General features: G+C 43.9%; 1 protein-coding gene across 2 annotated transcripts; it reads left to right on the top strand.

The window, feature by feature from the left end:
- The first annotated feature begins 17,616 nt into the window (after positions 1–17,616).
- On the top strand, positions 17,617–60,727 carry LOC149445228 (pancreatic lipase-related protein 2-like). 2 transcript variants are annotated; one of them, XM_089654065.1, is made up of 12 exons: positions 17,631–17,796; positions 22,061–22,215; positions 25,284–25,409; positions 26,434–26,574; positions 30,964–31,072; positions 32,140–32,250; positions 35,521–35,625; positions 41,438–41,556; positions 43,251–43,380; positions 43,994–44,105; positions 50,017–50,184; positions 60,523–60,727. In XM_089654065.1, exons 1-12 carry the CDS (start codon positions 17,700–17,702, stop codon positions 60,602–60,604), a joined length of 1,455 nt encoding a protein of 484 aa, XP_089510191.1. In that variant the 5' UTR covers positions 17,631–17,699; the 3' UTR covers positions 60,605–60,727. The 2 variants fall into 2 exon arrangements, 1 of the variants encoding a protein (XP_089510191.1); XR_016306430.1 differs by lacking the exon at positions 43,994–44,105 and having other exon boundaries at positions 17,617–17,796.
- The last annotated feature ends 11,055 nt before the right edge of the window (positions 60,728–71,782 follow it).

A 71,782-nucleotide genomic window follows, 5' to 3' on the forward strand; every position in this document is an offset into this window, starting at 1 on the left:
GATATAGTGAATGCAGGGTCCGGGGAGACCAGATATAGTGAATGCAGGGTCCTGGGAGGCCAGATATAGAGAATGCAGGGTCCAGGGAGACCAGATATAGTGAATGCAGGGCCCTGGGAGACCAGATATAGTGAATGCAGGGTCCTGGGAGATCAGATATAGGGAATGCAGGGTCCGGGGTTTAGTAACACTTTAAATACCCCGCTTCATTGCTCCAATCTTCTTCCACCTCCTTAAAAGTTCCATCATCTTTCACGTCTTTCGTTCATTGCTGTATTAAGCCGGCCCTGGTTCCTCCCCCCGCACACTGTAGGTGGCTCCGCCTCTCACTTGCAGGTAGATCATCCAGTGGGGGTGTCGGCAACTGGGCACCTGCATCTCCCTTGTCCCCACCCTGCACTCAATGGGAGCTGCTCAGGAGATCAGATCTGTAAGAACAGTTGGGAGACAAGCTATCATTTGTATACACAGAAGCCAGACCTCTGTGTTTACAAGTTATAGTGATGAGCAGGGAGCAGAGGGCCTGAGCCAGAGGTGGTGGAACTGAGTTCCACCAAGTTCCAGCTGAAAAAAGCCCTGGTAAATATGAAGAAAAAAAGTCGCCAGCAGCAGTACAAGACAGTTCCCTTTGGCTGTAACACCCTATAGATTTAGGTAGATTTTTGTTAGATAGAAGCTGAGTAGCAGCCTGGGGATGAGTCAGCCTGGGAGTTAGGTAGTAAGGTCACCTCAAGACAGGCTGGGAGACTCTGTCAGGTCAGGGCTTCTGGAACCCTCCCACCTTTTCAGAAACCTGAGAGCTTTCTGGAAGAGGCCCAGATCTGCAGGTTTGATGAACCTTGGCCCATTCCATAGCAGGAGCCTGTGCATGGTGACCTGGGCATGCGCATCAAAAACGAAATATTTTTACCGCACGTGAAACACACTCAAATTTTGCTCATGCAGTAAATAATGTTTAAACTCTTCAATTGATTTTTCACTTGTGAAAAGTTGAAAACAGTTATCATTTTTCACTCACTAATTGTTCAAAAATCAAACGAACATTACATTTTGTAGAATTTGTACAATTTTTCATAGAGTGTATGGCCATCATTTAGCTTAGTGAATGAGGGGAATTTGCATTCACTTCAATCATCCACTGATGTACAAACAAAAATCCTGTTTTGTTTTGGGTTTTTTGTCTCTTTCAAATATGATTGGGTATTCAGAGAGATCCCAGCATCAACTCGTGTACTAAACTAAGTGAACAACCTGATCTCCTTCATCAAAACAATCTTGACAAAGTGGTATGTTTGATGTATGCCGGATTCCAGTATGGGGTGTGAACAGCCCTGTGTTCTGGCAGAAACATTGGTGCCAGTAAAGTGAGAAACCTTTGTCTATATGAAACAAAGAGCTGAATTCTCTACATTTTGTATTTTGTTCAATTGTACGACTCTGGGACAATGATGAAATTCTGGACTTTTTATGAAGTGAGGAGAACCAAGAAGGAAGAAATCTGAGATGTACTGATAGAAAATATGCTTTAGACCTCAGACTAATGAAGTAATGAAGACATAGGATATGATGGTGTTAAGGCGCTCTATACCAGAGTGACCGAACACAAATGTCTTTTACTGGTTGTGTGATATACAGTATATTTACTAAAAGTATATGTGAACCTTCACCTTGTAAAACAACGCATTCAAGTTAGAATAGAAATGAAAGTCAGAACATTTGTGTATATGTTTAAAAATCATGAGTAATCACATACCCTCTGTTCTAATCTGCATAAGGACCTTAAAGAGCTGGGGGAGGAGAAACAGCATTTCACTGGTCTTCCCAGTGAATGGGGGGGGGTCAGGACAATTCTGACCATCAGAGGAGAGCAGTCCTCAGTTTGTTTAGTTTCAGAGGCATTCTTTAATTGAAGAATTTCTGTTTGTCATATTTGTTATGTCGCTGACAGCAGAATGTAAATAAAACAAGTGCCAGCATTAAAATTAAAAAAAAACATTGTGGGGTTCCCCCCAATACATACCAGACCCTTTTCCAAACATGCAGCCCAGCAGGCCAGAAAAGGAGGGGAACAAGCAAGTGCTCCCTCCTCCTGAACCACACCAGGCCACATGCCCTCAACATGGGGAGGTGCTTTAGAGAAAGGGGCTACACCCCAAATCACCTTTTCCCCAAATTGATGAGCACAAGGGCCTCTTCCCCACAATCCTAGCCCAGTGATTGTGGGGCTATGGGGGATGACTTATTGGAATCTGGAAGCCCCCTTTAATAAGGAAACCCTGCCCCCCATGTGAATAAGTATGGGGAACATAGTACCCCCACTCATTCACCAAAAAAAGTCAAAAGTCAATAAAAACGCAAATAGTTATTGACAAGTACTTTATTAAAAAAATAAATAAATAAAAACATGTCACCCAATGTAAATCCAGCACCAATCACAATGCCACACGAAAAAAAACAAAAAAAAACCTGCCGCCTGTCGAACACAACTGGTCCCGTCCAGAGGCACTCGCCAAATTACAGCCTTTTGTTGGTAATTAAACATGGGGACAGGGTCACCAGGTGACCACGTCCCATGACATCACTTAGAGACCCCCGTCTATAACGCCATAGGGGTACTACAGGGCATGTAGCCTGGTATACAGTGGGGATCGAAAGTTTGGGCACCCCAGCTAAAAATTTGTATTAATGTCCATAAAGAAGCCGAGGAAAGATGGAAAAATCTCCAAAGGCATCAAATTACAGATTAGACATTCTTATAATATGTCAACAAAAGTTAGATTTTATTTCCATCATTTACACTTTCAAAATAACAGAAAACAAAAAATGGCGTCTGCAAAAGTTTGGGAACCCTGTAGAGTTAATATCTTGTACTGCCCCCATTGCAAAGCTGAGACCTGCCAGTGTCTTGGATTGTTCTCAATCATCGTCTGGGAAGACCAGGTGATGTCAATCTCAAAGGTTTTAAATGCCCAGACTCATCTGACCTTGCCCCAACAATCAGCACCATGGGTTCTTCTAAGCAGTTGTCTAGAAAACTGAAACTGAAAATAGTTGACGCTCACAAAGCTGGAGAAGGCTATAAGAAGATAGCAAAGCGTTTTCAGATGTCAATATCCTCTGTTCGGAATGTAATTAAGAAATGGCAGTCATCAGGAACAGTGGAAGTTAAAGCAAGATCTGGAAGACCAAGAAAAATATCAGACAGAACAGCTCGCAGGATTGTAAGCAAAACAATTGAAAACCCACGTTTGACTGCACGATCCCTCCAGAAAGATCTGGCAGACACTGGAGTTGTGGTACACTATTCCACTATAAAGAGATACTTGTACAAATATGGTCTTCATGGAAGAGTCATCAGAAGAAAACCTCTTCTACGTCCTCACCACAAAAATTATCATTTGAACTTTGCAAATGAACATATAGACAAGCCTGATGCATTTTGGAAACAAGTTCTGTGGACCGATGAGGTTCAAATTGAACTTTTTGGCCGGAATGAGCAAAGGTACATTTGGAGAAGAAGGGGCACAGAATTTAATGAAAATAACCTCTGTCCAACTGTTAAGCATGGGGTTGGATCAATCATGCTTTGGGGTTGTGTTGCAGCCAGTGGCACAGGGAACATCTCACGAGTAGAAGGAAAAATGGATTCAATAAAATTTCAGCAAATTTTGGATGGTAACTTGATGCCATCTGTGAAAAAGCTGAAGTTAAAGAGAGGATGGCTTCTACAAATGGATAATGATCCTAAACACACCTCGAAATCCACGGGGGATTACATCAAGAGGCGTAAACTGAAGGTTTTGCCATGGCCTTCACAATCTCCTGACCTCAACATAATTTAAAATCTATGGATAGACCTTAAAAGAGCAGTGCGTGACAGACAGCCCAGAAATCTCAAAGAACTGGAAGACTTTTGTAAGGAAGAATGGGCAAAGATACCTCAAACAAGAATTGAAAGACTCTTGGCTGGCTACAAAAAGCGTTTACAAGCTGTGATACTTGCCAAAGGGGGCAGTACAAGATATTAACTCTGCAGGGTGCCCAAACGTTTGCAGACGCCATTTTTTTGTTTTATGTTATTTTGAAAGTGTAAATGATAGAAATAAAATCTAACTTTTGTTGACATATTATAAGAATGTCTAATCTGTAATTTGATGCCTTTTGGAGATTTTTCCATCTTTCCTTGGCTTCTTTATGCACATTAATACAAATTTTTAGCTGGGGTGCCCAAACTTTCGATCTCCACTGTAGTTAAGGAGAGAAGGGGGGTGCTCACTCACCCTCTCCCTTTCCTGGCCTGACAGACTTCATGCTCAGACAAGGGTCTGGTATGGATGTTGAGGTGGACCCCATGCCATTTTAAAAAAATTATTTTTGATGTGGGGTTCCCCTCAAAATCCATACTAGACCTGAAGGGCCTGGTAAAGATTGGGGTGGAGGACCCTCACGCTATTTCCTTTAAAAAAAAATTGATGTTGCTTCTTTTGTTGACATTCTGCTGTCAGTTGGGAATCCCGCTGACAGCAGATTAGTTATGGTTGTTAAAGATGTGGATGTCGCCTGTTCCTTAACAACCACCTAGTCACAATGAATCCAAATGAAACTATTTAATGTAATGAATTTGTTAATTTCTTTATGTAACGGACATGTAAAATTTGAGTGGAAATATGGTATCATAGCCATGACAGGTTGAGTAGATTAGATTATGTCAGGCCCTTTCATTGCAAAGGTGTGTGCAGGAACAGTCTGGTAATTAAGGATGTACATTGAGCCCCTGGGCAGTAGGGAAATGAATAGAAGGTACAAAGGAATGGTCTGGGATCAGATGTGTATGTATACACAATCCCTCAATAGGCCTTACAGACTCAATCATCATTTAGCATTAATTAGTCTAAAGCCAGGTTCCTGGATGTGACAACTTTTGTGTGTCAATCAGGTTATCACCTTCTGAGGAAAACCAGTGACAGCAGACAGACTGTCTGCCTTTTGTGGAAAGCTCTATAAGTAATATTCATCAAAGGAGTATGTTTAATCTCTTATAAAAAGCCAAAATATTAGTTGGAGAGATATGAACAAGCTTCCTTTGTGCAGGCCATTCTGTACGCTACATTTACATATAAGAGTCATATTTGTGGTTTGGGGAGGAAGCCAGGGAAATGCATGGAATGGTTAGATGACGCGGGGGTGCGACAGTCGGATGGTGTTTGGTACTGTTGCGATCGGGCTGACGCGCTGGTGTCAGAAATCCAATCCCCGACTTGGTGTTCAGGCCAGTCTTGGCCCAATTGAACTTGGGCAGGTCCATACACAGTACCTCTTGTGGGCAGGTCAGGACCACCTCCCCCAGAGTCAATTGGCCGAAGACTAATGTCCCGCCCATGTCCAAATCGCAATAAATTGAACGCACGGACATTTGGACAGGGTGATCCGTACGGAGCTGGTTCGATTGACCAATGGATTGCTAAGTTTCTGGCGTGCTCCAGCCGCAGGGTAAAGTGTTATTCTGTCTTTTTTATTCCCTTTTATTTTATAGTAATTAGTCATTTGTGTGTCTTCTTATATCTTTTGTATTTCTGTAACTTTTTATATTTGTACATATTTTATGCACTGCCCACTTTGGGAAATTAAATCTTAAAATTAATTAGTGAACTTCTGTGTATTTAAGCACGTGCTCATATCTTCGGAGAGACTAGATTGGAGAGATTAGATTGGGTTATATTGTATTTTAGTGCCTTTAAAACGCTCGGTTAAGCTCATTGCCAATCTGTATGCAACTGCACTGTGAGTGGGCAGATTGCACGCAGATTGCAAAGGTAACAGATCTGCCAGATGGAGATCTGTGTGTGTGTGGTGTCTCAACAGACTATTCTGCGGATAAACTGTTGGGTGGTGGCAGGCTACCTTTGTGGTGCGTCTGGTGTGGGGGTGTGTGGACAGTGGAAGGGTTATCAACACCGGGGTTCGAGCTAGGATAGCTGAAGGGACCTTTAGAAGGGTGTGTGATTACTAAGCTGGTCCTCAACTCTAATCAGGGCACCAGGTTGTATGTAAGATCATATCTGCCAGTGTGTTGTCGACCAGCTGGATAAGAGTGGAGTCTCCATCTGATGGTGGCCAGAGGTAGTGCGGGCTGTGAAAGGGTATCACGGCTACTCTTATACAGTCATGGCCGAAATTGTTGGCACCCTTGATATTTCTCCAGGAAATCATGTATTTCTCACGAAACGTATTGCATTAACACATGTTTTGCTATACACATGTTTATTCCCTTTGTGTGTATTGGGACAAAACAAAAAAAGGGAGGAAAGAAAGCAAATTCGACATAATGTCACACAAACCTCCAAAAATGGGCTGGACAAAAGTATTGGCACCCTTTCACAACTGCGGATAAATAAGAATGTTACAAGCATGTGATGCTCCTGTAAACTCACCTGGGGCAAGTAACAGGTGTGGGCAATATAGAAATCACACCTGAAAGCAGATAAAAAGGAGAGACGTTCACTTAACCTTTGCATTGTGTGTCTGTCTGTGCCACACTAAGCATGGACAACAGAAAGAGGAGACGAGAACTGTCTGAGGACCTGAGAACCAAAATTGTGGCAAAATATCAACAATCTCAAGGTTACAAGTCCATCTCCAGAGAACTAGATTTGCCTTTGTCCACAGTGCGCAACATTATCAAGAAGTTTGCAACCCATGGCACTGTAGCTAATCTCCCTGGTCGTGGACGGATGAGGAAAATTGATGAAAGATTGCAACGCAGAATAGTCCGGATGGTGGATAAGCAGCCCCAAACATGTTCCAAAGACATTCAAGCTGTCCTGCAGGCTCAGGGAGCATCAGTGTCAGCGCGAACTATCCGTCGACATTTAAATGAAATGAAACGCTATGGCAGGAGACCCAGGAGGACCCCACTGCTGACACAGAGACATAAAAAAGCAAGACTACAGTTTGCCAAAATGTACTTGAGTAAGCCAAAAGCCTTCTGGGAAAACGTCTTGTGGACAGATGAGACCAAGATAGAGCTTTTCGGTAAAGCACATCATTCTACTGTTTACCGAAAACGGAATGAGGCCTACAAAGAACAAAACACAGTACCTACGGTAAAATATGGTGGAGGTTCAATGATGTTTTGGGGTTGTTTTGCTGCCTCTGGCACTGGGTGCCTTGACTGTGTGCAAGGCATCATGAAATCTGAGGATTACCAAAGGATTTTGGGTCGCACTGTAGGGCCCAGTGTCAGAAAGCTGGGTTTGCGTCCAAGATCCTGGGTCTTCCAGCAGGACAATGACCCCAAACATACGTCAAAAAGCACTCAGAAATGGATGGCAAAGAAGCGCTGGAGAGTTCTGAAGTGGCCAGCAATGAGCCCAGATCTAAATCCCATTGAACACCTGTGGAGAGATCTTAAAATTGCTGTTGGGAAAAGGTGTCCTTCCAATAAGAGAGACCTGGAGCTGTTTGCAAAGGAAGAGTGGTCCAAAATTCCGGGTGAGAGGTGTCAGAAGCTTATTGATGGTTATAGGAAGCGACTGATTTCAGTTATGTTTTCCAAAGGGTGTGCAACCAAATATTAAGTTAAGGGTGCCAATACTTTTGTCCAGCCCATTTTTGGGGTTTTGTGTGACATTATGTCATATTTGCTTTTCTGCCTCTGTTTTATATTTGTTCCAATACATACAAAGGGAATAAACATGTGTATAGCAAAACATGTGTTAATGCAATACCTTTTTTGTGTGAAATACTTGATTTTCAGGAAAAATATCAAGGGTGCCAACAATTTCGGCCATGACTGTATATGGTTTGAGATATTTAAGTGTAAATCCCTTATTATCCCCTCTTTACCACCCTGTCGCGGCCACACGTGTGTGTCACGGTTAGCTAGTCGCTGTGGGCGTGGCGTGTGGTGGACATGTGACAGGGTGATCGTTTAACGAATCCTTGACACTTTATAACTTTTTTTTTTCATATTCCTTGACATTCATTACTATGTCCATTCAGAAATTTGGATACATCTGGATCTCCAGCAGGCACATATAAGGAATATGACATGCTGGGTGTACATATTCTTTAATGAGTAAAGGTGGCACAACATCAGCAGGTCACCAGATAGATGGGAAATAGCTTTCCAGAAACCAAATAAATTCTAAATGCCAGCAGGGTTGTTAAGGAACTAAAATAAAAAAAGAAATATTAAGATAGTGGGGGTGATTTTTACGTATCATATAACTGAAAGCACCTGACCAACGTCAAGAACCCCCCCCTTCCCACCCCCGCTCAAGTGAAGCCCATCCATGACCAAGCCAAGTTCAGCCGATTACTAATCAGCCGGCTCCGGAGCTGCGCATGCACAGTTCTACAGCTGGCTGATAATTAATTGGCTGGACTCCACTCAGGCAGAAGGGTGGGCTGAGAAGGGGGGGGCACAGGGGGTAGAGAGGAAGCTTGGGATAAGTGGAGCTTTTACAGGCACTTTTCTGCTGTTTACAGACAGCATGAATTGTGACTGCTTGGGGCAGTTAGGAAAATTAGGTAGCCATGAGGCCCCTGTGCCTGTGAGGCCTTAGGTGACTGTCTAATTTACCTAATTAAAGAGCCGCCTCTGGACTGGACCCCAGTATAGAGTGTGGGTTGTATCTTGGACTCCAGTATACAGTGTGAGTTGTAGACTGGACTCCAGTATAGAGTGTGAGTTGTAGACTGGACTCCAGTATAGAGTTTGAATTGTAGACTGGACTCCAGTATAGAGTGTGAGTTGTAGACTGGACTCCAGTATAGAGTGTGAGTTGGATCCTGGACTCCAGTATAGAGTGTGAGTTGTAGACTGCACTCCAGTATAGAGTGTGAGTTGTAGACTGGACCCCAGTATAGAGTGTGAGTTGTACACTGGACTCCAGTATAGAGTGTGAGTTGTAGACTGGACTCCAGTATAGAGTGTGAGTTGTAGACTGGACTCCGGTATAGAGTGTGAGTTGGATCCTGGACTCCAGTATAGAGTGTGAGTTGTAGACTGGACTCCAGTATAGAGTGTGAGTTGTAGACTGTACCCCAGTATAGAGTGTGATTTGTACACTGGACTCCAGTATAGAGTGTGAGTTATAGACTGGACTCCAGTACAGAGTGTGAGTTGTAGACTGGACTCCAGTACCGAGTGTGAGATGTAGACTGGACTTCAGTATAGAGTGTGAGTTGTATCCTGGACTCCAGTATAGAGTGTGAGTTGTACACTGGACTCCAGTATAGAGTGTGAGTTGTAGACTGGACTCCAGTATAGAGTGTGAGTTGTAGACTGGACTCCAGTATAGAGTGTGAGTTGTATCCTGGACTCCAGTATAGAGTGTGAGTTGTATCCTGGACTCCAGTATAGTGTGCGTTGTAGACTGGACTCAAGTATTGGGTGTGAGTTGTATCCTGGACTCCAGTATAGAGTGTGAGTTGTATCCTGGACTCCAGTATAGAGTGTGAGTTGTATCCTGGACTCCAGTATAGAGTGTGAGTTGTATCCTGGACTCCAGTATAGAGTGTGAGTTGTATCCTGGACTCCAGTATAGTGTGAGTTGTAGACTGGACTCCAGTATAGAGTGTTAGTTGTAGACTGGACTCCAGTATAGAGTGTGAGTTGTATCCTGGACTCCAGTATAGAGTGTGAGTTGTAGACTGGACTCCAGTATAGAGTGTGAGTTGTAGACTGGACTCCAGTATAGAGTGTGAGTTATAGACTGGACTCCAGTACAGAGTGTGAGTTGTAGACTGGACTCCAGTACCGAGTGTGAGATGTAGACTGGACTCCAGTATAGAGTGTGAGTTGTATCCTGGACTCCAGTATAGAGTGTGAGTTGTAGACTGGACTCCAGTATAGAGTGTGAGTTGTAGACTGGACTCCAGTATAGAGTGTGAGTTGTATCCTGGACTCCAGTATAGAGTGTGAGTTGTATCCTGGACTCCAGTATAGTGTGCGTTGTAGACTGGACTCAAGTATTGGGTGTGAGTTGTATCCTGGACTCCAGTATAGAGTGTGAGTTGTATCCTGGACTCCAGTATAGAGTGTGAGTTGTATCCTGGACTCCAGTATAGTGTGAGTTGTATCCTGGACTCCAGTATAGTGTGCGTTGTAGACTGGACTCAAGTATTGGGTGTGAGTTGTATCCTGGACTCCAGTATAGAGTGTGAGTTGTATCCTGGACTCCAGTATAGGGTGTGAGTTGTATCCTGGACTCCAGTATAGAGTGTGAGTTGTAGACTGGATGCCCCAGCCTCAGCAGCAATCAGTCTGCCACAGGAGGGTTCTAAAAAGACAGAGAAAGGCAGTCATTGGTTGCAGGACCGTTGAAACGCTGTGCAGCTGCAGACATCAGGAGGAAAACTCATCATCAGCTCTGTCCCCCTTGACTCTGGCTCCTACTTCTTGGCTCCAGGCTGCTGCTGCCGGGTTAGGTAAGAGTCCCTTCCTGCACCAAGGACACTCCCGCCTGTTTAGTCTGCCACAGCACAGCATATTCTCTGCCACAGCAGATTCCTGGCTCTGGATGAATGCACAGTGCCTAACTTTAATGTGTCTAGGTGTTTTCCTCCATTCACATCCGCTCGCAACGCCCCCGTCCTCTCACAGCACCTCCAATAGCACCCCCCTCCTCTCGCAGTGCCCCTTGTCTTACAGTGTCTCCTTCTCCAGGGCTGGGACAAAGGGTGGGCAGGAGGGGCAGTTGCCCCGGGCATAGCATCACAAGGGAGCAGAGAATGGACACAGCATAGGAGACCCATTCTATTTCATTAATTAACAGTAGGGGAGGGGGTGCAATTCTGCATCCTTGCCCTGAGGGCTAGGTGTACTTGTCCTTGAACTGCTCTTCTCACCTTGCCCCCCTCCTGTCACACTGCCCCCCTTCTGTCACTCTACTCCCCTCCAACTGTCACCCTGCCCACCACCTCTCACAGTGCCCCCCTAACTGTCACCCTGGCCCCCAACTCTCACAGTGCCCTGATTGCCCTGCCCCCCTTCATTCACACTGTCCCTGTTCTTTCACACTGCCCCCTCCGTCACATTGCCCCCTTCTGTCACCCTTCCCCCCTTCTGTCACACTGCCCTCATTCTGTCACAGAACCCCTTCCAGCCAACCTTGCTCCCCTCCTTTTACATGCCCTCCCTCCTGTCATGCTCACGGAGGATTGGTGGGGGGGCAGAAGGACAGAGGGGAGATGGAGGCAGCAAAATGCACCTTCACCTGTGTAGACAAAAATCCTTGCACCAGCCCTGTGTAAGATTGATCACCATTGGGAGGACATCTGCGGCATCAGTGTGATGAGAGGCCTTAAGCCACCCTTATTTGTTTCATACTTCTTTGCTGCTACCAGTAGAGATCTGCCTAAAGGGTATTCAATATGCTGGGCTGTATATGACATACACCTGCCCCTTGCACTATTTATGCTGAATTGTACAGATGGTGGTAGCTCAGTGGTCACTCTTCATGAAGCATTACTTTACGGTAGGCTGTGTGCAGAAAAGCATATGTAATGGTAGAGTTTCATATATTAAAAAAATCAATGTGCTGAAGTTTGTAAATGTTTGTCAGACTCCTGATTGTAACACAGTTTTTAAAGCACTTCTTTTGAGTACAAGGACTAAGCCATATGTTACTGTGTACACACTGAGTAGGATCACATTTTAAGCCTCTCCCATTGTCAGCGCAATTTGCCGCACCCACAGTTTGTCACAGCGTGGAAGGTGTGCTGTCTAATGAATGTGCTCTGGTTGCCCAAGGCTGAACTCCCCCCCACAGGAAAAAAAAATATCTACAGCCCTGTCCAGTAAAAAGTGTTTGTTGCATACTGGACTACAGTACAGAGTGTGAGTTGTATCCTGGACTCCAATATAGAGTGTGAGTTGTAGACTGGACTCCAGTATAGAGTGTGAGTTGTAGACTGGACTCCAGTATAGATTGTGAGTTGTAGACTGGACTCCAGTATAGAGTGTGAGTTGTAGACTGGACTCCAGTATAGAGTGTGAGTTGTAGACTGGACTCCAGTATAGATTGTGAGTTGTAGACTGGACTCCAGTATAGACTGTGAGTTGTAGACTGGACTCCAGTATAGAGTGTGAGTTGTATCCTGGACTCCAATATAGAGTATGAGTTGTAGACTGTACTCCAGTATAGAGTGTGAGTTGTAGACTGGACTCAAGTACCGAGTGTGAGTTGTAGACTGGACTCCAGTATAGAGTGTGAGTTGTAGACTGGACTCCAGTACAGAGTGTGAGTTGTAGACTGGACTCCAGTATAGATTGTGAGTTGTAGACTGGACTCCAGTATAGAGTGTGAGTTGTATCCTGGACTCCAATATAGAGTGTGAGTTGTAGACTGGACTCCAGTATAGAGTGTGAGTTGTAGACTGGACTCCAGTACCGAGTGTGAGTTGTAGACTGGACTCCAGTATAGAGTGTGAGTTGTAGACTGGACTCCAGTACAGAGTGTGAGTTGTAGACTGGACTCCAGTATAGAGTGTGAGTTGTATCCTGGACTCCAATATAGAGTGTGAGTTGTAGACTGTTCTCCAGTATAGAGTGTGAGTTGTAGACTGGACTCCAGTACCGAGTGTGAGTTGTAGACTGGACTCCAGTATAGAGTGTGAGTTGTAGACTGGACTCCAGTATAGATTGTGAGTTGTAGACTGGACTCCAGTATAGACTGTGAGTTGTAGACTGGACTCCAGTATAGAGTGTGAGTTGTATCCTGGACTCCAATATAGAGTGTGAGTTGTAGACTGTACTCCAGTATAGAGTGTGAGTTGTAGACTGGACTCCAGTACCGAGTGTGAGTTGTAGACTGGACTCCAGTATAGAGTGTGAGTTGTATCCTGGACTCCAATATAGAGTGTAAGTTGTAGACTGTACTCCAGTATAGAGTGTGAGTTGTAGACTGGACTCCAGTATAAAGCGTGAGTTGTAGACTGGACTCCAGTATAGAGTTTGAGTTGTAGACTGGACTCCAGTATAAAGCGTGAGTTGTAGACTGGACTCCAGTATAGAGTTTGAGTTGTAGACTGGACTCCAGTATAGAGTGTGAGTTGTAGACTGGACTCCAGTATAGAGTGTGAGTTGTAGACTGGACCCCAGTATAGAGTTTGAGTTGTAGACTGGACTCCAGTATAGAGTGTGAGTTGTAGACTGGACCCCAGTATAGAGTGTGAGTTGTAGACTGGACTCCAGTATAGAGTGTGAGTTGTAGACTGGACTCCAGTGTAGAGTGTGAGTTGTAGACTGGACTCCAGTATAGAGTGTGAGTTGTAGACTGGACTCCAGTATAGAGTGTGAGTTGTAGAATGGACTCCAGTATAGAGTTTGAGCTGTAGACTGGACTCCAGTATAAAGTGTGAGCTGTAGTCTGGACTCCAGTATAGAGTTTGAGCTGTAGACTGGACCCCAGTATAGAGTGTGAGTTGTAGACTGGACCCCAGTATAGAGTGTGAGTTGCAGACTGGACTCCAGTATAGAGCATGAGTTGTAGACTGGACTCCAGTATAGAGTGTGAGTTGCAGACTGGACTGCAGTATAGAGCATGAGTTGCAGACTGGACTCCAGTATAGAGCATGAGTTGTAGACTGGACTCCAGTATAGAGTGTGAGTTGTAGACTGGACTCCAGTACAGAGTTTGAGTTGTAGACTGGACTCCAGTATAGAGTGTGAGTTGTAGACTGGACTCCAGTATAAAGTTTGAGTTGTAGACTGGACTCCAGTATAAAGTGTGAGCTGTAGTCTGGACTCCAGTATAGAGTTTGAGCTGTAGACTGGACCCCAGTATAGAGTGTGAGTTGCAGACTGGACTCCAGTATAGAGTGTGAGTTGTATCCTGGACTCCAGTATAGAGTGTGAGTTGTAGACTGGACTCCAGTATAGAGTGTGAGTTGTATCCTGGACTCCAGTATAGAGTGTGAGTTGTAGACTGGACTCCAGTATAGAGTGTGAGTTGTAGACTGGATGCCCGAGCCTCAGCAGCAATCCATCTGTCACAGGAGGGTTCTGATCGCCATAGAAGAAAGATTAAGTTAGTCATTGGTTGCTGGACCGTTGATACGCTGTGCAGCTGCAGACATCAGGAGGAAAACTTATCATCAGCTCCGCACCCCTCAACTCCGGCTCCCATTTCTTGGCTCCAGACTGCTTCTTCTGGGTAAGGTAAGAGTCCATTCCTGCCTCATGGACACTCGCGCCTGTTTAGCCTGCCACAACACAACATATTCTCTGCCACATCAGATTCCTGGCTCTGGATGAATGTACAGTGCCCAACTTTAATGTGTCCAGGTGTTGTCCTCCATTCACATCCACTCGCAGCGCCCCCCTCCTCTCACAGCACCTCCCATAGCACCCCCTCTTTTCGCGATTCCCCTCGTCTCACAGTGCCTCCCTCTTCTCCAGGGCCCGGACAAAGGGTGGGCAGGAGGGGCAGCCGCCCTAGGCATAGCAGCACAAGGGAGCAGAGAATGGACACAGCATAGGAGACCCATTCTATGGCATTAATTAACAGTGGGGGGGGTGCAATTCTGCATCCTTGCCCTGGGCCCTAGGTGGACTTGTCCCGGTACTGCTCTTCTCACAGTGCCCCCCCCCCACCTGTCACCCTGGCCCTCACCTCTCACAGTGTCCCCCCCCATCACCCTAGCCCCCTCCTCTCACAGTGCCCTGATTGCCCTGCCCCCCTTCATTCACACTGCTCCCATTCTTTCACACTGCCCCCTCCATCACAGTGCCCCCTGCTGTCACCCTGCCCCCCGCCTGTCACACTGCCCCCATTCTGTCACAGAGCCCCCTCCTGCCACTCTGCTCACCTCCTTTCACATGCCCGTCCTCCTGTCATGCTCACAGAGGATTGGGGGGGGCAGAAGAACAGGGGGGAGATGGGGGCAGCAAAATGCACCTTCACCTGTGTAGACAAAAATCCTTGCACCAGCCCTGTGTAAGATTGATCACCATTGGGAGGACATCTGCGGCATCAGTGTGATGAGAGGCCTTAAGCCACCCTTATTTGTTTCATACTTCTTTGCTGCCACCAGTAGAGATCTGCCTAAAGGGTATTCAATATGCTGGGCTGTATATGACATACACCTGACCCTTGCACTATTTATGCTGAATTGTACAGATGGTGGTAGCTCAGTGGTCACTCTTCATGAAGCATTACTTTACGGTAGGCTGTGTGCAGAAAAGCATATGTAATGGTAGAGTTTCTTATATTAAAAAAATCAATGTGCTGAAGTTTGTAAATGTTTGTCAGACTCCTGATTGTAGCACATACTAAGCCATATGTTACTGTGTACACACTGAGTAGAATCACGTTTTAAGCCTCTCCCATTGTCAGTGCAATTTGCCGCACCCACAGTTTGTCACAGCGTGGAAGGTGTGTTGTCTGTGCAGTATAGAGTGTGAGTTGTAGTCTGGACTCCAGTATAGAGTGTGAGTTGTACACTGGACTCCAGTATAGAGTGTGAGTTACAGACTGGACTCCAGTATAGAGTGTGAGTTGTAGTCTGGACTCCAGTATAGAGTGTGAGTTGTACACTGGACTCCAGTATAGAGTGTGAGTTACAGACTGGACTCCAGTATAGAGTGTGAGTTGCAGACTGGACTCCAGTATAGGGTGTGAGTTGTAGACTGGACTCCAGTATAAAGTGTGAGTTGTAGACTGAACTCCAGTATAGAGTGTGAGTTGCAGACTGGACTCCAGTATAGAGTGTGAGTTGTAGAGTGTGAGTTGCAGACTGGACTCCAGTATAGGGTGTGAGTTGTAGACTGGACTCCACTATAGAGTGTGAGTTGCAGACTGGACTCCAGTATAAAGTGTGAGTTGTAGACTGAACTCCAGTATAGAGTGTGAGTTGCAGACTGCACTCCAGTATAGAGTGTGAGTTGCAGACTGGACTCCAGAATAGAGTGTGAGTTGCAGACTGGACTCCAGTATAGAGTGTGAGTTTCAGACTGGACTCCAGTATAGAGTGTGAGTTGTAGACTGGACTCCAGTATAGATTGTGAGTTGTAGACTGGACTCCAGTATAGAGTGTGAGTTGCAGACTGGACTCCAGTATAGGGTGTGAGTTGTAGACTGGACTCCAGTATAGAGTGTGAGTTGTAGACTGGACTCCAGTATAGAGTTTGAGTTGTAGACTAGACCCCAGTATAGAGTGTGAGTTGTAGAGTGTGAGTTGCAGACTGGACTCCAGTATAGGGTGTGAGTTGTAGACTGGACTCCACTATAGAGTGTGAGTTGCAGACTGGACACCAGTATAAAGTGTGAGTTGTAGACTGAACTCCAGTATAGAGTGTGAGTTGCAGACTGGACTCCAGTATAGAGTGTGAGTTGCAGACTGGACTCCAGTATAGAGTGTGAGTTGCAGACTGGACTCCAGTATATAGTGTGAGTTGCAGACTGGACTCCAGTATAGGGTGTGAGTTGGATCCTGGACTCCAGTATAGAGTGTGAGTTGCAGACTGGACTCCAGTATAGGGTGTGAGTTGTAGACTGGACTCCAGTATAGAGTGTGAGTTGTAGACTGGACTCCAGTATAGAGTGTGAGTTGTAGACTGGACTCCAGTATAGAGTGTGAGTTGTAAACTGGACTCCAGTATAGAGTGTGAGTTGTAGACTGGACTCCAGTATAGAGTGTGAGTTGTAGACTGGACTCCAGTATAAAGTGTGAGATGTAGACTGGATTCCACTATAGAGTGTGAGTTGTAGACTGGACTCCAGTATAGAGTGTGAGTTTTAGACTGGACTCCAGTATAAAGTGTGAGTTGTAGACTGGACTCCAGTATAAAGTGTGAGTTGTAGACTGGACTCCAGTATAGAGTGTGAGTTGCAGACTGGACTCCAGTATAGAGTGTGAGTTGCAGACTGGACTCCAGTATAGAGTGTGAGTTGTAGACTGGACTCCAGTATAGAGTGTGAGTTGTAGACTGGACTCCAGTATAGAGTGTGAGTTGCAGACTGGACTCCAGTATAGAGTGTGAGTTGCAGACTGGACTCCAGTATAGAGTGTGAGTTGTAGACTGGACTCCAGTATAGAGTGTGAGTTGTAGGCTGTACTCCAGTATGGAGTGTGAGTTGTAGACTGGACTCCAGTATAGAGTGTGAGTTGTAGGCTGTACTCCAGTATGGAGTGTGAGTTGTAGACTGGACTCCAGTATAGAGTGTGAGTTGTAGACTGGACTCCAGTATAGAGTGTGAGTTGTAGAATGGATTTCAGTGTAGCGATTATATTGCATCTGATACTTCGCCCCAATCCCTGATCTCTCTTTACCCAATGGTCTCATAATCAGCTTGGGAAGCACATGACTGTATCTCTCTTTATCTCTCTTCTTTCCTTTTCCCTTCTCACTTCCCCATTTGTTTGATCTGGATGCCTTCCAGGAGTGTTATAAAATAAAAATGAATATTTTCTCTGACGTAATAGTATTTCTGTATGTTCAGTCATTTCCTGTCTACAAGGAACAATAATCAGAGCTATGTTGGAGTGGAGCAGGTAAGGTAAGAGTACAACGTCATGTGACAGCATTACTTCCCTAAAACAGTATAAATCCTCAACTCTGTCAGTAACATTAAACTGTTTTCTCTGTAATCTGATCTGTGAAACTTTACTCCAGCCAGATCACTTCCCCTCCTGTATTCTCTTTCATTGTTGGTATATTGTAATGCTCACTATATTGTTTTCCTCCAAGAATGAAGATTCATAGACATAGCCCCTTCTGTACGATGCTGATGATGAAGACACTGACCCCCATCATTGTGTGTTACATCATACTGGGAGCAGCCAGAGGTGAGACTACAAATCCATTGTAACAACCAAACTGGATGTAACTGCTACACTCCTCCTATTCCCAATGCAGGGGGCTGATGACTCCAAATTTTCAAAATCCTTAGTATCCATTTGGAGTCAGGTTTTCCTAGAATGTTCATCCCCCTGTTCCTGTGATTGGCTTACTGACTCTTTTAGATGCCTGCATCAATCCTGAGCTCACTTTATTGGAATTCCCAGTAATGTTCTTGGATTTACTGTACTGAGATATCATTCTATTGGGACTTGAAGGGGACATTCATGATAACACTACCCTATCTCTTACACCAATACACCGCCTATGGACCAAAGCAATTTTTACATTTTCCCTATGTGCTTTTTCATTTGGCAATACCTTTACTGCATGCTTACATTGGTGCAGCTTGCTAAACTGTAGGAATGCATATCTGGTCTATCACTGTAGTAGCAACTACTACAGTGATTTCCAGTTTCTACACAGGCCCCTCAGGTATGAGATATTTACTCTGTGCTAAGCTGGATCAATGTATATATGTATTAAAGGTCTTGCCTAGAGCTCAACTTTACGATATCAAATAATACATACATTTTTTTGCACAAATTAGGCTTTCTTTTGGTAATTATGTCTTGCTGAAATGAGTTTATTTTTTATGCAATCTGTAGACCAAAAAAAGTAACAAAAAAACCCCACTTTTTTTCTACTTTTATCAGTTTTTTTTTATTAGTGTTGCTGTAGATAAAACATATAAATATTATTTTATTATTTGTCCCATTAAAAATGACACTAACATATTATGTTAAAGCTATTAACAAACAAAAAGCTCTTTTTTTTAATGTTTTTAATGCAACGCTGAAATAAAAATGAAAAAACAAGCTTATATATTATTAGTAAGAAAAATAGACATTTAAAGAAATCAGGGGGAAATTCTTCAGTATAGAGTGTGAGCATGACACTGGCCTCCAGTATAGAATGTGAGTTGTAGATTGGACTGCAGTATAGATTGTGAGCTGTAGACTGGATTTCAGTATAAAGTGTGAGTTAGACACTGGAGTCCAGTATAGATTGTGTGTTGTAGACTGGACTCCAGTATAGATTGTGAGATGTAGACTGGATTTCAGTATAGAGTATGAGTTGTATCCTGGACTCCAGTATAGAGTGTGTGTTGTAGACTGGACTCCAGTATAGAGTGTGAGTTGTATACTGGACTCCAGTATAGATTGTGAGTTGTAGACTGGATTCCAGTATAGAGTGTGAGTTGTATCCTGGACTCCAGTATAGAGTGTGAGTTATACACTGGACTCCAGTATAGATTGTGTGTTGTAAACTGGATTCCAGTATAGAGTGTGAGTTGTAGACTGGACTCCAGTATAGATTGTGAATTGTAGACTGGAATCCAGTATAGAGTGTGAGTTATACACTGGACTCCAGTATTGAATGTGTGTTGTAGACTGGATTCCAGTATAGAGTATGAGTTGCAGACTGGACTCCAGTATAAAATGTGGGTTCTAGACTGGACTCCAGTATAGAGTGTGAGTTGTATCCTGGACTCCAGTATTAAATGTGAGTTGTACACTGGAATCCAGTATAGATTGTGAGTTGTAGACTGGATTCCAGTATAGAGTGTGTGTTGTAGACTGGATTCCAGTATAAAGTGTGAGTTGTAGACTTGACTCCAGTATAGAGTGTGAGTTGGACACTGGACTCCAGTATAGAGTGTGAGTTGTAGACTGGACTCCAGAAAAGTGTGAGTTGGACACTGGATTCCAGTATAGAGTGTGAGTTCGACACTGGATTCCAATATAGAGTGTGAGTTGGACACTGGACTCCAGTATATAATGTGAGTTGGACACTGGACTCCAGTATAGGGTGTGAGTTGGACACTAGACTCCAGTATAGAATGTGAGTTGTATACTGGATTTCAGTATAGAGTGTGAGCTTTATGCCGGATTCCAGTACAGAGTGTGAGTTGTACACTGGACTGACAGTCCTGGAGCAGTTGGCGAAAGAAAAGTGTTCCAAAATTCCAGTAGAGAGGTGGAAGAAACTCATCGATGGTTACAGGAAGCCATTGATTTCAGTTATTTTTTCCAAGGGATGTGCTACCAACTTTTAAATTGAGGGTGCCAATAATTTTCTCCAGTCCATTTTTGGCATTTTGCATGGAATTTGTCAGATTTGGCTCTTTGTTTCTAAGCTTTTTTGTGTCATACCAATACAAACAAGGGAAATAAACATAAGAATGCCGAAACATTTGTAACTGCAAGAATTTTTTGGGCGAAGTGGTGCATTATCTGACAGGAATGCATGGATGCCAATATTTTTGGCCATGACTGTAAGTGCAAAAAATATCTGTCTGTCTTGTGAGCTAATAACGTCCTGTGCTTTCTGCATGTGATATATGGTTTTTAGTTACATTGTTCCCAGTTATCTTGGAGGACTGCAGCATGCCCATTTGACAGAAGGCGGTTCCTGATAAACTGACTGTTTTCGCCCATTTTTGGCCCACGTGTACCCAGCCTAATATTAGGAAAAGGAAAGCTGTTCTATAGTCCTGCCCTCTGCTCCAACTCTGCTCCACCATTGATACAACACAATGAGTAAACACTGTCACCCTAGGACAGGAAGTATGTTACTGGCAGGATCACCAAGTGAAAATTAGGAGAAAAAAATGGAAATAGAAACCTAATGCAGCCAGGACATTTAAGAACAAGTAAACTGCATTCATTTTAATTTTGGTTTTAGATTCCCTCTGCAGCAGGACTCCCCTCTAGCTGCAAATGGTTAAATGCTCATTTTTGTGTGGGGGTAACACAAACAGCAGTTTCACTTGCCTTACCCCTTTCTCCCCCAGCAGCCAGCGCTCTGCTCTTCCCTCTTACAGTCCAGGCTGTGGGCAGGCTTTTGGCATCCTCACTTTGAATGCAGGACTGCTGGTCCTGCATAGTACATGATGATGTCAGAGTGCCTGCAACCAATGGAGCACCGAAGTGAAGCTGCTGTGGGGACCGGTGTGGGAGCAAGGGATAAGGTAAGTGCAACTGCTGCTTATGTGACCCCTAAACAAAAATTAGCATTTAACCCTTGCAGTGAAGCAGGTGTCCCAATGCAAAGGTGACTTTTGACTTTAAACAGGGATTAAGACCAAACATTTTAACCAGCTGTAAGCACTGTAAAAAAAATAGATTTAAAAAAGTTAAAATGGCCTTATTTAATAAAGAAATCTAAAATGCAGTAAGCCATAGCAGCCAATCAGATTTTCACTATTACTGGCAAGAAAAAAAAACAACAACAAATGAAGCTTAAATGAGTGTATAGGTAAACTCAGAAAAAAACTGGGGTCCATAAAAGTCAACCTTAGGTCTCTCAAGGGTTAACTCCAAATTGTTTCCCAAAAGCTCAGGGCAGCTTCTCACTTTTACTGGTCTGACTTTAGTACAGAAAATTCTAAATGATCCATGAGACAGTGCAGCAGCCTATGAGTGCTGGGTGCAGCCATGATGAATAATTGTCTGCAGTCTTCAGAACTCCCAACTCCATATGGCTGTAGAGATGGTCAATGAAATGGAAGGAGCATTACGCTATGTTTTATATCTTATAATCTTTTCACAGTAAAAATGTATTGAAAGTCAAATAGAAGGAGCAAAACTGTTGATTTTTCCACTGCTATTTGCACAGTAATTATTATTATTTTTACGATTATTATTATTATATAGGATTTATATAGCGCCAGCTGTTTACGCAGCACTTTACAACATAAGGGCAGACAGTACAATTACAATACCATTTAATACAGGAGGGGATCAGATGGCTCTGCTTGTTAGAGCTTACAATCTTAGATGGAGGGTCACGGGATACAAAAGGTAATAACTGTGGGGGATGGGCTGATGGAGAAAATACACGTACAGTCGTTAGTTGGGGGCAGGGTAGGCCTCTCTGAAGAGATGAGTTTTCAGGGATCGTTTAAAGGTGGACAGAGTAGGAGCTAGTCGGACACATTGGGGAAAGGTATTTCAAAGGATAGGAGTGGCTCTGGAGAGGTCCTGGAGGTGAGCATGGGAGGAGGTGACAAGGGAGCTAGAGAGCAGGAAGTCTTGGGAGGAATGAAGAGAACTATTTGGTTGGTATTGGAGTTGTGGATGACTTTGTAAGTTGTAAGTATCTTGAATTGAATCAGTTGAGTGAGCAATGTAAAAACTGAACACCAAAAAAACAGGTTCACTTTAAGCTCAGCTCAAGTCAACTACATGTCTTCTCTGTGTCCTCCAGGTGATGAAGTCTGCTATGAAGACCTTGGCTGTTTCTCGGATGATCCACCTTGGGGTAAGACCATCCCACGGCCAGAACCCAAGCTGCCCTGGTCTCCAAAAAAGATCAATACCCAATTCTTCCTTCTGTCCCGGGAGAACCCAAATTACCATCAGGTTTGTCTGTATTGCTGCTCAAATTTTAAGCACAAATGTTTAGCACTAATAACTTTGTTTTTTATACACACTGCCCACACCTAGAAAATACACCAGCCACTTTAATAGATACACACCATTACACCACCGGCCTGAACCATTGATACAAAGCAGGATGGATCCATGCTGTCATGTTGTTTATACCAAATTCTGACCCTATCATCTCAATGTCGCAGCAATCAGTCTGCTCATTCTCCTCTAACCTCCGACATCAACAAGGCATTTTCATCCACACAACTGCTGCTCACTGGATATTTTCTCTTTTTCGGACCTTTCTTTGTACGTGAAAATGCCAGTAGATCAGCAGGTTTTGAAATGCTCAGACCAGCCCGTCTGGCACCAACAACCATGCCACATTCTAAGTCACTTAAATCCCCTTTCGTTCCAATTCTGATGCTCGGTTTGAACTTCAGCAAGTCATCTTCACCATGTCTACATACCTAAATTCATTGAGTTGCTGCCATGTGATTGGCTGATTAGCAATTTGTGCTACCAAGCAATTGAACAGGTGTACCTAATAAAGTGGGCGGTGAGTGTACATTTGTAAGGGTTGGCCAGTAAGTGATGAGAATGGTAATAATTGGTATACGAGCGCTAGGTGGAATAGAATAAGCAGCTGGCATAAAAGGTCAACCTCCAACCCTCATAAAACATACATATTCAGAAATGCAGCACTATTAAATGACATATAAAATGGTGACGTAAAACAACCAAATAAAATGTAAATAAATAAAAAAATGCGCTGTGGAGCGCTACGGCAAAGGTGATAATAGCGTCTAAATATGACGCATAAGTTGCGATAGTGACATCTAATAATGAGATAAACGTCCAATATATGAAAAAGGTGAACTTCCGTGCTTCCAGTGGATATGAGAATGAGTATATATTGCACTAACCAGATAGCGCAATTATAAGCGCATTTGAGTACATAGACCACTCCTGGTCATCAGCATCCTAAGGGTAACCTCTGGGATCATCTGGTATACATCCGCACATCAGCTGATCATCCGACTGCTACTTTCCAGATCTCCAGGATAACTCCACTCCAGATGTATATGGACAAAAAATGCACTAAAGGAATCCACCTTAAATTGTGGCTCTGTGCAAGGATATTGCACGTTGAAGCCTCTTATCTCCTCTTCTGGGGTCCCCCAATAGCAAGCAATGTTCTATGGTGGCACATGTACAAGCTTCCTCCCAAGCCAGGCTGAGCCCAATCGAGATTAAAGTACCCCTGCCCCAATGTTGAGGGACAAAAGCCTCTTTCACAATTCCAGTGCCCCAAGAAGGTGGTGGCGTAATATGGGGGAACTAATAGTGGAATCTGAACACCCTCTTTATAACAAGGGAGTACCCACATATCCAACCCTTCCCAAGGCAATGAATGCAAGGGTACCCACAATAAGATAAAATAAACACATAGAAACCACTCCTCAATTACAATGACCCTATGCCATGTGTACAGGTCGTACTCCAAACACTAAAAGACAGATCCCCAGCACTGTGTTAACATAAACACATGGTGGGATCTTTAACTAAATCTGATCAATAACTAAATTTGGTCAGTGATGTGACCCAGGATTAGGGATGAGCTCAGTATTCTGTCTGAATGAACATTTCGGGAGAACATTGATTATTTAGCATAGACAAACATGAGAGCTTCCAGCTGTAAATGGTTGCTATGCAAGCAGTGGTTGCTTGCACCCAGTACACCCTTACAAACCACTGACGTCATCCAGCCCATTAATTTGCTTGGCCAGGAATCCCCAGCCATATAGGCAGTGGGCAAGGATCAGGGATTACATCATTGCCTAAATATGGCCATATGGACAATGATGCGATCCATTTCCCTGCCCCTTCCCTGATATTGCCGATGACAGCTTGGCTAACAGTCATTCAGTGAGTGGAGTTGTGAGGTTATTGTTGTCAGTTTTTCTTTCTTTCTTTTTTTTTGTGAATGAGGGGAGGGGACAGTATCTTGGGGCTTCCAGATTCCTATAATCCCCCCCACACGCAGATCCTCATAACCACCAGCCAGGGTTGTGGGGAAGAGGTCCTTGTCCTCATCAACATAGGAAAAAGGTACTTTGGCAAGGAGGTCCCCCCTGGCACGGTACCCCCCATGTTGAGGGCATGGATTTGTGTGTGAATTTTGTGATTCCCTGGGGGGCTGCATGCTTTTTTCTTATTTTGCATGGGGTACCCCTTTAAAATCCATACCAGACTCAAAATCATACCAGATTCATGATTTCCTGTGGTGACTGTGCATTAGACTGTTATATGGAAAGGCTGATGCAGGGGCGGACTGACAACTCATGGGGGATCATGGGGCCCCTATGTCCTTGCTCAAACTCAAAAAAGCCTATGAAAAAGGTACCAGGGGCATCTCATAGGGCCCCCTACTGACCCCGGGCCCTTGAGCAGTGCCCGAGTTTCCAAATGGTCAGTCCGCCCCTGGGCTGATGTTTCTGTTGCCTTCACTTTAAGGTGTGCAATTTCTCTGAGAACTTCTTTAAACTCTCCATACACATTAAAATGTGACTGAGCAATTTATTTCATATCTGCTTACAGCTATGTAGTACAGGGGATTACCTGACAGGATAAAAATGTATTGGATGGATTAGGTAGGTCCCCATATTACATCGTTTTGATAAAATAAGTAGTACAAAGATTGTACAGTCAGATTGTTATGCATATGGTGAGCTTTAGATTTACAAGAAGTGGAAAGAAAACTTTCCCATAAATCCTTTCTATTTGTACCCAGTTAGGAAGGTCTTGGCACTCCATAACCTTAGACATATCCAAACCAGGTTATACAATTAGATTTGTAAAGTATATGGCCATCTTAAAGCAGATTCTTCAATCCAGTTGTAACATGTGTGGTCACCTTTACATGTAAAGAAGAAATAGTCACCATTTGTTGATGTGTACATTATCGACCCTCAGCAGATCTGCTCCTCTGTAGTCTTCTCACACGTCAAATGTTTGATCTCTAAAAAAAAAAAATTCTCATTTTATACTTTATACAGACAATCAGCGCCAGGAATTTTTCCAGCTTCAATTCCTCTTCATTCCGGACATCCCGGAAGACAATTTTAATTGCACACGGGATGGGTGACCGAGCGGAGAATAACTGGGTGTCTGACATATGTCACGTGAGTGTCCGCTATAGATTATTCCTGGTGTCACTAAGACAAAAAATGATGGGAAACCCAAAGTTTTACAATTGTTACCAGGACAGGAACAGAAGGAAAATATTCTAATGGGGACACCTGTTCTTGTGACAACTGAGAATTTCCCTCACCAAGGAGAGTTTTCCTCTCACTTCTCACTGTGTCTCAAGGACAGCAAGTAAAGAAAAATCTCCCTAATGAGAAATAGCAAAAAAATGATGAGTGTTCTCATTATTCCCTAATCCATCCAAAACTAAAATAAAAGTTTTGGCTTTAGATACACTTTAAAGGGTTACTAAAGACTATTTTTTAATTAAAATAACAAACATGTTCTTCTTACCTGCTCTGTACACATAGCAACCCTGAACCTCCTCTTCTGGGGTCCCCCTTCTGGCGCTGTTTGCTCCACCTCTTTAGTGTCTGCCCCATAGCAAGTGCTTGCTATGAAGGTAGAAGTTGGAGCTCGCTCCTGAGCCTGGCTCTGTGTGTCTATAAACACACATAGCGTGGTTTGGCCCCGCCCCCGGCTCCATCCTCACTGAATTTGATTGACAGCAGCAGGAGCAAATGTCTCTGGCTGCTGCCTCTATGTCCAGTGAGGAGAGAGAGCAGTGATGTTGCCCTTCAACACAGTGCTGGATCGAGATCGGGTTTAGGTAAGTATTTAGGGGGGCTGGGGGGGAGCTAAGCTTGAAAGGTTTTTTACCTTAATGGAGAGAATGCATTAACATAAAGAAAACCTTCAGTCTTTACAACCACTTTAAGTATCTTTATGTTAAAAATATGAAAATATATGGAAATCACTTTGCTAAATGTAGAAGTACTGTATATGCTTATTAATATAGGGAAATGTTTTTAAAATAGAAGTTCCTTTTTACTACATAACATTATTACATTTCTAATTCTGGGTGGTAGGGGTGTTTTTTCTTCATGTGTTTTATATCCTCTTTTTGTTTTTCATGTTATTGTTCAATGTAACTTTGAAAAAAAAACATTCCCTGAATAGGAGCTCCTGTTGGTGGAAGATGTGAACTGTATCGGGGTGGATTGGCGCCGTGGATCAGGCAATGTACTGCTGTATGTGCAGGCTGCAAACAACGTGCGTGTTGTGGCTGCAGAGATTGTCTATTTACTACAGAGACTTCAGGTGACTACAGAAACTCAGCTGGTCAGAGGATATGATTAGAACAAATTGTGAATTTACTTTTATATTAATAAATGATAATGGCTGCAGTTGATCCATATAAAGCTACTGCTAAAGGAAAACTTTATTTTCAATTACATAAGACTCTGATTGGTTAAATTCATATTGAATTTCTTTTTCATAAAGTGTATCTGTCTATTGCCAGCAGGGAATACATAGGATCATCTTAGGGAAGATAATTCTGCAGTTTGCAGTAAATGGCGGACAAGCACGGAACGAACAGGCTGCATGTGTCACTGTTGACCTGTGCAATTCTGCTCTCTGTAGACCGCAGCATGTTACTGTCTCTGTCATTTTTCAAAAATTAGATACAGAATGTGAGATGATATTATTACAGGTACTGTATGTTCATAAATCAGAATCTGAAAGGCTGTCGATCTGCAGATCTAAGGAATTAAGACCTCACTGCTAATGAATCAACAGGAACTTCCCTCAGGCTTCCCCAACATGATTCTGTAGACTTGTGGCTGTAAATAAAGGTGAACAATTCAACTGTCACTTAAGTGGGAGGGGGAGGGGCAAGCCATCATAGCAATTCTCCAGACTTGGCCATTGTGGGTCAGAGGTGGGGGGATGTCATGCCACTTTGGGGATCATCACTCATTTCAAGGGAATTATTATTATTATTATTATACAGGATTTATATAGCGCCAACAGTTTATGCAGTACTTTACAACATAGGCCACCTCACCCCCTCGGTCTCTGGCCGAATCACACACCTACTGAGCGACATATCAGACTGGATGTCACTCCACTTCCTTAAACTGAACCTCTCCAAAACCGAGTTTCTTGTCTTCCCCCCAGCCCGGACACCACCCCCCATTGACTTCTCCATCACATCCAACAACGCCACCATCAAACCTGCCCCGCAGGCCAGAGTACTTGGTGTCATTCTGGACTCCAACCTATCCTTCCAGCCCCAAGTCCAATCTTTAACAAACTCGTGCAGACTCCACCTCCGCAACATCGCCAAAATCCGCACGTTCCTAACCCCAGAAACCACTAAACAGCTCATCCACTCCCTCATCATATCACGACTCGACTACTGCAACTCCCTCCTCACTGGCCTGCCTCGCCGCTGGCTATCCCCGCTTCAGTCCATCCTGAATATGGCTGCCAGACTCCTTCACCTTTCCAACCGCTCCGTTTCCACCACCCCCCTCTGCCAATCCCTCCACTGGCTTCCGATTGTGCAACGGATCAAATTCAAAATCCTAAAACTGACGTACAAAGCCGTCCACCATACTGCCCCGAACTACATCACCGACCTAATATCCAAGTACCGCCCAGCACGCACACTCCGCTCCTCACAAGACCTCCTTCTCTCTAGTTCCCTGGTCTCCTCCTCCCATGCCCGCCTCCAGGACTTCTCCAGGGTGTCGCCCATCCTCTGGAACTCCCTGCCCCAACCCATCAGATTATCACCTACTCTCCTCTCCTTTAGGCGCACCCTGAAAACCCATCTCTTCAGGGAAGCCTACCCCACCCCTTGCTAACTTGCCGACCTCCTCCACTCTTCCTACCACTCCATCCCCCACAGCTATCCCCTCCCTCCTAGATTGTAAGCTCGAAAGAGCAGGGCCCTCGATCCCCTCATGTTTTGCATTGTATTGGTATTGTTCTGTCACATGTTCTGTCTCCCATTGTAATGTACAGCGCTGAGCGAACTATTGGCGCTTTATAAATACTGTATAATAATAATAATAAGGGCAGACAGTACAGTTACAATAAAAATGAATACAGGAGGATTCAGAAGGCCTTGCTCATTAGAGCTTACAATCTAAGAGGGAAGCTCGAGAGATACAAAAGGTGATAACTGTGGGGGATGGACTGATGGAAAAAATGCATGTACAGTTGTAAGGTGGGGGCAGGATAGGCTTCTCTGAAGAGATGAATTTTTAGGGATCATCCAAAAGTGGACAGAGATGGAGATAGACGAACACATTGAGGAAGTGAGTTCTAGAGGATGGGAGCGGCTCAGGAGAAGTCCTGAAGGCAAGCATGGGAGGAGGTGACAAGGGAGCTAGACAGCAGGAGGTCTTGGGAGGAATGAAGAGAATGATTTGGGTCGTATTTTGAGACCAGGTTAGTGATGTAACTAGGGTCTGAATTGTGGATGGCTTTATAAGTTGTTGTATCATGAATTTTATTTGTTGGGTGAGCAGGAGCCAGTGCAGGGACTGGCAAAGAGGGGTGGCAAACAATGAACAGTTGGTAAGGTGGATGAGTCTGGTAGGGAGGTGGAAGTTATTCCATCTGAAAGTGTGAGCAATTATCTGAATGCGGATACAAATGTTATGTCCTGGTGTTAAAGGACCAACTACACTTTTCAGTTGCATGTCACCGAATATTATAGGAGTAGAGAGGTGGGATGGACTTCTCTCCCATAACCAATCACCTTTGACGTGGGTAACCCATCAAGTGTGAGGAAAGTCTGTGTCTCTGAAGTGGCCATAAGCTATATAGAACATTTGAACAAGCTCAAACACAACGAGGTTGCTCTGAGTAGATCCATAAAACCATTTAGCCGGTTGCTAGGCGGTTCAATAAGGGCAGGACTGACTATTTTGTATATACGTGCAGCTCATTGCTTGTACTATCGAAGGAATAATTCCCATCTTTCTATAAATTATATTTTGGATCTTATGAGAGATGAAACATATTCTCTCTGTGTAATGGTCCCAGACAGTGCGATGCCCCAAAGTGGCACAACATCCCACCCATGACCTGCAATTCCCACGTCTGGAGGTTTACTCTGATGGCCTGCCCCCTCCTTTATCTACAGCCACAAGCTTACCGGATTTTGTCAGGGAGCCTGATGGGAAGTTTCAGTCAGTGACTCATCAACGGTGACGTGTCAGTTCCTTAAATCTACAGGCCTTTTCAGTTTCTGAACAATGAAGATATACTCACAAGCCACTGTATTAGATACACCTGTTCAATTGCTTGGTAACACAAATTGGCAAACAGCCAATCACATGGAAGCAACTCAATGCATTTTGGCATCTAGATGTGGTGAAGACAATTTGCTGAAGTTCAAACTGAGCATCAAAATGGGGAAGAAAGGGAATTTAAGTGACTTTGAACGTGGCATGGTTGTTGGAGCCAGATAGGTTTTCTGAGTATTTCAAAAACTGCTGGTCTACTGGGATTTTCACGCACAACCATCTCTAGGGAAATCAAGACTCATCAGACCAGGCAACGTTTTCCCAATCTTCTATTTTCCAATTTTGGTGAGCTTGTGCGAATTGTAGTCTCCATTTCCTGTTCTTAGCTGACAGGAGTGGCACCCGGTGTTGTTTTCTGCTGCTGTAGCCCATCTGCTTCAAGGTTCGACGTTTTATGCGTTCAGAGATGGTATTCTGCATACCTTGGTTGTATTGAGTGGTTATTTGAGTTACTGTTGCCTTTCTATCATCTCACACCAGTCTGCCCATTCTCCTCTGATCTCTGACATCAACAAGGCATTTTCCTCCACACAACTAGATAATTTGATAGTTTCTCTTTTTTGGACCATTCTCTGTAAACCCTAGAGATGGTTGTGTGTGAAAATCCTAGTAAATCAGCAGTTTTTTAAATAATCAGAGTAGCCCATCTTGCACCAACAACCATGCCATGTTAAAATTCACTTAAATCCCCTTTCTTCCCCATTCTGATGCTCGGTTTGAACTTCAGAAAGTCGTCTGCACCACATCTAGATGCCTAAATGCATTGAGTTGCTGCCATGTGATTGGCTGATTAGCAATTTGTGTTACCAAGCAATTAAATAGGTGTACCTAATACAGTAGAGTGTATCTGTAACATTATCATCCCATGTTCTGGATATTATGTTACAGTTTTGTTACATTGTATCGTTACTCCCAGGATGATGTGTACAATAAAAAATGGTCACTAAAGATTGAAGTGTGTGTCAAGGTAAACACTTTTTTTTAGTTTTAGAAGGAGTATGGAAGGATTAGAACTCCTGTTGGGTTTTACTGCTATCCGGGGCTCTGTTAGAGATATTTTCTCTCCTTATTTTTTTGTTGTGTCTCTGTTATAACGGAAAATCTCCCCAACAGAACACAGTGAAAAGAAAGCTGATAGGTCCCTACCCGTTCCCTTCTCCATCCAAAGCTGAAAAAGAACGTCTGGCGTTTACACTTTAGTAAAAGTCCTAAATAAACACTATAAATACCTTTCAGGATCTGGACTTGTGCTGCTCTTCGCTGTCCTTTCATTTTGGGACGGAATAATTTAAAGTGACACCTACGAAATAAACTCATACTGGGGGTAATCTATATATTGTTACATATGTATGATTACCACTCATAATTATCCATTTGTCTCCAGGAAGAATTGAATTACCCTCCCTCCAGCATTCACATTATTGGACACAGTCTGGGTGCTCATGTAGCTGGAGAAGCTGGGAGAAAATTTCGTGGCATTCGCAGGATCACCGGTTTGTATCTGATTGACACTGTGAAGCCCTGGTGCCCCAGCAGGCAGTTGTTGGAGCATTGATATTTAAAGGAGCCTTTAATAAGAATAATCTCTAGCAGTTTCATGTAATATGTCTCTAGCATGTAGTCTCTAGTATCTCATACACATAGGCAGGCGCACAGGGTGTGCCAGATGCGCCTGGGCACACCCTAATCACCCAGTGCGCATTCGCATTATCGCTCAGTGTGCTGGTGGGGAGAAAAGAACGATCCCCGCAGGGGTCACTGCTGGCAGGACAGAAGACAGAGGTCACTGCTGGCAGGGCAGAGGACAGGGGTCACTGCTGGCAGGGCAGAGGACAGGGGTCACTGCTGGCAAGGCACTCAGCAGAACTCCCTCTCCCATCCCTGCACTGCACATAACCTGGACACAGGCAGCAGAGCTCCTCATCCAGGGGAGGTGAGGGGAGTGGTACAGGCAGCCTTCCCCACCCCGCTGGGCCCCCTACTGACCAGATCATTGATTTAGCTGGGCAGTACATTTACAAAGTTGCAAGGAGAGGGCAGCTGTCTGTAGTATGGTTCAGCAGACAGGCAGAGTGTTCAGGGTGGAGGAGGGGCGGTTGGCTTTAGGGGGGCACAACTAAAATCTGGGGGGCATAGCCCACCCCAGCACCCTACTAGAGCCATACATGAAATAACCATGTACATAGCAGCTTCCTGTAACACAGACTGGTCATCCTTGTTCTCCCTCTTTGTACAGGGTGCCTGGTCTTGTATCCACCCCCTCCAGTAGTTCTCTGCAGGTAGCTGTATGGGTGGGCCTGCTGTGTCCTTCCCTTATTTCTGCTCTCGGCACAGGCTATGATGATGTCATCACTATCTTACAAGGTAATATTTGGCAAGGTCTCTGCGAATTCAGCAATAAAAGGAGAAAAACTTAAAACCCAAACTATATACAAAAGATCACAGGAAATTGAAATATATGAAGCAAATCAGAGACTGTGCATTTCTGAGCTGCTTTTCTTGGCATCCCATAATGGATCATTTATTTCCATGCTCTTCTAATGGTTCTCCCTCTCTGCAGGTCTGGACCCAGCTCGGCTGTACTTTGAAAACGCAGTAGAAGAAGTCAGACTTGATTCCTCTGATGCTGGTTTTGTGGACATCATTCACACTGATACAAAGATAATAACTGGTATTTATCAAGACATCTTTTTTCCCTCTAGCTGAAAAATCCTGGGTCCAATTTAACCAGAGCAGGGCAATGTGCACATACATAGCAGATGGTACATTAACGTTCTATGAGTACACTACAGTCTTAGTTTGCTGTGTCAGAAATCCCAATAGTGCTGATTTGTGCCATATGTTCTAATCAGCTAAACCACCAAATGCTCATCTCAGCATTTAATATAAATGTAATAATAACATAAGGAACAAAACCTAATTGACTGGCTTACTAAGCAATGAAATATGCATGCGCCAAGCTACAAGGCAGGATTAACCACTTCAGTACTGGACATTTCACCCCCTTCCTGCCCAGGACGATTTTCAGCTTTCAGCTCTGTCACACTTTGCATGACAACTACCATGCAACACTGTACCCAAATTAAGTTTTTATCCTTTTTTGAGACAGATAGTTTTCTTTTGGTGGTATTTACTCACCACTGGGTTTTTTATTTTTTGCTACACAAATGAAAAAAGACTGACATTTTTGGGGGGAAAAAGTTTTTCCTACTTTCTGTTATAAAATGTTGTAAATAAGTAATTTTTTTCTTCATTGATGTGCGCTCATGAGGCAGCACTGATGAGCACTTATGAGGCTGCACTGATGGGCACTTATGAGGCTGCACTGATGGGCACTTATGAGGCTGCACTGATGGGCCCTGATGGGTCTGCACTGATGGGCACTGGTGAGGCTGCACTAATGGGCACTGATAAGGCTGCACTGATGGGCAATTATGAGGCTGCACTAATGGGCACTGGTGAGGCTGCACTGATGGGCCCTGATGGGGCTGCACTGATGGGCACTGGTGAGGCTGCACTGATGGGCACTGGTGAGGCTGCACTGATGGGCACTGATGATGCTGCACTAATGGGCAATGGTGAGGCTGCACTAATGGGCACTGGTGAGGCTGCACTGATGGGCCCTGATGGGGCTGCACTGATGGGCACTGGTGAGGCTACACTAATGGGCACTGGTGAGGCTGCTCTGATGGGCAATTATGAGGCTGCACTAATGGGCACTGATGTGGCTGCACTGATGGGCCCTGATGGGGCTGCACTGATGGGCACTGGTGAGGCTGCACTGATGGGCACTGATGAGGCTGCACTGATGGGCACTGATGAGGCTGCATTGATGGGTAATTATGAGGCTGCACTAATGGGCACTGGTGAGGCTGCACTGATGGGCACTGATGAGGCTGCACTGATGGGCACTAGTGAGGCTGCACTGATGGGCACTGATAAAGCTGCACTAATGGGCAATGGTGAGGCTGCACTAATGGGCACTGATGAGGCTGCACTGATTTGCACCGATGAGGCTGCACTGTTGGCCACTGATAAGGAGGCACTGACAAGGGTGCACTGATGGGCACTCATAGGCAGCACTGATGGGACTACACTGATGATCAGTGTATATGTGCCCTGTTAGCCTTGCCAGTTATCGGCACTAGGTACCATTTGTTGTATGTCTTCATGGCAGGGGCAGACTGACAACTCATGGGGCCCCCGGGCAATAGGGGATCATGTGGCCCCTGTGTCCATGCCCACACTCAAAAAAATCCTATAAAAGGTACCAGGGGTATTTCATGGGGCCCCTTACTAACCCCGGGCCCTCGGGCAGTGCCCGAGTGCTCGAATGGTCAGTCTGCCCCTGCTTCATGGTTATCTCTTTTTAAAAGTGTTAATAAAGATTTATAAGGACATCTGTCGGGGATTAATCTCTATTTTGTTAACTTTCACCATCATTATTTTTAAATTAATTAAAACTAACATTGGTATAGAGTTTGGGATTGGTTAGAGCTATAAGTCTGTTTTTATGGTATGTTTTCTGAATTGTGCGCATTGTAGATGACCCCCACCCTGAGGATATCTGCTAGTATAAAATATATACTTTTTCTGACCTAGTAGGATATTTCTCTTTTTTCTTTTTAGTTTTCCGGTTATCGTCTCTCCTTTCCTCACACAGTGACGTTAGGTAAAGAAATGCTAGTAACTGACAAGTTTGTTTAAATGGGATCAGCTGTGATTGGACACACCTGATCACATGATAAAGGGCCCGCTGTGATTGGCCCTTTACCTCGATCTGTAACCTGCTGTGTCCAAAGGCCCAGGGGGCTCATGGGAGGCACATTCTGAGAGGACATCCATGGATACCCTCCCAGAACAAGAGCCACGCTGTAGCTTTCGGCTATGGCACAGTACTAAGGTGGTTAAAGGTGTACTATGTTGTCAAAGTAAAAAAAAAAATCTCAGGATACATAAGGGTATTTATTGTTGGAACCTCTCTTGCACCAGCTTATGGGATCTAATACAGTGGCTGGTGCACACAAAGTCTGTGTTGACCCTTTTAAAATAAAACCTCACATTTACCTTATCAAGTCAAATAAAGTTATAGATCCCCACCCTTACCTATTTATTTCCTCTGTTTTTCATCTTATCAGAAGTTCCAGTGAGGTGCACTGTGCATGACTTGCAGTTTCCATTACATTAGAAGGTTTCAGCTGTCATTTTGCAGAAGCTCCATGTATGTTTAGATCAGCCCCAGCAACAAAACAAATCTGAAAAATAGGACAGGGTCAGGGGGAAGTAAGAAAGAATGGAAGGCAAAAAGATATTCCTGAGGTCACAACCCAGAAGGACAATGAAACAGCTTTACAAAGCTAGTTGGGCAACTGGAACCGGTTTCTGTACAAAGAATGTTCAGATGAAAAATACATATTTGATGGTGCCAGATAATATGGTACAGAGTTTGATTGTGTGTTGTGTTGGGCTGTTGTCTCTTACGGTGGCCTTACACGCTTCCATAAATTATCTATTTCTTTTCCAAACAATCTTTCCTGATAGGAATAATCAATCTATAGCTGATAACACATTTGAACGATATGCCACACACAGGGAAGTAGATTTTGTTCGAAAGTTGGAAGATATCATCATCATGAAATCTCATGATCTGATCTATCGAAATACTATCAGATTTACGAACCGAGCATCTCAGTGCTACCAATTGAGGCAACACAATCAATAATATTCTGCTGTGGCCAATTGGCTCATTTTGATTGAATTGCACATCAATCAGATAACATAAATGAAGTGTCATCCATCCGTGTGTCTGCAGTGCTGCCATCTGGACCAATTGTAGGTTAGCAAATGGGACATCCTGGTCACCTGCTCAGCTCTGGCTGTCCTGTGCCACATAAACATCAAGTCAATGAAAAGTTAATTGGTATCATGTTCTTTATTCCAGGACTTGGTATAGCAAAACCGATTGGACATTTCGATTTTTACCCGAATGGAGGAGAGCATATGGCGGGGTGTCCCAGTAAGCTGGCAATCCAATTTCTTTTGACTGGTAAGCATCTATGTTGCAGTGTATATATATATATATATATATATATATATATATATATAGGGTGAGAGAGAAGGTTTTAATCAATTTATTTCACTTTTGTTGCTTATAGTTTTCATAGATAAAGGGATTAGGGTTGGTTCACATCTGTGAACAATTGAGCTAAATTGAGCAAAACTGAGCTGAATGGACCAGAGTATTATAGAGAGGCAGCCTTAATGGGGCACATCACATGTCGTAGGTGGGGGGGGCAGAATATTAGAGAGGCAGCCTTTATGGGGCACATCATATGTCATAGTTGGAGGGGGGGGGCAGAATATTAGAGAGGCAGCCTTAATGGGGCACATCACATGTCATACGGGGAGGGGGGCAGAATATCAGAGAGGCAGCCTTAATGGGGCACATCACATGTCATAGGTGGAGGGTGTGCAGAATATTATAGAGACAGGTTTAATGGGGCACATCACATGTCATACGTGTGGGGGGGGATATTATAGAGAGGCAGCCTTAATTGGGCACATCACATGTCAAAGGTGGGGGGGGGGCAGAATATTATGGAGAGGCAGCCTGAATGGGGCACATCACATGTCATAGTTGGGGGGCAGAGTTAAATAGAGAGGCAGCCTGAATGGGGCACATCACATGTCATAGTTGGGGGGCAGAGTTAAATAGAGAGGCAACCTGAATGGGGAACATCAAAGTTCATAAATGGGGGTGTGGCAGAGTATTTTTGAGAGGCAGCCTGAATGGGGCACATCACATGTCATAGTTGGGGGGGCGGAGGATTATAGAGAGGCGGCCTGAATGGGGCACATTACATGTCAAAGGTGGGGGGCAGAATATTATAGAGAGGCAGCCTGAATGGGGCACATCACATGTCATAGTTGGGGGGGGGCAGAATATTATAGAGAACAGCCTGAATGGGGCACATCACATGTCATGGTTGGGGGGGGCAGAATATTATCGAGAACAGCGTGAATGAGGCACATCACATGTCATAGTTGGGGTGGCGGCAGAGTATTATAGAGAGCAACCTGAATGGGGCACATCACATGTCATTGTTGGGGGGTGGAGTATTATAGAGAGCAGAGCCTGAATGGGGCACATCACATGTCATAGTTTGGGGGGGAGGGTGGAGTATTATAGAGAGGTTGCCAACTCTTTCTGTTATCTTCGTTAACCACTTGCCTACCAGGCACTTATACCCCCTTATTTACCAGGCCAATTTTCAGCTTTCAGCGCTGCCGCACTTTGATTGACAATTGCGCGGTCATGCAACATTGTACCCATATGAAATTTTGATCATTTTTTTCTCACAAATAGAGCTTTCTTTTGGTGGTATTTAATCGCCACTGGGCACTTTACTTTTTGCGCTATAAATTAAAAAAGTGCAAAAAATTTGAAAAAAAAAAAAAAGTTTCTTTGTTTCTATTATAAAATTTTTCAAACAGGTATTTTTTCTCCTTCACTGATGTGCGTTGATGAGGCAGCACTGATGGGCACTGATAGGCGGCACTGATGGGCACTGATAGGCAGCACTAAAGGGCACTGATAGGCAGTAATAATGAGGTGGCACGGATAGGCGGCACTGATAGGCAGCACTAATGAGGTGTCACGGATAGGCGGCACTAATATGCAGCACTGATAGGCGGCACTGATAGGTGACACTGATGATGGGTACTGATAGATGGCACTGACTGGCATCACTGCTGGGCACTGACTGGCGGCACTGACTGGCACAACCGCTGGGCACTGACTGGTGGCACTGACTGGCAGCACTGCTGGGCTGCACTGGTGGGTGGCACTGGTGGGCAGCACTGGTGGGTGGGCACAGGTGGGTGGCACTGGTGGGCACAGGTGGGTGGCACTGGTGGGCACAGGTGGGTGGGCACAGGTGGGTGGCACTGCTGGGCACAGGTAGGTGGCACTTCTGGGCACAGGTGTGTGACACTGCAGAGTGGCACAGGTGGGTGCACTGCTGGGCACAGGTGGGCGGAACTTGTGGGTGGCACTGCTGGGCACCGATCATCAGGGCACTGATCATCAGTGGCCCTGATGATCGGTGCCGATCCCCGCTCTGACAACTGCCGGTTCTCGGCAGTACTTTCCTCACGATCTGACAGCGTGAGGAAAGTGCAGCCGAGAACCGGCACTTGCATTTCCCTGTGATCAGCGTGTCATTGGACACCGCTGATCACGTGGTAAAAGGCCGGTATGATCGGCCTTTTACCACATCTCGTGATCAGCTGTGTCCGTAGGACACAGCGATCACGGAGATCGCCGGGTGCGCGCCCCCTGGGGCGCGCAGGAGAGCGCATTCTGGGGGGACATAATATGACGTCCACCCAGAACTGGCCGGCCGCAGTGAAGCCGTCATTCGGCTATCTGCGGTCGGCAACTAGTTAATGAAGAGGGTGGCTGCCAGAATATCAAACTGTATAACAGTACAAAGTGCGAGAGAGTATTAACCTCTTCATGCCGGCGGAATGCAAATGTGTGGCCTCCCACCGTCTGCGCCTAGACGCCGAGCAGTCGCACATTTGCGTTCTATTAAAAAAGAACATATGTGCTGAGAGCGCGCACCCTGCGCGCTCCCTGCACACATGTCCGGTACTCACGGAAAGGTCCCGATTTCCTCTTTCGATCGGGACCTTTCCCGATCATGTGACCGCCGTGAAGGCGTGTCACGGTGGTCACATGACCCTAAACCCCACCCCGCCTCCTGGCTTCTGAAACTCTTAAAGGGCAGGAAAGCGCCGGAGCGAAGGGGTTAAGGAAACTTTCACCAGTTTTATTCCTTTCCTTTTTCCTTTCCTTTTCTTCATGCCCCTTGCATTTACTTTCTTCTACTATGTTTTCATTCCATTCCTTTCTACACTGCTCAAAAAAATTAAAGGAGAACTTATTAATCAGAGTATAGCATCAAGTCAATGAAACTCCTGGGATATTGATCTGGTCAGTTAAGTAGCAGAGGGAGTTGTTAATCAGTTTTAGCTGCTTTGGTGTTAATGAAATTAACAACAGGTGCACTAGATAGGCAACAATGGGATAGGCAAAATAGAAATGGTTTTACAGGTGGAGGCCACTGACAATTTTTTCCCTACTCATCTTTTCTGACTGATTTTAACTAGTTTTGCATTTGGCTATGGTCAGTGTCACTACTGGTAGCATGAGGAGATACCTGGACCCTACAGAGGTTGCTCAGGCAGTCCAACTCCTCCAGAATGGCACATCAATACGAACCATTGCCAGAAGGTTTGATGTGTCTCAAGAGCATGGAGGATATTCCAGGAGATGGACAGTTACTCTAGGAGAGCTGTACAGGGCTGTACAAGGTCCTTAACCCATCAGCAGGACCGATAGCTGCTCCTTTGTGCAAGAAGGAACAGGATGAGCACTGCCAGAGCCATACGAAATGACCTTCAGCAGGCCACTGGTGTGAATGTCTCTGACCAAACAATCAAACAGACTTCATGAGGGTGGCCTGAGGTCGCAACGTCCTCTAGTGGGCCCTGTGCTCACTGCCCGGCACCATAGAGCTCAATTGGCATTTGCCATTGAACACCAGAATTGGCAGGTCCACCACTGGCACCCTGTGCTTTTCACAGATGAGAGCAGGTTCACCCTGAGCACATGTGACGGACGTGAAAGGGTCTGGAGAAGCAATTTCTGAAAGCGCACTGAAAATCCTGCATGCTGTATCTTTGGTGTACTTTCAGAAAATACACTAAAAACACCTGTTCTAATAGATGTCTATGGAAAATCACAGATAACCTGGCAGTATGAAACCCTATGCAATTGAAATTTGAAAGTTTTGGTAAGATACTTCCCAAGGGTTAAATACTTTTAAAAGGATGCAGGTCCTGCAGGTCATTACAACAGCAGGTGATTATAATGAATCAGCCCCCCCATTCAGATTTAGTCTGCAAAAGACATGGTGAAAAAAATAGCAATTTCTCCAGAGCAACAAGGTGGGAATCTGTTACAAATTTTGTTAAAATCCCAGCAATGTAAATAGACCACCCAGAGGGGAATATTTTTTACTCAGCAAAAGTGGATGCCCCTTTCACATTGGCGTTCCATCTGTCCATTTTTCATTCTCTGTTGACAGATGAAAAACTGACAGCAAAACATTATTATGGGCAAAAGGATATAAAAGGGAGGTCATCCATTTACATCGGTTTTTCAGCTGCTTCCAATCAAATCCGTTTTTGTTAACCAGTCTGCATTTTTGTTCCATTTGCAAAAAAGGAAGCGGATGAGAAACAGATGTAAACAGGTGAAAAACAGATGTAAACGGAACATAACTAAACAGAATATGGATGTTAACTGATGTACACTGAATCAATTTTTCCTAGCAAAAAACGAGACAAAATGGATGATGCCTGAGCGAAAGGGACCTCTTTTAGCATTGGATGATGTTGATTCAGCAGATGTCAGTTTTCAAGGATTTCCTGACCTGTGCTGAGCCAAGTCAAAAATTTGCAGCTTTAGCAGCTATTAGAAACATAGATATGGCAGACAAAACTAAGGGGTTTATTTACTAAAGCTGGAGAGTGCAAAATCAGGCTCACTTCTGCATAGAAACCTAACAGCTTCTAACCTCAGCTTGTTCAATTAAGCTTTGGCATTAAAATCTGGAAGCTGATTGGTTTCTATGCAGAAGTGAACCTGACTTTGCACTCTCCAGCTTTAGTAAATAGACCCATACAAGTCACACTGGAAGGCCAAAGAGTCCATGCAATTGAATCTCATTTACAGATCTTGAGACATAGAGCTGTGCGAAACCTGAAGATGCAGCCCAATGCAGCACAACCTGTGTGCAGAGTACCCATGAAGAACATAAACTTCTGTGTGTCAGACATAAAAACTGAGATGGGAAGAACATCACCAGCACGAGGATCTCCAGTTATAGGTCCAAAGATTTAATACACAATCACATAGTTACAGCAAGTGCAAAGTTTTGGAAGTCTCACAGGACCCCTTCATCAGGCACGAGTCATCACAATAAGTCTCTCACCATTAGCTAGTGGATTTCCTTTCCTCCATCACCATCCACTCGAGAGCCAACTAGATTTGCCCCAGTAAAGCACATAACTCATTGCCCCAGGCATTGTCTGTACTTAAACATCATTCTCAGTAGAACATAAAACAAAGGCTTCTTGTTGTAAAAGTAGTTTCTCTACTTTTCAGTAATCCAAATAGAACAGTCCAAATATTTGGTAGCATGACTTCCATTTAATGGTGCATAAAGTTTGCTCAACAATATTATTACATTTTCCCATTAGAGTACAGAGAGAACATTGTGGTAGTTATACCGTCAACCACAGTGCTTGCTCACTTTCCTAATCCGGGTTTTTCTCTGGGATCTCCCTTCTAACCCTTTTCCAAAGGGAAGGGCACATAGGACTCCCTCCGGGTTCCTCTCCTTGGTGGAACCATTCTGACTCCAAAAGGAAGAAGCCACAGCCTGAGACCCCTTCTACCTTATAAAGAGACAACCCATGTCACCACTCTACTACTAAGAGGTTGCCTTAACATCGAACCTTCCACTTGCCTACAATCTGACAGTACAATCATTATGCTGTCAACTTTAGCTCTACCAAAACTATGTAATATGAGGATCTACCTAATCTATCCAATCAATTTCTATCCAATCAGGCAGGCTCCTGCACTACATACTTGTTGGTAGATCAAGAAGGTTGTACATTTAGACTATAACATGTGTGGTAAGCTTTAAAAGTAGGCTACAGTTTTCCATGTATTAGGTTATATTATATACAACAAGTATAAAAGTATATTTTTTAATTGGCAGACATGTTCGATACATTGGCCTGCAACCACTTCCGATCGTTCCTCTATTACACATACAGCATCCGATTCCCCGATGGCTTCGTCAGCTACCCCTGTGGTAGCTACAGGAACTTCACCTCCGTAAGTGGCACTTACTGCAGCCCTGACAGATTGCGCCTCCCTATACCATGGGCATAAAAAACAAAAAATTAACTTGAGTTGTTGCCAATAGTAACCAATTAGAATTCACTGTTCAATTTATGAAGGATTAAACAGGAAATATGATTGGTTAGTATAGAAAGAATCTGTACCATTTCCAGCCATCTTCCTGCACTTAAAATTAATTCTTGTAATTTCTAAATGTAAATGTGAGAAAATGATGACATATTGACACTCGCAAAAAAAGGAAAAGGTTTTAAATGTACTAAAATGAAAACATGCACATCTGCTTCCCCTCTACCTGCTCTCTGGCCAGTGCGGGTGACACTGGATTTATGGTGTCTATAATCTGACAAAGTCTGTGAAGCAGATACTGCCATTGCTAAGGTTGCAGAAATTGAGCAGTTTCATAAATTAGAGAAACTGACAGAAATTAGATTTACATTTGGATTTAAGGTGGATCTCCAGGCAAAAAACAAAATGCATAGATAGACAGATAAATGCCGTTTTAAAGATGTTGGTGGGAAGATGAAATTGGACAGAGTGGTGAAATGGAAAAATGTAGCGGAAGGGAGAGATCATTTTTTGTATTGCCTCCATTCATTCCTATGTAAAGTACTGTATATCGAAAGCCAAAACCTTGTTTTAGTTTTGGATACATCAGCCAGTGGTTAGAACCCTGCCAGGTTTCTATCGCTGTCTGAGCTCCTGTTAGAGAGATACACTCTCTTGATTTATCTTGGTGACCCCTGTCACTGGAACTTAAAGTCAAGGAGAAACCTAAATTGAGTTTCCCCCAGAACAGCAATAGAGAAAAAATCTCCCAATGGAAGATTGTTCCGATAACAACTCTCTAAAGCTGGCCATAGATTGATTGAATCTCTGCCGGTTCAGCAGCGACTGGCCCAGATTCAATCCATCTATGGGCAGGCTGGTTGTACCCAAGTCGATCCATCGATTGACTTTGGGTACAAGTCGATCCATCAATTGACTTGGGTACAACCAGCCTGTCTGACTGTTTACATTTGATTACTGCCAGCGGCTATAGTCGCTAGCAGTAATCGTGTTCTGAGGGCCAGAAAGACTCCCCACCGGCAAAACACAACAGCTGTGCTGGAGGGATTCCCCCATCAACACTGAATTGTTGTTGATGGGGTGGTCGAGTAATTTCCTTTCCTTCCAACAGTGGTGAAAGGAAAGAAAATCGCACAATCTATGGGCTGCTTAAGAAGGCATTTTCCTCACTTTGGAGAGATTTTCTCACACTTTCTGTCATGTATACCTGCAGGCAGGTGTAGGCCACAGTTATTCCTCCAACCTGAAGGTGGCAAGATGCTGTTTCTTCAGGCTAGCAGGACCCCATTGAGGAATAATTGTCCTCTGCTATGGGCTCCAGGTAGCCATCTTTGGAGGACAAAATCCTATTGGATACCAAAATCCAGCAAGATTTGGGTGACCATTTTGCTTCAAAATAATACCAGATCTGTGTCATTTGGTGTACCCGCAGTGTGAGAGTAAGGTAGAGACAGAGCTGTCATTTAAATAAGGAGAGCATTAGGGATAGGTACCTGTTGAAGAGGGAAAGAGAGGAAAGAGTAGATTATTTCCCTGTGATTTATTTTTCACTGAGCAGTGCAATATTGTAATAGTAGATGGTTGTGTCTTCTCCCCTTCAGGGTTCATGTTTCCCCTGCCCCCTCCAGAGATGCCCCACTATGGGCCATTACTCAGAACAGTATTACAACATCAAAGACCAGAAGATGAAGCTGTATCTGAACACTGGAGCGGATCCTCAGCACTTCTTCAGTGAGTATTGGTGGAAGAGCACTGGGGCCAATTAAAGAGCAGCTTGGGGTTCCACCATGTTCCCCATTTGTTTTCCTCAGTTCCTGGAGAGGTGACCTGGAGAGGTGTACCATGAAGAATTTTGTACAATATACAGTATGATGGTGTAACAAGGGGAGAGAGTGAAGGTTCTCATGTAATCCAGTTTATCTACAGTATATCATCTAGTAGTATTTGTTTGCCTTCAACTCGATATTGGTCCGTAATGCTGAAAACATTTGTCTGCTCATCCTAGCCTATACTAATGAAGAACTTTAAAATGCGAGCATCTTAACATTATTATCATTACAGAACAAGTCCAGCTAAACATGTCTACCTACTACTAAGTATAAAAAGAGAAAAAAGTTTGTTCTCCAGGTTTTGGGGGCATAAAAATTGGCAGAATGTCTGTGAATTATGAATTTGTACAATAGAAATTTTGCTTTCCTTGTCTGAGATCTGGTAAAATAAGATGAGAAACCCCCACCCCCAGAAAGTTTTACAACTATCAGGGTTGGAATTTCTGGTGAAAGAAATTATGGAATGGAATATTTGCAGATGTGAGTAACCTCCTGACATTCTACCTTCTCTTCAGGTCGGAGATATAAAATGTCTCTAAAATTAAGTGGGACAACAGAAACGTTAGGAAATTTGTATATATCCCTTTATGGGGCCGAAGGTAACGTGACTGAGCATCAGCTGCAGAGGTAGGACATAGTGTGGCTCTAACTGTAATCTATGACCATGCCATAGCAACATATAAAGTAATATACTTTACCTAAGTATGTGTAGGTGCTGAAATGTGTCATGTAGAACTGGATATCTGGAAAAAGGTTGGTGTTTGTAAAGCTCAATAGGTGAAACTGAAAGTTACACACATAAGTGAAGGGCTCATCACAGTAACTCCATCCCCTTCAGAACAATGCCTCCTCCCACTGTCAGTCTGGGCTTTCAATCTGAGACAGCCAGTCAGAAAGGAGAAAGTTACTGCTGTGCTATCATTAAAAGAGAAGTGTGGTGGGTTTTTTTTTAGAAATCACACATACCTTGGTGAACGCAGCATCAGTCCGATGCTGCTTCTGTCCCCTGCTGCCTCTAAGACTGGGAACTGAGTGATCAAAGACCTTTGATTGCTCAGTTCTCAGTGCTTCGGGAGCAGAGAGCTGGTGACTGTCAGTCACCACTGTGTGCTCTGCCCCCCCCCCCCCCACACACACACGCACACACACAGTCACTTGAGCACTGGGCTGTGGAGGGGGCGAGCATGAATGGCTCAAACTCTCACCGGATCGCTTAGAGGCTGAGCCAGGTGCTGGTCCAAGCTCCTAGGTTGATCCCAGTCGGGATCTTTCCCCAGCCGATACTGGCTCTGTGGCTTTAGCCCACTGTTGGCTGAAACCAGGCCACAGGAGTGCAGAATGAACTGCACTCCCCTGATCCACAAACAAGCTGTACTTCTCCTATAAAGCTGAATTCTTAATTAGTTAAAAAAAACTACCATAACTGCAATACTCAAGCGGTAGAGGAATAAGGAGTAATACTTACTGTGGTGGGCTCCAGTGCACTCCTCTTCTCTCCAATATTCTGGTTGTGGGAGGGCCCTCACTGTCCTCAGGTACGAGGCGGGACTGTTGGCCCTGCATTTTACTTGATTATATCAGCGTGCGACGGCTGACCAGCGCGTTTTAGAAAAGAGGCTTTGGTGTGCAGATGTAGGAAGGTGCAGCCGACATTCTCTACTGCAGGTGGTGTTCGACTGTAGCGGCAATTAAGCTGGGGGAGGAAGTCAAGAGAAACTGGATTTCTCTATGGTTTCCTCAGTCACCTGGAGCAGTGATCTGATTGGATGTGCAGGACCCAGGTGACCCTGGCGACCATCTTGGGTCAAGCAGAGTCTTTTTAAGTCCCTGTCCCCAGGTTTTGGCACTCTTTAAGTGAGTGGTTAGTGTAGGGACAGGTTACCTGATTGTCAGGGACAGCATTTGTGGTAGGAAGAGGTTTTGGTGGACTAGGGAATGAATAGGGACTAACTCTACCTTCTTGGGAAGCTCCCCATTGGGTTGAATCGGCCATGGCACCTGGTACAATCTGTCAACTCTTTCAACAAGCCCCATGTCCCTTCCAGTGGAAATCTTCATTGAAGCCCAAAAAGGGGAGGCCCAAGTATGTCATGCAAGATGGACAACTTGGGTGTCTGAGTTAGTAGGTAAAGAAGCAAGTTCTAAAGGTGTGTACTCGACAGATGGGGGCATGTCCATTACTTCTGCAGTATCTACACTGTCACCCTCCAAAGCAGGCTGTACACTCCCAGTAGATAAGATTATGCAGCCTGCAGCCTCTGGTTGAAGTTGCCTTAGCAGAGATTACTGCTTAACACTGTAACAAGCATGATTTCAACTTCTTCACGGAAGGAGGACTGCTCCACCTCCCTGGAAACACTGTCCTGTAACTCAGTTCCCTCTGCCCACAGGGGCTCACCAGCCACCAGCACAAATTCTTCCTCTAGTGTAAGCACAGAAAGAGTCATGGTGGAATAGCTCAGTTTATCAGGCACACCCCACTCATTCACCTCACTGGGCACCATCCACACCAAAGGCAACACTCCTTCCCCACTGGGAACACTGGGCTCTATCTCAGAGGTAGCAGGGGAGTCCTCTCACACTTCGGTAGTGGTGACCTCTGACAGCCAAGGGGAGTCTACACTCAATGCTTCAGACAACCCAGGCAAACCTGGCCCAAACTTAGATATCAAGGACAGTCTTTTAGAGTTTGCATCCTTCACCTTTGTAAGCTGCATATGGTCCCAGGCAGAAATCAGGTCCCATGGCTCACTTAGTTTGTATTGTCTCCACAGGTCCAGAAAAAATGACACCAGTTTACATTGCAGGACAGATCAGCACTAACATCTCCACCTGGGCTGTCACTTAATCTCTTCCTTCTTGCAAAAAGAATCTTCACCTCTTACAATTCAATGTGCATATCTAATATACAGACATCCCTGGCTCTGCTGTTGATGATCCCTGGTTCCATCTCAAAGGTCAAAAAGGACATTCTGCGGCACTGCCTATTGGCAGCTCACACCGCTATTTCCCAACACTGGAAATCTACCTCTCCCTCCAGTTTATTGGAATTTGGCCAGATACTTAATGAGATAATGGCCATGGAGACATTTGTTGTGGAAGACAGCTCGGTCCTGAAAAAGTATGCACCACCGTGACTTGTTGGAGGGCCTAAAGTGATTCAGATGCTTTTCAAGTCTTAATCTCCTAGGGACTGGCCTTATTTATTTTCACTGATAACAATTTTTCGAGCACTTCTCAGATTGCTCGGTTATCCCTTCTCCCCCCCCCCCCCTTTTTTATTTGTTTTCCTGGTTTCTTTCCCCTTCCTCACCATTTCCATCATATACCTTGCTGCCACTATAGGCTTTCCACTGATTGTTGGTTACACTGTGAAGTTGGCAACCTATTCTACTCATTACTCGTTACATCTGTTTTTTTACAGTATGTATGGCATGCCATTTATATCTGCTTGGGGATTGTCACACACCACATGTTTTTGCTCACCGTTTTCAATTGTTATTTGTCATATGCCTTTGTATTGAGATGCTTATAACTTTAAGTAAAATTACATTTAACCGTAACATCTCCAACATCCCCAGGTAGTAAAAAGCAAGGCTTCCCTATGTAGCAAGTTGAAGTCTAGTATCCAGAAGCCCCAGTTCATCTGGAATTCTGATTCCATCAGAGATGACCATGTTCATTGACAATGTTCCAGTCTTTTGCACTCTCAGGGGCATGTCTTGCACTTCCTCCTTTTAAGTACATAATGCTCCTCCTCTTGCTTTGTATACACTCCCTTCTCTGAACTTGTAGAAAGTTTCAGAAACTTCTCTTTTTTTGGACATTCCCTTTCCCAGAATGCCTATCTTGCCAACTACACCAAAGTGTAGGCCATGTGAACATGGACATGTTTAGCTTCCTGGGTACCATTAGCCAGTATAAGACCAACTGCACTTATGTGAACCTCCACTCCCAGAGGGAGTCAATATGCCTCATTTCCAAATAATACACAGAAAAAGCACCAACATCTTCTGACAGCCCACCTCTAAGATATAGAACACAGCAAAAAATAAAGTGAGTCCAGTCCAATAGTTTCTTTCTTACTTTCTTTTAAAAACAGCAAGGGAAAGTCAAACATCTTCACTGCAAATACTTCTCCAATGCAGAACAAGGCCAGTCAACATGTTTCCACTCAATACCAGTGATGCGTCCTATTGCCCTGTAATGGGGCGGAGCCAAAGCAGGATATTCAGGGAGATCCCCAGCCAGAGAAAGCACTGTTTTCTTAGCAGCCTACATCTGGTTCTGGAAGGGCCCCATTCTTCTCACAAGGGCCAACACTCCTTTTCCTGCTCCAGTATCTGGACTCCAACCACATCCACTTCACAGTCCTATATATTAAGTACTGTGCAAAAGTCTTAGGCAGGTGTCAAAATGCTGTAAATTAAGAATGCTTTCAGAAATAGAAGTGTTATTAGTTTATTTTTATCAATTAACAAATGTGAAAGTAAATTAATAGAAGAGAAATCTAAATCAAATTAATATTTGGTGTGGCCACCCTTTGCTTTCAAAATGGCATAAATTCTTCTAGGAACACTTGCACAAAGTTTTTGAAGGAACTTGGCAGGTAGGTTGTTCCAGACAAATTGAAGAACTAACCACAGATCTTCTGTGCATGTAGGCTGTCTCAAATCATTCTGCTTCTTCATGTAATCCCAGACAGACTTGATGATGTTGAGATCAGGGCTCTGTGGGGCCAAACCATCACTTTCAGGACTCTTTGTTCTTCTTTATAATTGAAGATCATTGTTAATGACATTGGCTGTATGTTTTGGGGCCGTTGTCCTGCTGCAGAATAAATTTAGGGCCAATCACAATCCTCCCTAATAGTATAGCATGATGGATAAGTATCTGCTTGTATTTCTCAGCATTGATGACAGGATTGATCATGACCAAATCTCCAACTCCATTTACAGAAATGCATCCCAAAATCCACAAAGAACCTCCACCATGTTTCACTGTTGCCTGCAGACACTCATTATTGTACTGTTCTCCAGCCCTTCAGCAACAAACTGCCTCCTGCTACAGCCAAATATTTAAATATTTGACTTATCAGTCCAGAGCACCTGCTGCCATTTTTCTCCACCCCAGTCGCCATGTTTTCATGTATAAACAAGGCTAAGCGACTCAACTATGCAACTGGGGTGCAGAAAAATGGCAGCAAGTGCTCTGGACTGATGAGTCATGATTTTAAATACTATGGTGTAGCAGGAGGCAGTTTGTTGGTGAAGGGCTGGAGAGTGGTACAATAATGAGCATCTGCAGTTAACAATGAAGCATGGTGGAGGTTCTTGAAAGTTTGGGGCTGCATTTCTGCAAATGGAGTTGGAGATTTGGTCAGGAACAATGGTGTCCTCAATGCTGAGAGATACAGGCAGATAGCTATCCATCATGCCATACCATCAGGGAGGCGTTTTATTGGCCCCAAATATATTCTGCATCAGGAAAATGATCCTAAACATATAGCCAATGTCATTAGGAATTATCTTCAGCATAAAGAAGAACAAGGAGTCCTGGAAGTGATAGTCTGGCCACCACAAAGCCCTGATCTCAACATCATGGAGTCTGTCTCGGATTACATGAAGAGACAGAAGAATATGAGGCAGAGGATCTGTGGTTAGTTCTCCAAAATGTTTGGAATAACCTACCTGCCAAGTTCCTTCAAAAACTGTGCAAGTGTACCTAGAAGAATTGATGCCGTTTTGAACGCAAAGGGTGGCTACACTAAATATTGATTTGAATTTGTATTCCATTCATTTATTTTCCATTTTGATAATTGATAAAAAAAATAAACTATAAATATTTCTAATTCTAAACACATTCTTCATTTATAGCATGTTTTTTACACCCGCCTAAAACTTTTGCACAGTACTGTATATTTCCTCTCTTTACTGAAAAGGGTGTCCTCTAATGGTCTCTAGAAGCCAATTAACTACTTCCTACAAGCATGATTGTTAGCAAAGCTTCCTGTGTTCCGGAAGCAGGGGCGGACTGACCATTTGGAAACTCAGGCACTGCCCAAGGGCCCGGGGTCAGTGGGGGCCCCATGAGATGCCCCTGGTACCTTTTTAATAGGCTTTTTTGAGTTTGGGCAAGGACACAGGGGCCCCATGATCCCCTATTGCCTGGGGTGCCCCATGAGTTGTCAGTCCGCCCCTGTCTGGAAGCTATGTAAAGCACCTTGCTGGACCATGATCTGCCTGCATTGCAGAAGCACAAAGACCCTTTGATGACATCACTGGGTCTTAAATAAGATTTGTAATGCAACCTGTAATGTTACATTTAATAATCTTATTAGCATGTTTATGAGGTCAGAAAGGAGGTACCAGGGAAGGGAAAGAAAATATAAGCAAAAAAAAATTAAATATATATATATATATATATATATATTTAATGTTTGTGTGTGTTTAGTAAACTGTATCGGCAAGTCATAAAGTCAGTATAATGTTCTCTATTTGGTCTCTTCCTTTTTTTTTCCTCTTTTTTCCCTTTGTAGTGGAAGTCTGGTCCCAGGGAACACCTACTTTACGTTTATCGATTCCACAGTTAAGCTGCACCCATTAGATCATGTGACATTCCACTGGACCCCAATACTGTTCAACATCTTCAAGGCACAGCTGGGAGTGACCAGAATCGACATGCAAACCGGAGAAGATGGAACCATGTATGTCACTCCTAATGTTCCATATAATAGAGGAACCAGTGCTGATTGGGTTAGATACATCAGGGAGACAAACAACCTAAACAGGCCATACACTAGTAAAATTTTGTATAACCTTTTTAATTTCAGGAATGTTCATTCAATTTTCTAATTGTTAGTGGGGTGGAACCAGTGTTAATTTTTGACCGCAGAGAAAAGAAATTTTGAAGGAGTGGGATGGAAACGTTTTCTCGCAATAACACATTTCTACCAGCATTCATTCTGAAATGGAATGTTAAAAGCAAACAAAATTTTGACATATTTTTAAATTCAGATGAGAATTATCGTACAAATGTTCATACGAACAATCGTTCGAAAATACACAAGTGTACAGGCAGCATAATTGCTCTTTGTTATCCCTTCCTTTGCCCAGTTTCCCTCTCTAAATCTCACCAAATTATAAGATTTTGCATATTTAGGTAACAAAGTAAAACATTTAAGAAAGTATAACCAGACATTTTGCTGAGGGGGCCAAAAGGAACCAAAAAGCCTCCAGTGTAAAGCATGTGGGGCCTCCTTAGAACACAATGGGGTAGATTACTGAAACTGGAGCACTCAGAATCTGGTGCAGCTCTGCATGGTAGCCACTCAGCTTCTAACTTCAACTTGTTTACTTAAGCTACGGCAATAAAACCTGTAAACTGATTGGTTTCTATGCAGAGTTGCACTGAGTTGTGCATGCACCAGTTTTAGTAAATAACCCCCAATGTATTTACATATCTCAATTCCATTAGAAAGCCCCTGAAAAAGCCATACAAATTGTTCCTGCATGATTCTGTGCAAACTAGACAACCAGAACCACTGAGTTGCAACACAGATACAACCTACTACAAATCCAACACAACAAACACTTTACTCCTGCGCTAGGAAAGGACTCAGTAGACCCAATAGGAATTTTCTGGAATTTTCTGGAATATGCACTGCTTGCTGCCCTCAACAGACTGGGGTGGTCCGAATACACTGGATACAAATGGAGAAACAGAAAAAGGGCGCACCGACCTAGTGCATTATCGTTTAAAATAATTTATTAAAGAAACAAAAATAGGTATCATACTCACAATGGACATAATAACACAGGCATGTCAAACTGAACAAGATGTATGATCAAAAACAACACCTGAGTCCATACGATAAAACCCTGGATGACCAACTGGCTAAGGCGTTTCGAGGAAACAACCTCTTCCTCAGAGCCAACACCTGGCTCTGAGTTGGTCATCCAGGGTTCCATCGAATGGACTCAGATGTTGTTTGGATCATACATCTTGTTCAGTTTGACATGCCTGTGTTATTATGTCTAGAGATGAGCGAATTTCTCAAAAATTCGATTTGGCTGATTCGGCGATTTCAAGTGTGAAATTCGATTCGATGCGAATTTCTTCGCTACGAAGATGACTTATAAAAAGGGTTTCTAGGCTTCAGAGAGCCTTTAAATTAGTGCAGAACACTGTACCTTTAATTTAAATGCCCTTGGAGATGAGGAAAGAGAAGAAGAAGGAGAAGGATGAGAAGAAGGAGAAGGATGAGAAGAAGGAGAAGGATGAGAAGAAGGAGAAGGATGAGAAGGAGAAGGATGAGAAGAAGGAGAAGGAGAAGGATGAGAAGGAGAAGGATGAGAAGAAGGAGAAGGATGAGGAGAAGAAGGATGAGAAGAAGGAGAAGGATGAGGAGAAGAAGGATGAGAAGAAGGAGAAGGAGAAGGATGAGAAGAAAGAGAAGGATGAGAAGGAGAAGGATGAGAAGAAGGAGAAGGAGAAGGATGAGAAGAAGGAGAAGGAGAAGGATGAGGAGAAGAAGGATGAGAAGAAGGAGAAGGATGAGAAGAAGGAGAAGGAGAAGGATGAGAAGAAGGAGAAGGAGAAGGATGAGAAGAAGGATGAGAAGAAGGAGAAGGATGAGAAGAAGGAGAAGGAGAAGGATGAGAAGAAGAAGAAGGAGAAGGATGAGGAGAAGGAGAAGGATGAGAAGAAGGAGAAGGATGAGAAGAAGGAGAAGGAGAAGGATGAGAAGAAGGAGAAGGATGAGAAGAAGGAGAAGGATGAGAAGATGGAGAAGGAGAAGGATGAGAAGAAGGAGAAGGAGAAGGATGAGAAGAAGGAGAAGGAGAAGGATGAGAAGAAGGAGAAGGAGAAGGATGAGAAGAAGGAGAAGGATGAGAAGAAGGAGAAGGATGAGAAGAAGGAGAAGGAGAAGGATGAGAAGAAGGAGAAGGATGAGAAGAAGGAGAAGGAGAAGCAGAAGGAGAAGGATGAGAAGAAGGAGAAGGATGAGGAGAAGGAGAAGGAGAAGCAGAAGGAGAAGGATGAGAAGAAGGAAAAGGAGAAGGATGAGAAGATGGAGAAGGAGAAGGATGAGAAGAAGGAGAAGGATGAGAAGAAGGAGAAGGAGAAGGATGAGAAGAAGGAGAAGGATGAGAAGGAGAAGGATGAGAAGAAGGAGAAGGATGAGGAGAAGAAGGATGAGAAGAAGGAGAAGGAGAAGGATGAGAAGAAGGAGAAGGAGAAGGATGAGAAGAAGGAGAAGGATGAGAAGAAGGATGAGAAGAAGGAGAAGGATGAGAAGAAGGAGAAGGAGAAGGATGAGAAGAAGGAGAAGGATGAGAAGAAGGAGAAGGATGAGAAGAAGGATGAGAAGAAGGATGAGAAGAAGGATGAGAAGAAGGAGAAGGAATGAGAAGAAGGACAGTTCTGTGACAGTTTCTGTCTATTTCTGACAGTTCTGGGACATTCACTCCATACAGCTGTTTCAACCGCTGTATGGAGGGAATGTCATGGAACTGTCAGAAATAGGCTATTAATGACAGTTCTGGGACTGTCCTTCCATGCAGCGGTTGAAACATTGTATGTATTTGTTTCCATAAATGGATCCATTTATGGAAACAAATACATACAATGTTTCAACCGCTGTATGGAAGGACAGTCCCAGAACTGTCATTAATAGTCTATTTCTGACAGTTCTATGACATTCCCTCCATACAGCGGTTGAAACAGCTGTATGGAGTGAATGTCCCAGAACTGTCAGAAATAGACTATTTATGACAGTTCTGGGACTGTCCTTCCATACAGCGGTTGAAACATTGTATCTATTTGTTTCCATAAATGGATCCATTTATGGAAACAAATACATACAATGTTTCAACCGCTGTATGGAAGGACAGTCCCAGAACTGTCATTAATAGTCTATTTCTGACAGTTCCATGACATTCCCTCCATACAGCGGTTGAAACAGCTGTATGGAGTGAATGTCCCAGAACTGTCAGAAATAGACTATTTATGACAGTTCTGGGACATTCACTCCATACAGCGGTTGAAACATTGTATCTATTTTTTTCCATAAATGACATTCTGCAGATACACTTTTTGCCGGCTTGGAATTATTCTTATTTTCATCCTACTTCTTCTTTTTCTTCTTATGAGGATGAGGATGAAGAAGAAGAAGTAGGATGAAAATAAGATTAATTCCAAGCCGGCAAAAAGTGTATCTGCAGCGCTCCTCTAAGTGTATTTGCAGAATGTCATTTATGGAAAAAAATAGATACAATGTTTCAACCGCTGTATGGAGTGAATGTCCCAGAACTGCCATAAATAGTCTATTTCTGACAGTTCTGGGACATTCACTCCATACAGCTGTTTCAACCGCTGTATGGAGGGAATGTCATAGAACTGTCAGAAATAGACTATTAATGACAGTTCTGGGACTGTCCTTCCATACAGCGGTTGAAACATTGTATCTATTTGTTTCCATAAATGGATCCATTTATGGAAACAAATAGATACAATGTTTCAACCGCTGTATGGAAGGACAGTCCCAGAACTGTCATTAATAGTCTATTTCTGACAGTTCTATGACATTCCCTCCATACAGCGGTTGAAACAGCTGTATGGAGTGAATGTCCCAGAACTGTCAGAAATAGACTATTTATGACAGTTCTGGGACTGTCCTTCCATACAGCGGTTGAAACATTGTATGTATTTGTTTCCATAAATGGATCCATTTATGGAAACAAATACATACAATGTTTCAACCGCTGTATGGAAGGACAGTCCCAGAACTGTCATTAATAGTCTATTTCTGACAGTTCTATGACATTCCCTCCATACAGCGGTTGAAACAGCTGTATGGAGTGAATGTCCCAGAACTGTCAGAAATAGACTATTTATGACAGTTCTGGGACTGTCCTTCCATACAGCGGTTGAAACATTGTATCTATTTGTTTCCATAAATGGATCCATTTATGGAAACAAATACATACAATGTTTAAACCGCTGTATGGAAGGACAGTCCCAGAACTGTCATTAATAGTCTATTTCTGACAGTTCCATGACATTCCCTCCATACAGCGGTTGAAACAGCTGTATGGAGTGATTGTCCCAGAACTGTCAGAAATAGTCTATTTCTGACAGTTCTGGGACATTCACTCCATACAGCTGTTTCAACCGCTGTATGGAGGGAATGTCATGGAACTGTCAGAGTCCCAGAACTGTCATTAATAGTCTATTTCTGACAGTTCCATGACATTCCCTCCATACAGCGGTTGAAACAGCTGTATGGAGTGAATGTCCCAGAACTGTCAGAAATAGACTATTTATGACAGTTCTGGGACATTCACTCCATACAGCGGTTGAAACATTGTATCTATTTTTTTCCATAAATGACATTCTGCAGATACACTTTTTGCCGGCTTGGAATTATTCTTATTTTCATCCTACTTCTTCTTTTTCTTCTTATGAGGATGAGGATGAAGAAGAAGAAGTAGGATGAAAATAAGATTAATTCCAAGCCGGCAAAAAGTGTATCTGCAGCGCTCCTCTAAGTGTATTTGCAGAATGTCATTTATGGAAAAAAAAAGATTCAATGTTTCAACCGCTGTATGGAGTGAATGTCCCAGAACTGCCATAAATAGTCTATTTCTGACAGTTCTGGGACATTCACTCCATACAGCTGTTTCAACCGCTGTATGGAGGGAATGTCATAGAACTGTCAGAAATAGACTATTAATGACAGTTCTGGGACTGTCCTTCCATACAGCGGTTGAAACATTGTATCTATTTGTTTCCATAAATGGATCCATTTATGGAAACAAATAGATACAATGTTTCAACCGCTGTATGGAAGGACAGTCCCAGAACTGTCATTAATAGTCTATTTCTGACAGTTCTATGACATTCCCTCCATACAGCGGTTGAAACAGCTGTATGGAGTGAATGTCCCAGAACTGTCAGAAATAGACTATTTATGACAGTTCTGGGACTGTCCTTCCATACAGCGGTTGAAACATTGTATGTATTTGTTTCCATAAATGGATCCATTTATGGAAACAAATACATACAATGTTTCAACCGCTGTATGGAAGGACAGTCCCAGAACTGTCATTAATAGTCTATTTCTGACAGTTCCATGACATTCCCTCCATACAGCGGTTGAAACAGCTGTATGGAGTGATTGTCCCAGAACTGTCAGAAATAGTCTATTTCTGACAGTTCTGGGACATTCACTCCATACAACTGTTTCAACCGCTGTATGGAGGGAATGTCATGGAACTGTCAGAAATAGACTATTAATGACAGTTCTGGGACTGTCCTTCCATACAGCGGTTGAAACATTGTATCTATTTGTTTCCATAAATGGATCCATTTATGGAAACAAATACATACAATGTTTCAACCGCTGTATGGAAGGACAGTCCCAGAACTGTCATTAATAGTCTATTTCTGACAGTTCTATGACATTCCCTCCATACAGCGGTTGAAACAGCTGTATGGAGTGAATGTCCCAGAACTGTCAGAAATAGACTATTTATGACAGTTCTGGGACTGTCCTTCCATACAGCGGTTGAAACATTGTATCTATTTTTTTCCATAAATGACATTCTGCAAATACACTTAGAGGAGCGCTGCAGATACACTTTTTGCCGGCTTGGAATTAATCTTATTTTCATCCTACTTCTTCTTCTTCATCCTCATCCTCATAAGAAGAAAAAGAAGAAGTAGGATGAAAATAAGAATAATTCCAAGCCGGCAAAAAGTGTATCTGCAGCGCTCCTCTAAGTGTATCTGCAGAATGTCATTTATGGAAAAAAATAGATACAATGTTTCAACCGCTGTATGGAGTGAATGTCCCAGAACTGTCATAAATAGTCTATTTCTGACAGTTCTGGGACATTCACTCCATACAGCTGTTTCAACCGCTGTATGGAGGGAATGTCATAGAACTGTCAGAAATAGACTATTAATGACAGTTCTGGGACTGTCCTTCCATACAGCGGTTGAAACATTGTATCTATTTGTTTCCATAAATGGATCCATTTATGGAAACAAATAGATACAATGTTTCAACCGCTGTATGGAAGGACAGTCCCAGAACTGTCATTAATAGTCTATTTCTGACAGTTCTATGACATTCCCTCCATACAGCGGTTGAAACAGCTGTATGGAGTGAATGTCCCAGAACTGTCAGAAATAGACTATTTATGACAGTTCTGGGACTGTCCTTCCATACAGCGGTTGAAACATTGTATGTATTTGTTTCCATAAATGGATCCATTTATGGAAACAAATACATACAATGTTTCAACCGCTGTATGGAAGGACAGTCCCAGAACTGTCATTAATAGTCTATTTCTGACAGTTCCATGACATTCCCTCCATACAGCGGTTGAAACAGCTGTATGGAGTGAATGTCCCAGAACTGTCAGAAATAGACTATTTATGACAGTTCTGGGACATTCCCTCCATACAGCGGTTTCCGGCAAAAAGTGTATGTGCAGAGTTCCTCTATTCTGCAGATACACTTAGAGGAGCTCTGCAGATACACTTAGAGGAGCTCTGCACATACACTTTTTGCCAGCTTGGAATTATTCTTATTTTCATCCTACTTCTTCTTCTTCTTCATCCTCATCCTTTTCTTCTTCTTCTGAGGATGAGGATGAGGATGAAGAAGAAGAAGAAGAAGTAGGATGAAAATAAGATTAATTCCAAGCCGGCAAAAAGTGTATGTGCAGAGCTCCTCTAAGTGTATCTGCAGAGCTCCTCTAAGTGTATCTGCAGAATAGAGGAACTCTGCACATACACTTTTTGCCGGCTTGCAATTATTCTTATTTTCATCCTACTTCTTCTTCTTCTTCTTCTTCTTCTTCATCCTCTTCTTCTTCTTCTGAGGATGAGGATAAAGAAGATGAAGAAGAAGAAGAAGAAGATGTAGGATGAAAATAAGATTAATTCCAAACAGGCAAAAAGTGTATGTGCAGAGCTCCTCTAAGTGTATCTGCAGAGCTCCTCTAAGTGTATCTGCAGAATAGAGGAACTCTGCACATACACTTTTTGCCGGCTTGGAATTATTCTTCTTTTCATCCTACTTCTTCTTCTTCTTCATCCTCATCCTCATCCTCAGAAGAAGAGGATGAGGATGAGGATGAAGAAGAAGAAGAAGAAGAAGAAGTAGGATGAAAAGAAGAATAATTCCAAGCCGGCAAAAAGTGTATGTGCAGAGTTCCTCTATTTCTGACAGTTCTCTCACAGCTTCTTCACATGTACAGTGGTGGAAACATCTGTATCCTAAATGTAAACTAATAGATACAATGTTTCAACCGCTAAACATGTGTTCCTTCTGTCAGAGAACTGTCAGAAATAGCGGAGCTCACTGCAGGGACACTTTTGCCGGCTGATCGGGAAATGTTCGATTCGCGCACCCGAAGTAGGCAAAATTTCGGTTTCGCCGCGAATCGAATATTTCCTGAAATTCGACTCGAATTCCGGTTCGCCTGGTTCGATTCGCTCATCTCTAATTATGTCCATTGTGAGTATGATACCTATTTTTGTTTCTTTAATAAATTATTTTAAACGATAATGCACTAGGTCGGTGCACCCTTTCTCTGTTTCTCCATTTACAACCTAATACAATACTGTGCTGTAACCTGGATGTACTATTGGTCCAGAGGTATAAAAATAGGATTTATGTACTCTCTGTAAAATCTTTATCTTGGAGTCTATTGTGGTACACAGGAAGTCTAACAAAATGTGTATCTCCGATGCTTGGGTTGAATAAATGGTTTCTGAGGGCTGCAAACAGGAGTTTTACTCCCTGCTTCCTCGATTTCCTTGATTTCCCACCTCCATCCTTCCCGTGTCATCACAAAAATTATCAGAACTTCCAATGATGATTTCTGGACTTTCCGGATCTATCCGAACTGCTGTAACATCTAGACAGTCAAAACCGCGTTGTCCATCAGAGCTTGCACCAACTGTTCCCTCTCAAAAGGTTATCTAAGTTTCCCACAGTGGGGATGCCACAAGAACACAAACAAGGCTAAAACTGGGCCCAGCATGTTGGGGATCATCTGAGGTACAGAAGGGTGACCGAAGAGTCAGGGTCAAAAATTGATAGTGAAGGAGCCCCACGGCAAACTAAAGAGTAATACACTGGAAAGGTGGGAATATGTAGGTAGTCATTCTTGATGTCCACTCTAGCCAGAAGGTTTCATTATGCAGGGAAGCAAAGAAAAACCCAATTTAATTCCTGCAGAATTTCTAAACTACAATGAAGACATTCAGAGTTTTGAGGTCCAAGATGGGATGGATGGCTCCTCTGGGTATCGGAACATTGAACAGGTTAGAAAAAATCCTACAAACCATGTTACTACATGACTAGTGTAGAATAAATGTGCAAGTTAGGACCATATAGCTACTGAACCATGCTCCTGCACAATTCTCTCTCTTTCACACAATATCCCCCCCCCGCCAATCTCTAATTATACCAAGGAAGGAGACCAAACCACCTTTGGAGTAAAATGGCCGTCACGGCCTCTTATTAACAATTCAACTTAAACAACATAAAACATTCCTTAAAACAGAAACATAACAGTAAAAAGTTGTTGGTCTTAGAAGGCACAAAACAATACTGCTATCCCCATGCGGAACCTTAACCATAATATTAATATTAAGCCTCCAGCCACAGTGCATCGGCTCGGAGACAAAACACACAATCCGCAGTGCACAATCTCCACCTTCCAGTTAAACCTTGGTTAACCGGAATGCACCCGGGCACATCATTCCACCCATGGGTCCCAACCATTCACTTTAGCTTCAAATTACTTGCCGCCTCCAAAGACCAACAACAGACACAGCACACTGGGTAAGCCCTTACGCTTGCGTGCCCAGCCACACCTGGAAGGCTCGCTGGATGCCATCCTGTAAACCCAAGGACCATATATCAGTCCCCACCGCATTAAGGTGCACACCATTGCCACGAAGGTAGCGCCAAGCAGGGGCGGACTGACAACTCATGGGGCCCCCGGGCAACAGGGGTTCATGGGGCCCCTGTGTCCTTGCCCAAACTAAAAAAAGCCTATGAAAAAGGTACCAGGGGCATCTCATGGGGCCCCATACTGACCCCGGGCCCTTTCCAAATGGTCAGTCCACCCCTGGCACCAAGTGTCAACTTCCAATTCCAAATGCCAAACAACCAGCACCCCCCCCCCCCCAGTTATGGATCACAAACCTACCCACCTCCTTATTAACCTTAATTCGGGCCTTGTTAATCTGCTCCACCAATCTAGGTTGACAATGTCAGACCACACTATAATCATGTCCTGAAATGCCCTGTGTAACCGAAGGAAATCCAACCTGACATCCCTAATAAGCTCCCTCATGGACCTGACCCCCAAGCCGTTGCCATCCACGTGGACCAACAGCACATTGCCTGTCCAGGCGATCAAAACAATGTATCTCGGGGAGCAACCAGCCCCACAACATGCCAGTCACCCCAATCCAGCGGACACAGGCCGACTGCCTAGTAAAACGCAACAAAAAATGAAGTGGCATTGATCTTAAGTCGGTGACTTTGCCTAGGCTGAGATTATATAATGAGTCTGCTGCAGGCAGGAGAGAACATTTCCTCAATCTCTTCTTCACCAGGGATCGGACTACAATGTTGTAACTTTGTAGCAAATCACAAGGTGAGAGGATGCAGCAGGGGCTGATCTGTGTCGGACATTCGTATACAGCTCACACATTTTTCTCAAATACAGCAGTGGTGATCACTCAAACTGCATAGTGTGTGATGACTAGATGGGATCATGAGTGGTGTCAAATTATGGTCTAAATTTGGTCTCACCCTTTACAGAACATTTCTGTCCCTCTTAACAACAAAATGCCCCTCGAACACAAATTGACTTCACAGGGCTGGCTGGCTTCCATGCCATTAGAGATCTGTGTTTGGCACTCTGAGAATTGGAGAGGATATTGAATACTTTCTTATTTACCTTTTTCTGTGTTTGTGAATACAGATTTTTTTTTTTGCCCCCCATAGATCCTCATTCTGTGGTACTGGGACAGTTCTGGATAACCTCACGCAGGTCCTGGGCCCCTGCAGTGATCTGGATACCCCATAGTTGGATCCCCTTAACTGATACCTAGAGGACTAAAAGAACTGCAACCAAATATACAGTATCTATTGAAAAAAGTATTTCTTTGTATTCTTTCAAAACATATTAAATCATTTTCTTTTCAGCTCAGTCAGTTTTGTTCCATGAAATCTGTCATTGTTATATGATGTATAGCATATTGCTGCTTTTTCACCCCTGACACCATATCATTTACTAACAAGAGTGATTCCCCCCTGACCAAACCCCGCATGCATAAAATGTCAAGTATACTAGACTGAGAAGTTGTCTATACACTGCGTCCAGGGGCGGACTGACAACTCATGGGGCCCCCGGGCAATAGGGGATCATGGGGCCCCTGTGTCCTTGCCCAAACTAAAAAAAACCTATGAAAAAGGTACCAGGGGCATCTCATGGGGCCCCCTACTGACCCCGGGCCCTCTGGCAGTGCTCGAATTTCCAAATGGTCAGTCTGCCCCAACTACGTCCCTTTATGAATATAGAATCACATTAACAATATATTGCAATGGGACTTTGAAGAGGTCACCAAAAAAAACTAATAAATATGTAAAAACTGCTGAAATAGTCTTTTTGTAAATGCATTGTATCAGGAGAGCACATGTTGAGGCTGCATATGCAGACCATATGTCATGATTATACAGGATTTATATGGCGTTAACATTTTGCACAACACTTTACAGAATTATTATATACCTTCATACATTATATGGACGTCCTCCATTACCCACCAGCAAATTTTACATATTTCTATATTCCTGACATCATTTTTCATTTTCACTCTATAACAGCTGATTTTGGCAGTGGAATGTGAACTCAACGTGTTTCCCAGATTATCAGTCTGCTTCTTCAGGAGATATGGGAGGTGGATCTACAATATTCTGGCAGAACTGATATTAGTAATCAGAAATAGTTATTTACAAACCAACAGTGAATTTTATCACTTGTTTCACATGTTGGTGTATCCTGGAGAGGCTTTTAGGCACCCCCAGAGGTCAGCTTCGATAGCCTGAAACAATGACACAACACAGTGTCCTTCTAGTGACACCACTGATCTGATGCAGGGACAATTTTTTCTTCCAATGACACCATCAACGTAGGGACATTTTTTCCTTCCAATGACTCCCCTGACGCAGGAAAATTTTTACTTCCAATGACACCCCTGACACAGAGACATTTTTTTTCCTTCCAATGACACCGGGCCATTTTTTTCCTTCCAAGGACACTCCCGATGCAGGGACATTTTTCCTTCCAATGACACCAGTGACACAGGGACATTTTTTTTCCTTCCAGTGACACCCCTGACACAGGGACATTTTTTTCCTTCCAATGACTCCCCTGACACAGGGACATTTTTTTCCTTCCAATGACTCCCCTGACACAGAGACATTTTTTTTTCTTTCCAATTACTTCCCTGAAGCAGGGACATGTTTTCCTTCCAATGACACCTTTGACACATGGACATTTTTTCTTTCCAATGACTTCCCTGAAGCAGGGACATGTTTTCCTTCCAATTACACCCCTGACACAGGGACATTTTTCCTTCCAATGACACCTTTGACACAGGGACATTTTTTCTTTTCAATGACCCCCCTGAAGCAGGGACATGTTTTCCTTCCAATGACACCCCTAACAAGGACATTTTTTACTTCCAGTAAATCCCCTGAAGAGGGGACATGTTTCCTTCCAATTACATTTTTTTCCATCCAATGACACCCCTGACACAGGGACATTTTTTCCTTCCAATGACTCCCCTGAAGCAGGGACACGTTTTATTTCCAATGACACCCCTGACACAGGGACATTTTTTTCCTTCCGGTGACACCACAGATACAGGGACATTTCTCCTTTCAGTGACACTGCTGATGCAGGGCCATTTTTTTTCTTTCCAGTGACACCATTAAACCAGGGACATTTTTTTACTTCCAGTGCCACCACCAACATAAACATCAATAAAAACCTGAAAGGTGTGCTCATCCCTCACCATTCTATACATAACTAAAAAGAAAAGTGTTTCTATTAGTTACTGTGTACTTGAATACCAGACTCCTGAAATCCCCTGCACTACATCCCTGAGACTTGGAGGAAGGGGCAGCATTAGGGAGCCAATCATGTTTTTTTTTTTTCTTGCACAGTGCTGTAAACATGCTGACAGGAGGAGAGAGCACAGGGATGACTTCTCCAGTATGCTGTAGACTGACATTGTCCAATCATAGGCTGGGGGCGGGTCCTGGACCACATTGCAAAAAGTAAAGCCTTGAGGTTGAACATATGGGAGGGGTAATTGATGACTTGATTTTAAAGGATATCAGTTTGATCCTGGCTTGACTAGTAAGTGAATCATTTAGCTGGAACAAGCATGCAACCAGTAAAAGTGTGTGCTCCTATTCTACCTGCTTGTTTTGGATCAGACACCCAGGAATTGGGATGACAGACTGGGAATCGGCATCGTTAAAAAACACTTGGCACTGGCAGCTTCTATATTTTTTTTCATACAGGTGTAGCACTACTCCTTTAGGAGTTGCTATAGATTTGGTCCTTCTATAGTCCTGCACAGCCCGGCAACACGCATTTTCCATAGATTTGCATACCAGAGACAGTGAACAGTCCTTGAGCTTGGCTTTCTTACGTTTTATTAGGGGAATTGAACATGGATGGGGTAAGGGGTGTATGGGATGCCCAGGGGAACTGCAAACCGAGGACAACTTCATGGCAACTATATACAAGTCTTTACACAGCAAAACTCTTCTAGGAGAGCTCTCCAGCCTCTCCTGCTGTACCACCACAGACCCCAGATAAATCCTCTTCTTTACCCAGCTGTCTGGAGGAATCCCTGGGCAAGGGGATCCAGTTCCTTCCACGATAAGATGGACCATCCTGGGTAAGCAGCTAGTCAGGTTTCCCACCAGAATGCTCTTTTCCCTTTAGCTGGCCCGGGGGGTGTAGGATTACTCAGTCTCTTTTCTGTGGGTTGGTTCAGGTAGGTGGCTGCTTTCAGGCCTTCTGCTGGGCTGGCTCCTTTTCTGGCTCCACAGGTAATCCTCCATCTGGGGACTGATGAGGCTGAGTGATCCTCCTGTCCAGGTCCCAGCCTGTAGGTAGGCCCCTTCTCACTGGGTCCCCACCCAGGTTCCTGCATCTCTTACTCTCTCAAATCTTCCACCCAAACTCTCCTGATGCTGAGCAGCCTCAGTCTTACTTAAGGGCTGTCCTGACCCCCATGCCAAGCCTCATGCCTGGGGATTGATCAGAATCCCCTAAGTATGCATATCAACTCCATCTCTTCCCTGCCCACTGCTTCTAGAATCTTCTATAGGATTCCAGAGCAGGGGGAGGTATCAAGAAACTGATCTGCAGAGCCTCTCAGCCCTGACCCAAATTTGACCCAGCTGACTATTTCCCCAGGCTGCTACTCAGCCTTTCTAACTAACAATTGGTAACTAGCTCCCCCTGGCTATCTAGAGGGGTGCTACACAGGCTCCTCACAACTGCAGTGTAGTCTACAGGGAGTTCCTGGATCCAGCTGCGCTGTCTGGCAGAGGTATCCAAATCATAGAACTGGCTGAACAGAATTACTTATTTCATGACAGGTAGATTATCTCCCATATGTATATTTCAGAAGTTATGTGAGAAGGTGATGGATCATCACTGAATGTCCTAAACCTTCAGCCAATCAGACACCAGGAAACATCATCCCTCTGTCCGTTGCTCTACCTGTATTTGTGAAGGAAGGAGGGGATACATGATGGGGGCACTCTGTATTTTTAATGTGTGTACAATTTAATATTTTTATTTACTATTTATCCTCAACTGATCTTAGCTGAGCCTTGTAGGAATATTCTGGCTGAAACTTTTACATTTGAACTCCAGCCCCCCCTTCAGTCTTGCACAGTTGTACCGGCTCCTCTTTTCTACTGAAATTGATTTCACTGCACACTGTGAGCTCCTCACCATGTGCATTAGATCTTGCAGCAAGTCAGAGAGCCTGCCTCCAGGATCATCTAGGTCTTTCCTCCCAAGCCTGGCTGTCCCTGGCCCACCCAGCTCTTTTAATCATGGTGGTTCAGCATGACAATTAAGTTTGCCAAGAAACACCTACTTCCCGTCACCCACCCATCAAGGCACTTTGATATTTGCATACCTCCTCCCAGGAGCAAGCCCACTGCGTACATCAGAGCTGAGGGCTCTTGAGATATGTAATAAGGCAGAGTGCTGTGATGTTTTCAGGAAGCACTATGTCAGTCCCACCCATCAGCCATGATCTGCCTGCTTTGCATAGAGAAACACAGAGACCCAGTGAGGACACTGGAAGGAACCAGGGAAGGCAAAATATAAGCAGAATAAACAGCTTGAATATGAAGCCAGACTTGTGTGTGATCCACACTCTTCCACCTCCTATCTGTACAGATTCTGGTCAGTCGCCATGTCTGCGGGCAATACATGCCTTGTTTGCTCTTTCCACAAATATTAGCAAAAGAAAAAGAGAGAGATAGAAACAGCTAACATTACAAGTACATCCCTATTCTTTATTCCAACAGTATTAAGAAAATAAAAAAGATGAAGAGATATCTGCATTTGTGGCAATCCACACATACTCAGTATAAATATACAGAATACGGATTATTTGGTCCACATCCTAAAAACACAAAGAACAACAAATATAGAAAACATAAGTTACGTTTGACATTAATCACATAAACAAATTATTAGTGTAGAGCTCACACCCTAAAGAGCCGCTGTTTTGTTGGGTTCCCCATCCCAGTGCAAAATGGCATACACACTTGGCAGTAAGCAAAGAGACCATTCATTACGCCCTTATCGCCCTTTGACAATGGTCCAGCAGTCTCATAGGGCCCGGGGTCAGTAGGGGGCCCTATGAGATGCCCCTGGTACCTTTTTCATAAGCTTTTTTGAGTTTGGGCAAGGACACAGGGGCCCCATGATCCCCTATTGCCCGGGGGCCCCATGAGTTGTCAGTCCTCCCCAGACTATAGGCCAGTACGTTGAGGCTCAAATCCGGGATTGGAGCACTCAAAATTAAGCCCCTCCACACTTGGGTGTAGGAGTCCTAACGGTGTCCCTAGTAAGCAATATTTGGTATGGTAGGACCAGCAGTCTCTCACCAACTACTAGGATGCTGACCTGTATCCTCCTGCTCTCCATCTGGGGCTCAGCTATGTCCACTGCAGTGACGTTCTCTCCTCGATCAGGTGGTGACACCAAGCTTGACAGTGGCATCCCCACAAACAAGGAGATGCTCAGCACTCAGCCTTTCTGTGTCCCTCACACTGCGGCAAAACAACCCAACAACTGCCTGCTACACTGTGGATGGTCAAACACATCCTCTCTGAGATTGTCCTGAGTTCCAGAATTGTCCTTCCTTTATCTCTCCACAGAGCTCTGGTAATGCTGGGATATGTAGTCCCAGAGCCATTACCCACAAGTCATAGTTCCTCTGTCTTTCCCACAATGTACAACAGTTCAGTTTCCTCTTTCTCTCTGTGTTCCAGGGTGATGGACAGGTTTTCCTCCAGTTCTCTCTGTGGCTGCATCCAGTCCTGCATATAGCCCATGTGCTGTCTCTCCCTGCCCAAGTTCCTTACTGGCAGGCAAGGGGAGAAAGAACAGCTGTAGTGTTGGCTGTATAGTATGTGAGTGACTCCAGCACAGGGGCGGACTGAAAACTCATGGGGCCCCGGGCAATAGGGGATCATGGGGCCCCTGTGTCCTTGCCCAAACTCAAACAAGCCTATGAAAAAGGTACCGGGGGCATCTCATGGGGGCCCCTACTGACCCCGGGCCCTCAGGCAGTGCCTAAGTTTCCAAATGGTCAGTCCGCCCCTGCTCCAGCATATGTGTCACTGTCGATGGTGGCCTGGTCTGTGCAGCTCTAGTCCAGATTGTGCCTTGACTGAGGCTACACCTCACCACCACCAAAATTCTTTGGTCCCAAAGAAGAAATAGGGGACCCGGGGAACAAAAAGGTATCCACCAGGCATGGGATAGCATAACAAGACAACAGTAAAATCAACACTGAACAGACTTTTGGAAAGGGCCAAAACACCTGCTCATATAGAAGATGGACAAAGGAACTTCCCACCATTTATCTGAAGTTAAACAACTGTCCTTGTCATAAGCCACAGATAGTGTGACTTTCCACTGAGGTGTGTCAGGAGGTGGGATAGAGTAATATTTCTACCAAAGCTCTAGTGAAAAATATAGGCATCTCTTGGGAACTTTGGGCTGTGAACAAAATCTCTTCAGAACTTCGGCCATTGGTCAGTCTTTCTTGGGGACGTATTGAACTTTTGTCTCTCTACTCATTCGGCTCAGATGGTCCTTCTACTGAGGGCACCTCAGCTTGTTCATGGGTTAGCTGAAGGGTTTCTTCTTCATCTTCACCGGGTAAAACAGAAGTCTCCTTTTGTCTTTCTCTCATGGGTCTGAGGTATAAAGGGCAAGGCATCAGGCCTAAGGGTTCCCAAATTAGTCCCAGTAGCTGAGACAAATGAAGTGGCATCTGTGGACACAGATGGCCACAACCAGCTTATGCAGTCTTCTGCTTCATTGTCTTCCTCCTCCTGACTGATGGAGAAGACGGTGTTCATGTTACTAGTATAACTATGAAAAAAGATGCCACAAAAGTAGGTGGATCATTCCTACATAATAACTACATAATTCCCACTTAACTCTCTGTCTCATCATAATGAAGAATCGGTTAATGGACGAACTTTCATATATTGTCCCATCTGCCCACTGCTGATCTGGGTCCCTGATCGCAGGAGGAAAGCCATGGAAAGTGGGGTCATCGCCCCGGTTGGACACACATGGGATAGTACCAAGGCCGGACTGACAACTCATGGGGCCCCTGGGCAATAGGGGATCATGGGGCCCCTGTGTCCTTGCCCACACTCAAAGCACACCCAAAAAAGCCTATAAAAAAAGGTACCAGGCGCATTTCATGGGGCCCCCTACTGACCCCGGGCCCTCGGGCAGTGCCCGGGTGCTCAAATGGTCAGTCCGCCCCTGGATAGTACTGTCATCTGGGGGGGATGTCACCCCATAATCCTTTTCATTATTAACTGCCACTGCAGAAAACTAGAGAGACTGAAATTCCAGATGTAATGCTGACATTTTCTGTTTAGGTATATTTATATAATATTCCTGTTCTTATACTCCTTTCTGCTGCCAGATTGTGGAGAGATCAGATCTGCCCTCCAATGCTGGATCCACTCTGCCAGATCTACTTGACAGATTAAGTGTCTGGGTCCACCGCTACCAGGTCCACCTGTAAGGGTCTGTGATTGAACCCACTCTGCTGGATCTACTTGGAAGATGTAGCAACTGGGTCCACGCTACTTGGAAGACTTACTGAATATATCCACTTTGCAGATCTACATTGTAAGGCTCAGTTAATGGATCCACTCTGCCAGATTTATCTCTAAGACTCAACAGCTGGATTCACTCTGTCAGGTCTATCTGAAAGACTCAGGTGTCCGTTTATGACACAGAGAATAGCTGCGATTCAACGGATCTCAGCTATTCTCTGGTCATTCACAGTTTATGACACTAAGAAGATCATGTCAGCCCTTCACTGGCGATCTGTGTTCTCTCTCCAGATTCTCCAGCCCAGAGCTGGAGAATCAGAGGGACCGAAAACTAAGCAGAGATAATTTACCTCTGCTTAGTAAACTGATCTTTTACTGTAATCTGGCGAGATTATAGTAAAATGAGCCGTTTTCCAGAGTTTGGAGACCGTTCTCCCTTCGTTCGGAGAACTGCTTCATAAACTGCATTCACAGGAGAACTGTGTTCTCCGAGAATGCCGGAGAACTGAACAGCGATCTATTACCGCTGGTTCATGAACGGACACCTCAGTAACTGCATCCACTTCACCAGATTGACCTGAAAGTCTCAGTAACTGGATCCACTTTGCCTGAACTACGTGTAAGTCTTGGTGGCTGGATCCACTCTGCCAGATCTACCTGTAAGACTGCTAATTCTGTTATATATACATTGAAAGATCTAAGGACCAGATCTGCTCATTCAAATTATACCCATAAGGCTCAGCAACTGGATCTACCCTCTAAAACATACATAATATTTCCACTCTACTAAAATACATTGTAAGGCTCACTGACTAGATCCACTCCACCAGATCTACCCTCCAAGACTCATTGACCAGATCCAATTCCACCAGAGCCATCAGCATGATGAACTCCACTGTATCTACTCTTTAAGTCCCAGAGATCAAATCTACCTTCTTTTTACACAGTGACCAGATTCGATCTATCAGATTTACCCTCTAGGATTTAGGGAATGGATCCTCTCCACCATGGAGGTGAGCCATTGCAGGTTTATAAAAAAGATATTGTAACATCAGGGGTGGACTGACAACTCATGGGGCCCCCGGGCAATAGGGGATCATGGGGCCCCTGTGTCCTTGCCCAAACTAAAAAAAAACTATGAAAATGGTACCAGGGGCATCTCATAGGGCCCCCTACTGACCCTGGGCTCTCGGGCAGCGCCCGAGTTTCCAAATGGTCAGTCCGCCCCTGTGTATCATTAAAGTAGACTTATAGGCAAAACTTTTCTTTTTTTCATTTTAAATAGAGTATGGGAGGGTTATAACCTCTGTTAGTTTATTTTTTGCCATCTGTGTCCCATTGGGGTGATTTCACTTCACTTTCTGTCCCTTTACCAAAACAAGAAGTGAGAGGAAATCCCAGCAAATTAAGGGAATCTCTTTGGGACCCCCATGTTATCAGATCTAGTGTCCCCATTGGAAGATTTCCCCTCTATTACTGTACCTGGGACAACCCAAAATCACTTACTTTCACTTTCAATGATAAACAGGACAAATAGAGAGGGTGATGAGTGGTAATGTGCCGTCACATTATATAGAGAGAAAAGTGCTGGTGATAGGAAACCTTAAATGACAACCAGTAAAGTGTCATTCCAACAAGTGTCAACCAACCCCCTTACAGGAGAAAAACAGCTCAAAATCGCAGTAAAAGCCACATTTTTCACAAGCATTTCAGTGCGTTTGCTCACATTTATGAACAGTTGGTAATTAATGTAATCTACTGACCAGAATATTTATTTATTCTGACCATTAGAATGACAAGCATTTATATGCGTTTACACATTTTTTACACTTAAACGCTACTTTCCTGACTGTTACTTTGGTGGTTTTTTTCTTCTGCCTCTAAACGTGCCGGTCTCTAAAAGGCTGTAAATGCCTATATGTACATGGACACATAGACTAACATGGAGGGGCGTTTAGAGGCAGAGAAATAAACACCAAGGGTCTGTAAAATAGGTGTTTTTAGGCTGCAGTGAGCAGGAGGCCTCATACACACAGGGATTACAATCAGCCGCTATTACAGCCGTTTGACTTTGTTTCCAGCCTGTAAAAGCTCCTCTTTGTTAGTCTAGGTGTCCATGTACAAATAGGCGTTTACAGGGGTATTAGAAGAGGAGCGTTTACAGGCTGAATAAAACCTCAGCAGCGCATTCAGGAGAGAAGTGCTTGAGCAGAAAATCCACTTGACGTGTGTAAATGCCTCTAAATGCACTTAGACGCCCTTGAGCATTCATCCATTCCAATGGGCAGAATAAATCCGTATTCTGGCCAAAGAAATCCATTATCACTCAAATGCTTGATGCGCCTTAATGTGTCTACACGCGTGCGCAAAACACTGATTTGGGGACCTTTTTTAAACAGCTTTTCTTCTGCCAAGGAAAGAGATGTTCAGAGGAGCTGAGCAGCCGCCCCGTGTACATGACGCCTAAAGCGGTTTTACGCAATCGATGTTCATTCCTCTTCTGGTTTTTTATGATCCATTAGCATAGTTGCCAACATTTCCCCAAAACTTTTAGGGACACTTTTTTTATTTTTCTGTATGTCCAGAAAGGCGGTATGGGCAGAGTAACATTTTAATTATGGGTGGGGCATTCAATTGTGGGTGTGACTCAACATTCATCTTAAACAAAATGCACACAGCCCAGCTCAGGAGTGCGCCCACAAGAGTGCCCTCATAGCAAGTGGTTTGCTTTGGGGCATCCAGAGAGGAGGAGTGGAGACCGCTAGCAGGGCACCCCAGAAGAGGAGGTTTGCAGCCGCTGCGTGCAAAACTATTGCACAGAACAGGTAAATATGTCATTTTTTATATTAGGAAAAAAATAGGTTTACAACCGCTTTAAACCCAAAACCAAAAATGTAATTAAAGTGTTACTATACCCGCCACAGTAAAATCTGTATATGCAGTAAAGCATGCTTGTTATACTCATTGTGAAACCTAAGGGATTAATCCTCTGCATTGCGTAAAAAGGCTGTTTGATTCTGTATTCTCTGATCCTCCCCTTCTTCCACAGTCCCCAATCCATCTGCTGATAGAACAGGGAAGGTGCATGCACAGGGTCAATCAGCGATGTCCAGACAGAGGGTCAGGGGTCATGCAGCCTCATAGGACAATCAGGGGAGAATGAAAACTCTTCCTACAAGCTTTAACCAGTGCTCTGCTGGGCACTGATAGAAGCCACAAGACTGCTCTAACTGCTGATGAGAAAAGGTATTTAGCAGTTTATATTTACTAACATAATTGCATTTCCATGTTGTGTGTACTGTGTGAGACCAGGTATAGTGAATGCAGGGTCCAGGGAGACCAGATATAGTGAATGCAGGGTCCAGGGAGACCAGATATAGTGAATGCAGGGTCTGGGGTTTAGTAACACTTTAAATTGCACCTTAGCTATCCTTAGATGCAATGGCTGCATTCGTTTTCTTTTATTAGGCTTTTTTCTCTTGGTCATTTGGTCAGTTTGTAATGACATTCCTATAGTATGAATTCAGCTAAGGTAACCAGGCTTAGGATTCATTCTTATATATTAGTAAGCCATAATAATAAGGAAATATGAAATTTCTCTATCAACAGAGAATACTGAGCCAATGATATCAGTTTCTACACCAGAGGAGCTTACACTTTAAAGTTTTATTAAACTCAAAAGCAATCATTTATTATATTGGAGATTACCAATTCGTAGATGTGATGGCTGCATTCGTTCTCTTTTTAGGCTTTCTTTCTTCTATTTTCCAGCAAACACAAATGCTCCTGCGCTTGGGGATGGACTCAATGCAGGCTGCAACCACAGTGTGGGCTCTGGTGA

The sequence above is a fragment of the Staurois parvus genome, unplaced genomic scaffold (assembly GCF_062004578.1).
Source record: "Staurois parvus isolate SC_StPar_1 unplaced genomic scaffold, SC_StPar_1.0 ptg000737l, whole genome shotgun sequence".
In the NCBI taxonomy this organism is placed as follows: domain Eukaryota; kingdom Metazoa; phylum Chordata; class Amphibia; order Anura; family Ranidae; genus Staurois; species Staurois parvus.

Coding starts and splice junctions, on each gene's coding strand:
- LOC149445228 (XM_089654065.1), top strand. CDS start 17,700: ATGAAGATTCATAGACATAGCCCCTTCTGTACGATGCTGATGATGAAG. Junction 22,216..25,283: donor AGAACCCAAATTACCATCAG/GTTTGTCTGTAT, acceptor TACTTTATACAG/ACAATCAGCGCCAGGAATTT. Junction 50,185..60,522: donor ACCGGAGAAGATGGAACCAT/GTATGTCACTCC, acceptor TGCCCCCCATAG/ATCCTCATTCTGTGGTACTG.